The 70,342-nt window shown below is 41.0% G+C and overlaps 4 protein-coding genes across 4 annotated transcripts; 3 read left to right on the forward strand and 1 right to left on the reverse strand.

Moving 5' to 3' along the window:
- The first annotated feature begins 2,646 nt into the window (after positions 1–2,646).
- On the forward strand, positions 2,647–20,008 carry SNX16 (sorting nexin 16). The gene is made up of 7 exons (XM_088522730.1): positions 2,647–3,104; positions 4,813–4,899; positions 7,811–7,959; positions 13,206–13,275; positions 16,697–16,833; positions 19,438–19,554; positions 19,883–20,008. Exons 1-7 carry the CDS (start codon positions 2,733–2,735, stop codon positions 19,992–19,994), a joined length of 1,044 nt encoding a protein of 347 aa, XP_088378856.1. The 5' UTR covers positions 2,647–2,732; the 3' UTR covers positions 19,995–20,008.
- An 11,988-nt stretch (positions 20,009–31,996) lies between these two features.
- On the reverse strand, positions 31,997–44,736 carry CHMP4C (charged multivesicular body protein 4C). Its single transcript, XM_088522731.1, has 5 exons — positions 44,521–44,736; positions 37,594–37,771; positions 36,544–36,658; positions 33,583–33,691; positions 31,997–32,264 (listed from the first exon to the last, which is right to left on the reverse strand). The coding sequence occupies exons 1-5, from the start codon at positions 44,714–44,716 to the stop codon at positions 32,200–32,202; spliced, it is 663 nt and encodes a 220-aa protein (XP_088378857.1). The 5' UTR covers positions 44,717–44,736; the 3' UTR covers positions 31,997–32,199.
- A 614-nt stretch (positions 44,737–45,350) lies between these two features.
- ZFAND1 (zinc finger AN1-type containing 1) lies at positions 45,351–50,472 on the forward strand. Its single transcript, XM_088522740.1, has 8 exons — positions 45,351–45,409; positions 46,426–46,468; positions 47,220–47,259; positions 47,613–47,740; positions 47,828–47,919; positions 48,723–48,847; positions 49,694–49,849; positions 49,965–50,472. The coding sequence occupies exons 1-8, from the start codon at positions 45,355–45,357 to the stop codon at positions 50,133–50,135; spliced, it is 810 nt and encodes a 269-aa protein (XP_088378866.1). The 5' UTR covers positions 45,351–45,354; the 3' UTR covers positions 50,136–50,472.
- A 12,998-nt stretch (positions 50,473–63,470) lies between these two features.
- IMPA1 (inositol monophosphatase 1) lies at positions 63,471–69,380 on the forward strand. Its single transcript, XM_010213764.2, has 8 exons — positions 63,471–63,546; positions 64,742–64,875; positions 65,673–65,777; positions 66,104–66,149; positions 66,296–66,404; positions 67,021–67,129; positions 68,628–68,779; positions 69,250–69,380. The coding sequence occupies exons 1-8, from the start codon at positions 63,484–63,486 to the stop codon at positions 69,366–69,368; spliced, it is 837 nt and encodes a 278-aa protein (XP_010212066.1). The 5' UTR covers positions 63,471–63,483; the 3' UTR covers positions 69,369–69,380.
- The last annotated feature ends 962 nt before the right edge of the window (positions 69,381–70,342 follow it).

Consider the following 70,342-nt stretch of genomic DNA (forward strand, 5'->3'; position numbering starts at 1 on the left):
TGTCTCCAGCTGCTCTGCAGCTCGTGACATGAGGGCTCCTGGGGCTCTCTCCTATCCTGTTTCAGATTTAGGAATCGAGCGCTTCCCGTCAGTGTTCCCAGCTCTTCGTTTCATTCCAGACTTGCAGTTGGGAACCAAACTGAGACAGGTAGAAGTTAAGAACGGGAAGTGTGTTTCTTCTATAGAATAATGTAAATATCAGGCAAGAGAGAGCGAGGTGGTCGCTTTGCCCTTTAGAAAGCAGCCTGCTGGGCTGCCTTTAGAAAGCAGGCACGACCTGAGGGCAGCTCTGCAGCAGTGATTCTCCTGCTCTAATGTCGTGGCACGAGACCCATCTGCACCGGAGTTTGGACACGTGGCTGACTGTGCATCTCTCCTTGGTGCACTGCTGTGAACTCCTGTCTTACCTTGTCCGAAAGCATCTTGTCAAATTAGTTTCTGCTGCCTCTGCTGTATGAATTGACTATATTCGTAGAAAAGCCTTAAGCCCTAAGATTGTGACCCTCATCTGAGCGTTGGATTTATAAATTGTAAATTTTGTATCAGTGTTTTTTTTTAACACTATTTCAATTCATAGGAAGTAAATATTTTAAATATCTAGGTATTCTGATACATTTACAGCATAATATTTATGTTCACATAAAGGATTTATATGTATTTATGAAGTTCTTACATAATATCTATGCATGCGTCTTTTTATTGAAAAAATGCATCAGATTAAACAATCTGCTGTGCCTCTAGCTCACTTAACCTAACATTTCCATTAGTCGAATAATACTTTCCGATTATTGCTAAGAGTTTTGGGCATCTGGGCAGTGTGGTGATGGTGCCAGTCCCCTTTTTTTTAATGGTTGAGTTTACTATCTCAGCTTGACTCAAGAAGTCATTAAGAAGCAGATTTTGGTCATCACCATTTAATATGCTTTGTCTGAAAGCGAGACGGTCTTGCAAAACAAGAGAGACTAAACCAGAAAATGCTCCCTGGGAACAAACCTAACGCACTTCAGCTGTTAATGAGCATCCTGTCAATGGGAGCAAATTAACTAGTCTGAAATTAAAAACTGCTGGAGCATGTCTGGTGCAGATGTTGGTTTGCTCTGTGATCTACTCTTAGTTAGGTGTACTACTGACTAATAAAGGTTTATGTGAAGCAGAAAATAGTTTCAGTAACTTAAATAGAGTTGAAGAAAGGGATTTAGACCTCAGCCAGGCTATAGGAGAGTGTCTTGGCTCCAGTGCAGGTGTGACTGGCTTCTTCCAAACTAACTGATGCCGGAGCGGCTCAACCTTGTGATATGTGGACTTCAGTCGCATAACGAACTGTTATGTGCTGCACTAGGAGCTGCTGGATAGTCCAAATCCCACACCTGAACAGCAAAATGTGAGCCAGGAGGGGTCTGTGACGTTTCTGCTGCCTGGGGTGCTGCCTCATCCCACGGTGGGGCAGAGAACCTCCCAAGGAATCACTGCCAATTCAAAACTTCTCTTTGTGGTCATGTTCCCATGGCTTTCAAAAACACTGCCTGTGTCAAGATGTTACTATATAGTGAAAGCCCTAGGAGGTTTTGATTTTTCTGGCTGAAGGAACCGTCTCAAGAGCTGTCTTCAGTCATTCTTGCTGTTGTGGGTTCATTTCATACTTGTTTACTTATTTGTGTTCAGTCACATTTCATATTTATTTCAAGCATGAGAATGCAAATGTCGCCCTGCAATTAAGAAATGCATTTAGCTTTTGCTGCAGTCAATTTGATTGATTTTTATCTATCATGTGAACCAGATTGACAGTCTCGCATTTCACAAGAGCCTGCAGCCCCTGTGGTTAGTTTGATCCCGGGCAAAGTCTGTGGTGACTCAGATTCTATTAATCCAAAGAGATAGCATCTAATTCGCATCTCGTGCGAGTGAGTGCTCCTTCTGGTATTTTGTTAAAACAGGACGCTACTGCTTTTTTGGCTGTTTGAGACTACCTTAAATTTATGTTAATTTCTTTGAAATCTGTGCACACACACACCAAAAAAAGAACTTTGACTTCTAACGGTTTTGTTGTAGAAAAAATACCAAAACTTATTTATCTTTTTCCCCTAAAACTCATTCCATTTTAATCTGCTACCAAAGTGGAAAAGTAGTTTTTTGCCACCACACTTATCTTTATACATGTACTTGTAAAGTGTAAACAGTTAAAGCTACGAAAAATATGCCCAGTTAATATTGTTACAATATTATGTATTGTGTGTGTATGTGTGTATATGTGTATATATATATATATATATAAGCAATAATGTTATAAAGCTGTTTTGAAAAAATCTTGCTTTGAAAACAGATCTGTTCTTCAGTGAGTATATGTAATAAGCACAGGTGAAAACATATTTGCATATTTGTTTTGTATGCTGCACAGCCAAAGTGTGTACCTTTTCAGACTTAAAATTGCTGACTTTAATAAAACAAAGTAGCATTTAAATCATGAAAGAAAACCAAAGTAAAATTGTGAAAGATTTATTTTTATTTTAATATTGAAAATCCAGATGGTGACCTGAAAGGCATCTTTTAAACTATACAGATGTAATTTTAAAGCAGCATTTTATATTTATATTTTTAAAAAGTTCATAACAAAGTTATAACGATATTTTGGTCCTTCCCTACAGATACTGTTCTTGAAGAGCATGGATCATCCAGTGGATGAATCTTGAGCTTCTGGGTCAGAAACTGAGATTTCCTTCCCTTTTTCATGAAGGATGGCAACACCATATGTTCCTGTTCCTATTCCTATTGGGAGTTCATCTTCCAGCTTTACAAACAGAAACCAAAGAAGTTCTTCATTTGGGAGCATCTCAACAAGCTCAAGCTCCTCCAAAGGGCAGCTGGAGGACTCTGCTGTGGGTAGTTTTAAAAAGATGAGCCTGCCTGACCAGACTGGCCCTACATCATCTGTGTGCAGTAGCCCGCTTGTTAGGACTAAGTTTACAGGCGTGGACACATCCATTGAATACTGCTCTCAGCCCGTGGAAGACACGGAGCAGAACGCAGATTCCAGGAGCTGGGAAGATCGACCGTCCACGCCTACTATACTGGGTTATGAGGTGATGGAGGAAAGGGCAAAATTCACTGTAAGTTTTGGGATAGTGCGTGCTGTTTATCTTATGTAGACATTTAGGTAATGATTGGATATGCTTTTCTCTTTTGTGTTCTCTTTTGTAAATAAAACTTTCAGTTCAGGGATGCTGAAGCTATATTGGTGTTGGCAAAGCACTGCAAACCAGTGTAGTCTGGCAGGAAAGCATTCTCCTCATTTACAAAAATGACAGCAGATTTTTCTGAAGTTATTTATTTAACAGAAATGCTTCATGCTACTACAAGTATCATGAGTTTCTCCTAGAAAAGTTGGAAATTTCTTACAAAGTTACAATTCCTTGCAAAATTGAGCTGGATGCTTAAACATCCTAAAATATAGTCTTTTATTTTAAATGAGCAACAAAACACAATATTTACCTCTCTTAGAGTTATTTAGAAACACAAAATTTACTCAATGTACAAACACTACTTACAGCTTCTGCCATTTCAGGGTTTAGTTTCTAATTGGGGGAAATCCATTCCGAAGGCTTCAGGGTGAGGGTGTCACATGAGTGGTATCTCATGGCAAAACAGTAGCTTAACTGTTTTAAATTGATTTTTCTCGAAGTATACACTAGCTGACAATTTTATTGATGCACTGTATGCAGATAAAGTTTTGCCTTGTGGATATGATTGAAACATTTCATTGCAGTAGTTAAACAATGTGGAACTGGTAGAAGTTAGTTGGGTACCAGTTATTAAAAATCACAACCAGGAAAGAAAGAGGAAGTAGTAGCTGGAAGTATTTGTTCCCTGGTTTTCCTTTAAATAGAAATGTCCAAAAGCTCATGCATTTAGGACACTTAACATGCCAATGAAATCATCAGGTTCTTGTAGTGTTATTAAATAGTGTTATTTTTTTAATTATCTGAAAGCAATATCTTGTCTTAGGTTTTTAATATCATTATGTATGATAGTGCGAGAGAAAAGACAAGCGAAATTTTGCATCTGAGTTAGAAGGTTCTTTTTCAGTAAGCTAAAACTATGAATAGTATTGTTGGTAATTGCAGACCAAACTGTCAATACAGTGGGTATCCCAGTATGTTTGTAGGATGTTATTCAACTGCATTTAAAATATAGAGTCAAAATAGCCATTGTATGTAGAAAGCCAGATTGCAGTACAAGTGAAACATTCTTCATAGCTAAAATTCTTGAATGCTTTTTTGTTCTTTCTGAATTTACTTCTTATGTTGCTGTGGTTGTTTCAGACAGCAATGGAGTGTTTAGGAGCAAGCAGTCCTTCAAAGATAAACTTGCAATTATGTATTAAAACTAATTACTGATCAATGCTACAAATTTTGGTCCCTGCTGTGGAGCAAAATCAGTGGAAGGCAATGGAAATAAAAATGAAGTCACTTTTTAAACCTGCAGAAAGGAGACTGAAACTGAAATTCATCAAAAGTTAAAGTAGATTGGTAAAACATATTTCACATCTCTTTGGTAGCAGAGACAATGTTTCCATAGGGTGGGAAATCTGTAAATAGTTTTACAAATCTGGCAAAGAGAAGGTAGCTAATTATATTTGGAAAATATTACAAAAAATCTTTCCCTGAATTTTCCCTGAAAATTTGCTGTTATTTTAATTAGGTTTTTTTTGAGAGTTCTTTTCTGTTTCATTAAAAAATAAAGGCTAATTTCAGCCTTCCAGCCAATGTAGAATGATTTTTTTTTCATTTTTTATGATATTGATATTTTTCCAAACAGGTGTACAAAATACTAGTAAAAAGAAGTCCAGAGGAAAGTTGGGTAGTTTTCAGGCGGTACACTGACTTTTCCAGGCTTAATGACAAGGTGAGTTTTTCTTCTGCTTTTGCTTCTTTACTACGTATAAAACATTTACTATGTTAATGAATGAAAAACATAGGATACCTCATTTTTGCAGAGATTGTGCCTATGAAATAAAAAATGCACTTAGTGTACTTACTTCAAAGGGGGTGTAGCACGAAACGTACAGGAAATTCTCAGTTATTTCTTGCCAATCCTTTTTTTTTTTTTTCTTCCCAAGTAAAATTTATTAAGACCTCAGTATACCCTCTTCAGTGCAGCAAATCTTTGTTCCTGGAAGTATAAAGGATGTCAAAATTTTCATTTGAAAGAAAGCAAATAAAAGGCAATGGCATGCTAATCCAGCGTAATGGGAGGATAAGTATGTTACTGGTATTGGTACATGAGAAACCCTCTACTGATTTCAAAAGTTCAAAAAGATTCCAATCAGAAGAAAAGAGTAGGCAATGAGAGGTCAGCGTAAAGGTGTCGCGCGTAGTTGAAAAGAGTAAAGCAGAATTGCTGAGTGGCGAGACAAAACTGCTGCAGGAGGGCTGAAGCAATAAGGTTCTGCAAATCATTACAGCCAGAAGTAATAGGAGGCAGGATAGTATAGGTCTGATGCTTAGGAGCAAAGGGTACATCATATGGTGACTCTACATTGTAGAGTAAAATAATTTTAACAAAAATGTTATTCTGAGAGCATGTTGAACATGATGGAATCGGAGGGTTCAGGAGCAAAAGCAGACATTTGGCTAGTTGCCTAAGTCTCCTTGGTTAAGGACGCCTAGCAGATTGGAGAAATATGTGAAAAATGCACATCTGCTTTGAGAAAAGGTGCAGGAAGACCTTTGTAAAGTTTATTACTTATTCAACAGCTTTATAGACAGAGTAATAATACGGCCAGTTCTTAAGAACAAAGAATTTAAGTCTTTTTTTTTTTTTTTTTTTTCCCCTGAGGCCGTGCAATATTTTCCTCATGTGGCATGCATGAGCCATCACATGCTGACGTAGGAGACAGATGTCTAGGAAAAATGTGGGATCCAAGCAGGCAGTTGCAGGCAGCGTAACTCGTCTGACCCCCCCCAGTTTTTCTTGCTGCATCACAGGAGTGCTCAAGACTGCAGTTGAAAATGGGTCTGCTGACAGCAAGTGGCTTTCTCAAACTCTTCAACCCCAACAGGAGCAATCTGTGGGTAGACATACCCTCTCCTTATAAAAGTAACAATGCCATCTGCATAGACAGGTGAAGTCATCAGGCAGAAATCCAGCTTTTCAAGTGCTTTCCCAGCTGTGGTTATCTATCATCCTTGCTACAATTAAGTTTATACAGGGCCTTGTTTTGTCCATTCAGTATTTCATTAAGAAATGAGGGTTATGGAGTGTGGAGAATACTTAACTGAATGGTGCTAATGATCATTTTCTAATAGGTAAAGGAACTTTGCAGGACCAAAATAGTCTAATAATGAGAGGAAATTCAGTCTGAGAAAAAGGCAACATACACTTAAGGAGAACATCAAATGCACAAAAAAGAAGGGTTTGACAGTAAACAGCTATGTAGATCAAGAACTAATAGTCACTATGAGCTAAAAATTTATTACGCAATAACTATGATCTTAAAAGGCCCTCTCCCCGTGATAGGAGAGAGTGCTTCTATGAACAAACGTAAGCCAATATGATAGTTGTTTCTTTAAAATGTTAGTGACATTCTATCTGGAATACAGTATTGGATTTTTCAATCATTTTTTAAACTTAATCTGCTGAAGAGTTACCCAGGAGCTTTTTCGGAGTCTATAAAGTGCAGTTCTTAGTTAAAAACAGTAGTCTTATTGTCACAGTCCTTCAATTTGCTCTGCAAGGGTCAGGATCCCCACTGAACAATTATCCTCCAGCTGTGTAAACAGAGCATTAAAATGTATTTTGGGGAGACTCTGGAATCCCTGTCATTGAAAAATTCATATGTATGTATTGCTGTATTCAGTACATCTGTCAGATGTTTGCTTGATCCTGTCTTCACAAAAAGGTTAGTTGATTCTCATGGGAATTACAGTTAATTTTTTTTCTTTAAACAGTTTTGTTCACTGTAAGTCCTCTTGGAGATTTTTGTCTGTGTGCATCAAACATTCCAATAAGAAAACACATCTAAAAAATTGCTTTTATGAAAGCATTAAGGTTTTATTATCTTTAGGCAGAGTTGAAAAATAAATAAATTGGCATCCTTGGATAAGCCAATCATTATATATTTTTAAGTTTACATTTAATTCCATATTTCTGAATTTAAAAAAAAAAAAAAGAAGAAAGAAATCCTAGGTATTTCTGACAGTGAGTATATGCAATTGCTCTTTAAGTAAGCCAAGAATATAATTTGGCATGTCAGTACTAAGTTCGTTGCCATCTAGGTATAAAATAGTTTGGATCTTTGAGAAGCTGCTCTTTGCTAGAAGTATTTCATGCATTTGTGTTATAATTTATTCCGATTCAGAAAAGTCTCCCAAAAAAGATGAGTTGCATTGTTATAGGTCTTCAGTGGATTTTATATCTATATAGCACTTTTTATCCCAGAGTACTTCAGAAGAAATATCACTGAAATGCTTACTCATCTGCCACTTATTACTTGCATAACATTTTCTTTCACTTACCGACTAAAAGGCATTCAGTTGCAAAGCAAAGTTTCTTTCACTTCTGTTTTTATATGGTGATTTTGAAAGGTCATTTGATTTCCTCAGGCAAAACAGCAAGTAGTAAAACTGTGTCCAGGATTTATACAATAATCTGAATTGTACTTACGCTCGTGAGTTTTACCTAGTGCTTGAACTTAACAGAAGATGAAAATGCTGCTTAATTTGAAGTTCAATGTTTAGAATAAAGTTCATCAAATTCAATATTTTATTCTGATATTTCTTTGTATCTCTCCATTCATCTTGGCTTTCTATTTCAGCTCAAAGATATGTTTCCAGGCTTTCGATTGGCTCTGCCACCAAAGCGCTGGTTCAAGGATAATTATAATCCTGACTTCTTGGAAGATCGACAGTTGGGACTACAAGCTTTCCTCCAAAACCTAGTAGCTCATAAAGATATTGCTAACTGGTATGTGATTTAAACTTGGGTTGTGGGGTGTTTTGCGCTCCTAGTATAGGCCATTAGACTTTAGTAGTATGTTTTTGAGCCACACAGTATAGAATTTTGTTAACGTTCATTGTGTGCATTTAGTTACTATGTGCATTATTTGGTGTCCTATTAAATTCCATTCTAACCTAAGCAAAAAAAGGACATTGCAGCATCTTGAATTGTTTATAGTTAACTATAAACTGCATGCTGTAATATTTGATTTTAAAATATTAAACTAACCTATTTCTGTACACTGAAAGCAAATTTGAAACTATAAATAGCTTATATGGCAATTGAATATTAGGTTTTTGTAATGTTAAGCCCTTAGACGCTTCAGCAATTACTTCTTAAAATGTGCATTCAACTGACATAATAGTAATACAAGTACCATTATAAATTACTTATGTAAATGTAAACCACAAATCAGACTGAAGAATCTTTAAAAAAAAAAATCATAATAATATTAAGTAACCCAGTGCAGAAGTCTTACTGACCAATATCTTTTTTCATGCAAAAGTGGAAGATCTTTCCAAAAGCCTGGCATATGAGAACAACTTAATTTTGGCAAGTGAAACATCCTATAGGTCATATCATATAGGTCATATCATATAGGTCAAAAGAAAATTTTAAGAAGCAAGGTGATAGAGGCATAGCTGTTTAGTTCTAAGCATCTTTTGCAACATAAGAATTAGAAAATTTGTTGAAGAGTGAGATCAGAGATGATAAAAAGTAAAAGGAACATTTAGGAAAAAGGCTGTTGTGAAATTCCTAAAGGCTTTTTTCATACTACACTCCTTGCAGAGGAATTGGGAGGTTGCTTTACCACTTCCATTGCTTTGAGGAACTACCTTCAAATTAAATATCATTGAAAATAGAGCGAGAAGCTGTCCAGAGCAAATAGCATTCCCTCAAGAATCTTACAGGCACTAAAATTTTAAATTGCTGAGCAAGTACCTGTGGTGCTAGAGCATCTGTTGTCCATTTTTTTCCTTAGTTTGTTTAAAGAATGGCTAGTATTACTTCACACCTTCATTTTGACTTAAGAACTTGAGCATTATCTCTGGGAACCATAGACCAGATCTTCTGCTACTGCTTGAATGGAAAACAGAAGTAGTAAATGGGTGAATAAAAATAGTGCACGAGAAAGCAATAATGCCTTTTGCAGAAGGGAGTATACTTTACAAATGCTTAGGAGGTGTTTATGTAAAATGTTTGAAAGGTAAGGGGAGAGGGGCTGGACAGAGTTAATGAGTGTTACCTATGAAGTTGTGGATCACAGATTAAATTCCATGTCATTAAGTGCAGAACAGCAGAAAGAATTAATTAGTTAATTAGTTGTTGCAACAAGTTGCAACCACCATGCAAGTGCTTTTCTGGAAAAACTCAGCATTTGGCAGTGATCAAAAGGGTGAATAAGAACTGTTCAAGAGGAACTTGAAAGCTAGGAGAAAATTACCTTATTGCTGTGGAAATCGGAATTGCTTTTTCACACAATGTAATACTAAAGCCCAGCATCCTTATTCAAAAGAGGGTATACTGGGAGCACAGAGGAGACGAGCAGGGGCAGATGAAGCTACAGAATTGCTTCCTTACAGGAAGAATTCTGCTGAATTTTATCTTTCCATCTTGGGAAAGAGATGACTAAGCAGGGCAGGTAAAATCATGAAAGAGATGGGGAAGGTGAGTAAAGAACACTATTTTTTTTGTTTGTTTTGTTGTTTCATAGTCAGTGTCACCCTAAGTTACAAAGCTTTGTTGTGAGATATCAGAACTAGAAAACATCTTTCAAAGGACATTGGAATCAACGGTGGTGTTGGTCCATGAGTAGCTATTAAACATGATTATCTGGATGAAATATATGTCTGGAAGTTTAAGAATTTCCCGGGTTTTTTAATTACATAGTGACAGATAGCCAAAAAAGGGATTGTTCCCTAGACATCAGTTGACATGTTACTGGACATGCAATAGCTGTGTAGACTTCTGGTCTGACTGAATGTCTCTGAAGACCTTGTTGCAGCTAGTCTGGAATTTCAGCTACCTTGTTGGTATCCTGATGATGGTCCAAAATGAGTGGACAAAATACAGTAAAAATCTTTCATGATCTAATGCAAAAAAAAGCATGCAACTTTTGGAGTGTGTTTCTAAACAAATTTGGAAGGGTGATTAAACATTTATGGCATTGGGAATTTACAGCAGTACAGTGTTTTTATTTCTTTTGTTGTTTTTTTAAAGGAAACTCTGGTTTGGGCTGTACAAGGCCAAGAGTGTAAAGCCTTAAGTTTTAAGGAAACTCTGGTTTGGGCTGTACAAGGCCAAGAGTGTAAAGCCTTAGGTTTTAAGTTATTTTCAGCCTTACAGTTTAGGATGTAAGGTTTCCCTCTATTGAAGATCTTCATTCTTCATGAAAGTGTTAAATTAGGGAGGTTTAGTCTGTCTGAATTTCTTACCTGCTTACCAAAGAATAAGAGCTACTATTGAATTAATATTTGCACCTTACAGGAGCAGTGTGAGAATCTGACCTCGCTTCCACCATGAAAGCTCAGCTCTTCACTTCTGCAGTTTTGCAAAGAAAGCAGAAACTGCTTGGGTCAGATCAAAACCAAGCTACCCCCAGTCTTGGTCTCCTTTGTTTCTCTTTATTCACAGTTATTAGTATTGAGAATTTGAGAGTGGGTAGGAAACTCGCCCTTTGGATACATTATTTGCTGTATCTACTTGATATACTAGATTCACAGAGTTTTTATCAAAGGAGTTTGTCAGCTGGCTTAAGAGTGAAGAGCAAAGGAAGGATCCGTGCATAGCGATGATGCTATATGATGTGGAAGATTTCTGTGAGCTGTCATCATCTTAAAACAGAACTTTCTCCTATTTCTTAAATGAAAAGAAGAGGGGGAGGGATGTGTTGAGGGGAAAATGGGGTCAAAGCAGGCTCTCAAAGCTAGGTTGCAAATGAATATTTATGCCATTAATGGGATGTTTTTTGTAGTAGAAAGTAAACATGTTTTGAGTGCTTTTAAACTGCAGTGACCCGTGTCTTGACGTTTCTTGATTTCTCTATATACAAGACTGAATCTACAGCTCTTGAAATCGAGGTGTTGCCTAGACTATAAAAACAGATAGAATTTTCTGCAGGCAGCTTTAGGGAGGAGGGATGGGTATGATCTATTAAGTAGATTATACATGTAGCTTGAATACTTATGCACATTCATTTTGGGGGGTATTTTTTCATATGCAAGCATTACTGGATGTCATGTCTAAATATTACACCTCACAACAATAGAGTTATTAACTAAATGTAGAAAGTAAATGTGCTAAATTACACAACATTTTCATACTACAGGTTCTTCTGAGTTAGCCATATGTGAGGTCATTCAGCACAATTTTCATCTTTTTGAAAAGAACAATTCAACCATAAAAGATGGACTTGAGCATTATGTTAGGGAAGGTCACTCTAAATAGGCAGATTAAACAATCCGGAAAACAAATACACTGCTCCTTTTCCTTGCAAGACTATTTTCTGTGGCTGAATAACCATTAATTTGGTGAAGTTTGCAGTTATGTTTCTTAAGACTATAACCAAATTAATGACTTGTCACTGTCCATCACTTTTTGAGCTAACAGGAGTATAATTTTGTTTTAAATAGCAAGATTTTTTTTATTTTTGAGTATTTGTGGGAAACTGTTAATTACAGAAGTTTAGGTCATGGTTTGCACAGATCATGAATTGATTTGTGCAAGTCAGTGTTGGGAGAACTGAAAAAGAAGGGTTCGTAGTGAGGGCATGGAGGAGGTCTCCGCCAATGGCCACGTCTATCGCAAAGACTAGGTGGGAAAAGATTGTCATAATGGGGGAGGAAGAGTTTGGGGATGGTGTAAACGGTGCTGAGATAAAGATGAAGACAAGAATTCAGACCAAACGTTGTCCAAAGAAAACGTATCTTCTGGCCTGCAACAGGGGCTGGAACACAGGCTTACTTAAATCTAGCAACTAAATAAAGTTGAAATACAGCAAGCATTTTGGATGAATATTTGTGAGAGCTTTCCTATAAGCCAAGTAATGGTGTAATTGGTTGTTGGGTGTTTGCTGAAAACATGCTTTTTGCCCCAGTTTGGTTGCGAGACCAGAACTTGTTGATCAGACTAGTAGCTGGAGTAAAATTAGTGACTTGGTACTTAGTGTTTGCCTCAAAGGTATAGAATGAGAGGATGGCAGAAAACTACCTGCTTTTGCACCTTCCTATGGGATTTACTTGGGAGAAAGACAGTGAATTCATTTAGATTCACATCTTCCATTTTTTTTAGCTTTTATTGCAATAGAAGATGATTTACAGATCTGTAAGTAGTGAGTGCAAGGCACAGAATTGCTAATAAGTATATGTATTATTCTAATTTAAGAGTATTTGTAGAAGAATACATGAAACGGAGTAGGAAAACGTGAAGATGCATGATTGGAGATGATTATTTATATAATGTTTGCAATTGGAGGTAGTTAAGATGCCTCATTTAAGACTAAAACAGAGGACTGCAAGTATTTTTATTCTTCTGGCCTTTGCAAAATAGTGCGACAACTGTTACACAATTTCAAGACAAATTCATTAGTTACAAATGTATGTTTAGCAAAAACATGTAGTAACATCCATAGCTCGTTAACCATGGCAGTTTTTTTCTTTTATAACCTTTTTGTTTTTTTTTAAACTGTGTCTAAATCAACGGATTGTGATCTTACCAAACTGGAGACATGAGCACATCTGTCATTGTCTGTGGTTTGTTCCCTTGATAAACCCTGAGGAGCCCAGGTGTATGAATTCCAGCTGAATACTTTTGCATTCACCTTTTAGTTCTTATTTTTCAGCATCTTCAGTATTAAAGTGATAAACTTACTTCTCTTACTTCTTTCTTCGTGGTTGTCATGCAGTAATGATTTCTCTGAAGCTTTGAAAAAGCCCCCTCCAAATTGGATGATGTCCTCTGTTTTAAAATTCTTAAGAGCACTTGTGCAAATTTGTAAGTGGGATTATAAGTACTATCCCTGATTAACACACATACCTGAGATGTCATAGTTTTATTAAAATTGTTTGGAATCCTTGGGAGTGATGTGAAGGTAAACTCTAAGTCCCTCAGAGTTTTTGGCATTGTATTTAAGTATCATTGCTTTTCTTCTATTTTAACTTTTTTTTTTCTTTTTTTCTTTTCCCCTCTCCCCCCACTCCCCGCCCTTTGTGAAGCCTTGCAGTGAGAGAATTTCTTTGTCTGGATGATCCTCCAGGTCCTTTCGATAGTCTAGAAGAGAGCAGGGTAAGTACTACATAATATGACAAGAACAAAAAATAGTAGTTGATGCTAGACTATCGTAAAGATCTGCTGAGAAGTGTGAATGTTGCAAATAAAACATTTGTATTTCCATTCTTTCCCAAAAAATTGTACATTCATATGTTTCTAAAACTGACATGTGATCTTTTAATACCTAGTGCACACTGGTAGCCTGAGCACTGTCCTTGATGCTTGTCCTAAGATGTCATCTCTTCCTTTTTGCCTCTACAGGCATCAGGTGAAGGGTTTCTTTTGTTTTTGAATAAAAGGAGTTTGAAGATTTAGCAGACACCTTGTCACAATGGGTACAAATTAAGCTTCCAGTCTGCAGTAATTTTTTTTTTCTTTTTTCTTCTGTGAAATCTAATGAAAGGCTTAGCTCTGACCGCCAAAAATGCTGATTAATCCAGACACTTTGTTAGGGGAAAAGAATATATTTTTAAAGCGTGTTCATGCAAATAACTGATTCAAGCAATTTCATAAGACAGCAGCTTTTCAAGATGCATTGAGTGAAATGGACAGCTCACGCTGTAGGCTGCAGCCCACTTTGCCAGAAGTGTTTTACGGGCCTGTGGAGCTGTATTAAGTATGTCTACAGCTGGTCACTTCAGTTTTCTTCTGTAGAACAAAGATATGTTTTGGAACTGCGCATATGTTGTTAATACTATAGAAACTATAAATGTTGAGGGAAACTCCTTCAGCTAGGTTTGTATTTAGTGCTTGGGAGTGGGAGTGTTTTCCCTCTGGTTCCAGTACACTGTACATTTGAAGAATTTGGAATGTTTTGTGTGTTGTAGGCTTTCATTTTATTTCCAAGCAGCATCCTTTCGTTGTTGATGAATGAAAATGATGAAATTACAGGAATTACTGGTTCATATAAATTAGGAAATGCAAGCTGTTTCATAGAGGCTTTGATCATACATGCTGTTCTGAAGTCTCATCAAGGTTATTCTTTCACCATAGGAATATAGGCAAACTGTTAAAATAGTGGCCAGCACAACAGTAGTAAATCTAACCATTTCTGTAGAACTGTCAGATACAGTTGTTGGAAAATTCTAGTCTCCGAGACTACCTTTTAATGCGCCTTTTAATATTAAGGTGCCTTAATATTAAGGGCATCCTTGCCCTTTCCTTTTTAGTAACCATGTCCAACTCCAGAGCAAGTGCTACTGCTCATATCCTTATGTCTAGACCTCTGTTTTAGAACCCCAAAATCACTTCTTTCACCTGCTGTTACACTAAGCACTGCAAACAAATTATTCTGTTAATGTTTTCCTGCTGCTGTAAAATACAGAAGATATTCTGTAGTATTATCTCTTATTCCGGTCCAGGAAGTACTCACTGTAACAAATCTTTTTGTGTTACCTACATAATTAGAATTTACTTGGGCCTTTTCATGTATGTGGTAACTTTTTTATAAAACTCATCTGACACTTAAGTGTGCAACATCCATCAGCCACAGAAATTTAGGGAATATTGAATAAAAGAAGTCGTCTTGTCACATCTTTGGTGATTGTTTCCAGCAATCCTTTCCCACCCTTGTGGGTTTCATGATCCGCTGGAGGAGGAGCCGATCTTTCAGCTGGGCCATTTCTGTTGCTCTTTCAAAATTTATGGAAATATAGATCCCACCTGGGATTTATAATTGTACAAGGCTCTGGCTGTCCAGATCTTGAAGGAGCAAGATACCTCACTGCACACAGCTCCCTGATAGGTCTTTCTCTGCTTTAGTTCATCTTTCTTTAGGACCCATTCATTTCAAATAGGTTGATGTTCTCCTTCAGTTTCAAACACTGACTTCCTCTACATGTTTATCTGATACATGATTTCAACTAGAGGTCAATTTTTCAAGATTTTTTTTTTCAGATTTCCTGTAGAGCAGTAAAACAAATGACAACTCCCATTGAATATTACTTAATTATTCTGTAAATAAAGAAATGTATAAAAGGAACAAATCTAAAGGTAAAATACTACTACTTGATTATATTCCTAAAAAACAGCCTATTTTCCATCAGGACTCCAGCAACCATCAGCAGTTGTTTACAATATACATTAGATTCCACTTAATTGGCTTGATGAAGGAGGATAGCTGCTTAGCTGGAGTGATAGTGAGATTTCACTAAAACTGCTTGGTGTGAAAAGTGAATTTCATGCCATATGTCCTCATAAACTACAGCTTTACTGGTGATTGGTCCTCAGGGCCTGTCAGTTAAGAAAATTTTGCTTTCTAAGCCAGTAAAACAAATCAAATTTAGAACTGTCACATAATGAAAAAATAGAAATGGATCTTGGAGATAAAAATGCTAATTTGCTTTATTTGTATAATTACAGAAAAACTTGACATTTTAAAGAAAATGAAGCTTGCTTGAACTAAAGCAAAGAATAGAATCTTAAGATTATAGATAAATTGATCTTAAAAGAATAATGTCTTAACCACATTTTTTATTTAGCTCCTATAAAATCTTGACATTCAATATATTCCGTGGATTAGTTGCTAACCGTATGCAGAACTAAGTCAAGAAGCCTTCTTGGGTTTATTATTTATCAAGAGCATGTAAATTATTAAATCAGAGTTGCACGTTACTGTTGGTGGACTTATTGTTCCTAGAAACAGAATAGCAGGCTCTGTGCCAACACCTTTGTGAGCTCCTGACTGGAATGGATATTGCATTATGCATTAGCTCTGTGCATTAAATTTTGAGATTGCACACTCAAATTTGTCAGGGAATAGTATGTATATATGTCAGCTTAAGCAGAGTAACACAAATTACCTACCATGATCAAATAGTCAGTGGTCTTAGTATTTAATTAAACTTTTTCAAGCATTTTTCTATGGGTCTTCTCACATTCATAACTGTGAATTTGACAGCTCTGTATTGGTATGCAACTGTGTCACTTTCCATACATAACCTGGACAAGAGAGAAAACACACAGTCTGAGTAGTCTTTATTCTTCAGCATAAAAATGCTAGAGGCTCTGACTCTTTCATCTTTGGCTTCAAAGTCATGTGAAAGAAAAGCTTATAGGAGGAGAGAGGGGTAGGAGGGAGTTCAGCTGATCTGTGCAGGCAGAAGGGGTCATGACCAGGGACCGCACGTCAAAAGAGGGGAACCTCCTTCTGAGAGCAGCGTCTGTTTTGTAGTCACACAAATATCAAGGATGCAGCAAAGTGTTTGCATTGCACTTCAGTGTAGTACATGTATTGTTCAAAGTGAAGTGACATGTTGTATGAAAGACAAAACTTGTTTTTTTTTAAGGCTTATATAGTTCTTTATGGTAATCAGTGCAAAGAAAAACGGCTGCAATCCAATTGCAGTTTGGTATTTCTAAAAGTAAAATCAATAAAGATGATCTAAAAGTAAAATCAGTAAAGAAGTTGAATGAAAAGTGTTTTTTATCTTTTTAGGCTTTCTGTGAAACTTTGGAGGAAACAAATTACCGTCTACAGAAAGAACTGCTCGAAAAACAAAGGGAAGTTGAGTCATTGAAGAAATTGTTAAGTGAAAAACAACTTCACATAGATGCTATTGAAAGAAGAATTAGGTATGTAGAAAATGTACAGTTTTTAGGTGTTTCTTTCAACAAACATGTCTTTCCTGGCTAGTCCCAACAGTCTCTAAATGTGTTCTTAGAAACATGCTTTCCACATGATAGTTGCACACAAGGAAGCATTTTCAGTTAATCTCTCTCATGTATGTCACAGAAAGCTGTTATTTGTCTGTTTAGCCTGGAGAAGAGAAGATTGAGAGAGGATCTCATCAATATGTATAAGTACCTGAGGGGAGAATGTAGGGAGGATGGGGCCAAACTCTTCTCCATGGTGTCCAGTGGCAGGAGAAGGGGTGATAGGTATAAATTAAAACACAGGAAGTTCCAGCCTTATGTGAGGAGAAACTTTCCTGTGAGGGTGACAGAGCCCTGGAACTGGCTGCCCAGGGAGGCTCCTTGTGGAGTCTCCTTCTCCGGAGATTTTTCCAAACCCGCCTGGATGCCGCCCTGTGCCACCTGCTCTAGGTGTCCCTGCTGGAGCAGGGGGGTTGGACTAGATGATCTCTAGAGGTCCCTTCCAACCTCAGCCATTCTGTGATTCTGTGATTTAGCACAAACTGAGCATTATTCCATCTTCTCCCCTAAAATAACATTATGTTTCCTTTATTTACTTATTTATTTTAGTTCTTGTAGAGAAATGGTAAAGATTCTGCCTGTAAAATTCTAGTTAGGTGGAACACCTCATTGGAGATGAAGGTGCTAGAAAAATTCCTTTCAGTTATGGAACTTCTTCTGAACTTGAAGCTTTGCTGGAGGGTAGTGATCAAGAGATTATGCATCTATATTAATGTCTTTAACCTGTTGTTCTGAGGTGCCTGGAATGATGCAACGGATAGCTTGGAAATGGCATTGGATAATATCTATTTAAATCTGAGGAAAAAAAAAAAAAAAGTAGAGTTCATAATAAAACTTTTTAGTGCCTGCCTGCTGAATTGTTCAACAGACCCAGGGGAGCTGATGCTGAAGTATTCAGTTAATCTGCTGAGTCAGTTGTGGAGTTTCCTTAGGAAAGCAGTAAATTTCTATGGGACCTTTAGAAGTTATTTTAATAATACTTTGGATGTTCATTCTAACATGTCCCTTTTGACTAAGGAGTTACGATTTGGGGTATATGGTTTAAGTTTAAATGGACAACATATGAAAAAGGATATAAATGTAACTGTTCTAAATGCCTCTGTCAGCTTGTTACTTTTTCCTGAAAGGAAGTAATGAGGTTGGAAAGATGCTTTCCCTGTTTGAGAACAAAATTATGACTCTTACTACTAGCTTACAAACTGATACAGTCAATAAAAGTTAACTCACATTTCCCCACAATGTGTTTGTCATGGTGGAAAGTTCTTTGTTAGTAAAATTAAAATAAGAAGGCATGAGCAAGAAAAAGAGATTTTTTTTAAGCATTTCGCTCAAAGATAGGTTTCTTAACATGAGGCTGCCCTATTTTCCAGACTATACTGAAATTAGCCGAGACAGTAGCCGAAGTCTAGATGAGATATAATTCCTGTGAATTTTCAATTGTAAATTACTTATGTCTTCCATTTCTGCTGGAGTAAACCTCTGACCCTGTTAAAGAAATTTGTCTGATGGGAATTGAATTCACCAAAAGAAAAAATGGAATAATAATCGGTATTACTGAAGTGGAATCTTCATTTAATGGCTTAACAGGAATTAAGTGTCTTCTGCCCTCCCTTCTCATCTAGAGGCCAAGTACTAAAGATTTATGTAATGTAGGAACAGAACAGTGGGCAAGGTGTCAAACTCGTAGGCGTGTATGTACCTCGCTGGATTTTGCCCATAATAAAATAATTTTAGAGAATACTACTATTGCATTACAAATAATGCATGCTTAAAAAATATAACAGTGGAAAGAATAGTACTTAAAATAATTAGGAAATAGTAAAACAGCGGAAGTTTATTTCCACACAAATTTTTCCCAAACCTTTCTTTCCAACTGAAGCAGCAGCTTTTAACACTAAATTAATAGGTTTTCCATACAGGAAAGTATTTTGCAAAGAATTTTTTTTTTTTAATGCAAATTCATTCAGTTTTAGTCATGCTAGTAGGATGGCCCAAAAAGGCTCATTATACATCTCTCTTATTGTTAATGGAAAAACACATTGCTCTGATGAGCTTACATTGAGTGTAAAATTACAATGGAGAATTTTGAGAAACTATTAAAAAGGGGGGAAAAAAAAAGAAAAAAAAGGCAAACTTTTTATCCTGTCTTTTCCTCTGCTTTTGGCTGTTTTGATTTTAACCTAGAAGGATTTGTGTGGCTTAGATATCTGTTTCTAATTTTCTACCTTACCTGTATTATAATCATTTCTCTGGGACTTGAATTCTTTTGTAAAGCCACTAAATTATGATGCAACAAGAGTATTAAATTCAGTTTATATAGCTGGAGTGGATAAACTTTTTAACTATCCAGTGCAAACCCTTCATCTCCTTAAATAAAAGAAATAAAAGTAATAAAAGAAATGGGTTAAGCAAGGAGTGAGATTAATAGTTTCCCAGAAATAGTTTTAAGTGAAATAAACAGCTCTTCACTGATGAATGTTTGCAATAAATAGATTGGTGGTGCTCTGTTCTTATTTGTTATAGGGATTTATCTTTAGGAAAAATGACTCGTCAAATGTCAGGAGAAGAGAGTGAGTGCAGTGGTGAGGTGGAGTCTTCTGCAGTAGAAGCAGACCAGGGTACCCTGGGTGAGGACAGCTGGTAAATACTGTTTTATTTTCCATAAAGTATGCCTTATTTTTCATAAAGTATATTTTTAAATGTTTGATCTTACATAAATACTACACAGTGAAGAATCCAGCATTTTATTGCATATATTTGTAGCTATCCCATGTCTCATACAGGCCCTCAGGCTAGATGGTTTTGGTGTGCATGTATATATATATATATATATATATATATATATATGATCACTGGTGTAAGCAATAGGTTAAAGTCTTGCAGGTGTTTGGTGGGTTGTGGACGTAAAACTGCAGTGGGGAGTCGTGTTGGTTTCCACTTGCCGTGAGGTAACGCTGTGTTGCTGCAGCTCGGACAGAGGGAGCCACGAGGCGCCCTGGAGCGACGCGCAGGCCGAAGCCGCCGCCGCTCCGGAAATCGAAGTCGCCGAGGTCGCGTTCGCGGCCGGGGAGGACGAGTAGGGCAGGAGCAGCGGCCCTCGCCCCGCGGAGCGCTGCCTGGGACGGGCCCCGCGCGTAGGGGCCTGTGGCAGCCGCGAAGAACTCGGAGCAAAGCGCGAGAACGCGCGTCGTGAATGTTTACATAAATCCTCACCGACTATTGACATAAGAAATATACTCAGTGCTGCTTTGATTTCAGTTTTTATCTAGCCTTTATATATTTAATATATTTAAGTCTAATAAGGGCTAAATTGAGCTAAAATTTAGTTAATGTACATATGCTGTTTGGCTGACTTTTCTAGTGGAGTGATAAAAACTTCACGTTGCGTCAGCAAACGTGTTTAACTAGCATGTCATATGTTGCCACTGATGTGACACGTTTGATGTGTTCATCTGGTATTTGTGTTTTCAAATTCTTATAGCCATAAATTAATGCCTGTTGAAGTAAAAATGGACTTGTCTTACATTTACTAAGAGTGTAGAATTTGTTTTTAAATGCTAAAAATGAAGATTATTTCTCTGGAAATTTTAACGCAATGCAATAGGAAAACTTACAGTACCAAGAGAAAAGTACTTACAAAATGGGAATATAGTTGGACATTTTAAACAAAAACTGGTCATTTTTGCTGAAGGAACTAATGAGACCCCAAAACACTGTGTATTCACATCCCAAGGGAGCATGCTGTAATGCTTGGTTTAATTTGGTAATGCTACTTTTAAATCTGGGATACTTTCGCTATATACCCATGAAACGATGTGTCAGTGAGTTTGCCTTTTACCTGGAACACTACCTCTTGCCATCTTGCAAATGCATTCATGCCTTGTTTAAAATACTCTAAATAATGTGGAGATAATTGAAAGACTTGTGAAGAAGCCATATTTTTTTTCTGCACAGTTCTTAACTAGATTGAATCTAGTTGCAATGTATTTTTGTTTCAATGTGTTGTACACATGGGGATATTGCTGCATATGTTCTATAGCCTATTTTTCAAATCGTATTAAGACAGGAGATGCACTTTATTATAATTATGACTCCATTGTGCCAAGTTCAGTTGGCTAATTGGTTGAGAAAGGGGAGGTGCAGGGAGAGGATTATGTAGTGCCTTTTTGTATTTTACTTGCTCATTAGTGCAGAATTTTGTTACAGTGCTCTGGGTCAGCTTTATGGAATCTCTGACAGCTTGTCTCTATTCTTCACTAATTTACTGAAAGTGCCTTGTTTTATTCTGCTTTTCCAATAGGAAGAATGCTATTTTGTTTTAACCTTCTTTTTTTTTTTTTTCTTCCCTATGCCACCCACATCTTTGTTTAATGTTGTTAATATGCAGTGTCTTTGTGCTGGAGTTTTCAAAGGGAACTTTGTACTTCAGGCTGTGCGTACAATGACCTTTATGCAGAACTGTGTAAGCCTTCCTGATGAAATAAAACTATGGACAAAACACCTGTCTTCTCTTTTTCCATGGTAGAAAATATTCTGAACGTCTGGTCTGTTAGAAAGGATAATATTATTAGAAAGAGACATCTACCTCAGTGATTTCATACAACTACTCAGTTTTTGTATGAGTCTTTGTACCAAAAATTGTCTGCATGGGTATGAGTGAAAATTCTCTAACAACACAGCAGAAAACTTGCTGTGCCTTCTGAAGATGAAAATGAAAAATGACTCATCTTTTTTATATTCTATATGAATCCTTATAGACATGGAGTGAACTCAGTTTTGACACCTCTTGAAAATTCGTGCAGTTTTTTGTTAGAAGTTTCTTACCTGTTTGAAAAGAGAACTGAACTGTGTATATTTAAAATGTTAGCTTACTGTAATTTTTTTTGAACTTTGAAAATGTGCTTGGACCATTATATATTAGGAATTTTTAAAAGTATTTTTCCTCAGTAAATCTACAAATTTGTCAATAAAGATTGAAGCATCATACAAACATTTTACAATTTGGTTATGCAATCAAAGAAGTAGGATTCTTTTTGTGTGCTCTGTCTTTAAGCTTATCTTGTTTTGCTATCCCAAAATATTCAGTATCACATGTATAGATACTTTTAAATGAAGTCAGAATTCCCTTAATCTGAGCTGAAAAACTGATTTTGTTCAGTGGTTGTAAATAAGTGGTATTGTTTTCATATGTTTTAATTGAATAGTTATCCCCCTGACACAAATGCTGAATTACTTGTTTTGTGCTAACCTAAGATAGTCTGTGACGTTGATAGAGATGGTTTCCAAGTGTCTTGTACTATTTTTTTCCTAGTGTTTTTAGTCCCATTCTGGCACTGTTTTCCACAGTCTTTTTGAAGTATGACACGGTGCTGTAATTTTTGTACAGAAAATGTCAACTTGCAATAATTTCATTCATGAGACTTGGACGATGAAATTCTGTTTGAGCTTTTCCCAGTGAGTGGAGGAGTCCTTGGACTGAAGTGACAGCAAAGTTATTGTAAGGATTGCAACTAGCAACAGACACACTGTGTTCTCTTGTGTTGTAGACAAATGGCTCTAAAGGTTAATTAATAGTTCAGCTAGTGATTTACAGCTTTATCTCAGTTCTAGTTGATACTGCACCCAGCTTACTCTCCCTGGACTCCTCGTTCAGATTATTTCTGAAAGTTAATAAACCTTCCTTTCTCTGAAACCTCCAAAGCTCTTGCAGTCAACCCACATTCAGTTCCCCTTTTTTGCTTGGTATACTCCTAAATGAATTAAAGTGCTGAATAGCCCTGAATCAAGAATGAGTTTCTCCAAAACACCCCCTCCATACCTTTCCCACTCTGACAACTGTTAATTACTGTGAAGAGAATAATCCCATTGAATGAGTTTAGGGAAGGGAGCAAATTCACTAATTCATGAAAGTGCACCTGATGGCTGTAGGAGAGAGGAGCCTACAAAGTATTTTCCAGACTGTTACTGTGCTCCTTTTCATGGGTTAAACGTCTGCTTCTTGCTTTGGAGTTTTGAGTTGCACGGAGAAGAGGCGGGGGGTCGGCAGGGCCAGGTGGTCTCTTCCCTTGTACATCTGCATTAGACCACTAATTAACTTGATTTTTTTTTTCCCTCCAGCATGTGGTTTGCACTCCCAGTTGAAGCCCTGCTATGGAGTAGTAACAACTACCCTGCCAGGTGTCTGAGTTTCTAGCAGAACTGGTAACGTGCAACTTTCCCTAGGGAGCTTTACACATTTTCATTATGCTACAGCCAGCTCTACTAATCCTGGAGAGAGGAAGTCTGAGGATTCATCTTGTGAAATTAGTGCTGTTACAATCAGGGTATTTTTAATGAAATGTCATATGCCACAAGTAACTAGGCCAGAGTCATGACTCTCCAAGGGATGGCAGAAAGCTGTGGGGAATATTCCCAGGCTGGGATACCACATCTAGTAGGTCTTTCCTTCTGTGGTTTGTTTGTGTATTTCAATTAGGTCTTTGTTCCATCAATTCCAATCAGTTTCTCTAGGTTTCTAGACAGATCCAACATTAAAAAATAGATATAATTATGTACTTTTCCTATGAAGTATAGGATGTATTTTTAAAGGATCCTAGAGTGTCTGAGATTTATTCTCTCATACGTGTCTGTGTATTTAAACCAGGAAAAATGGTAACATTGACATCGCCAAAAGAGATGTCTCTTTCTAACAGTTTGTGTTCTGGGTCAACGGTCTAGTGCTGCTTTTTGTTCTACAATTTGTTTTTATCTTCATTACCTTTTTAAGTGCATAATATTTTATGCATTTCCTACCTAGAGGAAAAGATGAAAGAGGTGAAGAGACAGAGAAGGAGGAGGTGCCTGTCTATCCCATTTGCAATTGAAGACTTCTGCTATTTGAAAATAAAGGAGAATGCAATGACCCGTTAACCATAAGCATTTCTTCTCTAGGTATTAGCTTCTGTGCTGCAAAAGTTTTATATTCTGTGCATCCTAAGCCATTCAGAAACCTCTTTTGGTCTGGATTTCTAGGGTTTCTTTATCCGTAACATTGGGTTTTCTTTGTAATTGCTTGTTACGCTGTTTTCTTAGTCTTATTTCTGAGGACAGTCTCTGAATTTTTTCCTTCTTGCAGGAGTGCTTCCAGGAAAACAAACTGAGCTAGGCTTGCTTTAGTAGATGTTTTTAACCTGTTCTTTCCAAAGTTTCACTTATCTTTTGTTACGTGATGCAGCTGTAGAGGCTGGGAAGAGTAAACGGTAGGGAAAATACAGATCTTTATTTTAAGTAGAATAAAAGGATTATGTTAATCTCACCTTGTAAGGGATATACATGCCAAACTTTGGTCACTCCCACGTACAAGTAATGGTGGCTGTTGGCCATATTATTATGCTGTTGGTTTATGGATCAGTTTCCATTTGAATGATGAACATTGTTTTGGAATAGAAAATGTTTCCCTTGAATTTCTGCTAGAGATTATGAATGTTTATTTCAGGGTTTGTTCTGGTGATTGCTCCAGAGTCAGGACAGCGCTGTCATGAGATACATTTAAGCATAACCCAGTCCTTCATTTGTAAAACAACTTTTTGTTCTGGTCAACACATTTCATAAAGCTTCAAAATGCTGTTGTATTCACTAGCATCAAAATAAACTGATGCCAACATTAAAGGACACTGTTTAACAAGGGTCAGTCTGAGTTACCATTAGGCTGGGGGGAAAGAGTTTTTTTTTCCACTGTGACTTGGAAGTGACAGGAAGGCTGAAGGAGCTATTCAAAAGGGCAAAACTTTGTCCTTAAGGGTAATTCTGTACAGCCGAATAGATCAGAAAGCCTCTTGCTGGAGTCATTTTTGTGAATGACACTAACTGAGCTGGTAAGGCTTCTCCCTCTTTCAATCGCTCTCTTTATAGATGTTAATATATAACCCAGATCCTTACCCTGTGCTGGTTGTCCCTTGTGTAGTTTATGCCTTTTGTGTCTCCTCAGAGCTGGGGTTGCTCTGCCTTTGCTTGCGCTGGGGCTGGGCCTCCCTTCTGGTGCTGCTCAGCCTGCAGGCAGGGGCGGTGCGGCTGTGGGGACGGGGAAGTGGGCTCAGAAAGCTCCGGTAATTTCCATCAGTTAAAGCATCTGCCTCAGGAATGGGACTCCTGGGCTCGACTCCCAGCATTGCCTGGCTCTGAGCTGCCTCCAAGGGAGCTGGGGGTTCGCACAGCCCCTTGCTAAGCCCCCCGGCAGCAGCACTGAGGTTTTCAGCACCGTGCCAAGGAGACCTTTGTCCTCTCGCGTGCATTTCTGGGCTCCCCAGTACAAGAAGGACATTGAGCTTCTGGAGAGGGTCCAGCGTAGAGCGACAAACATGATTAAGGGACTGGAAAGACTAAGAAGTGAGCTGGGCCTGTTTAGCTTAGAGAAGAGAAGACTGAGAGGAGATCTGATCAACAAATACCTGAGGGGATAATGTAGGGAGGATGGGGCCAAACTCTTCTCAGTAGTGGCCAGTGACAGGACAAGGGGAATGGCTACAAGTTGAAACACAGGAAGTCCCATCTCCATGTGAGGAAGAATTTCTTTCCTGCGAGGGTGACAGAGCCCTGGAACAGGCTGCCCAGAGAGGCCCCTTGTGGAGTCTCCTTCTCTGGAGATCTTCAAAACCCGCCTGGATGCAGTCCTGTGCCACGTGCTCTAGGTGTCCCTGCTGGAGCAGGGGGGTTGGACTACATGATCTCTAGGGGTCCTTTCCAACCTCAACCATTCTGTGATTCTCTACGTGATCCAAAAAATGTTTGTTGTTTCATACTTGGCACTCTTGTAACTGAAGAACATCAAAGAAATATTGCATTTGTTCCCATTTTGTGCCTGAGAGATGTGTGTTGCATTACCTCTGCTTGCAAATAGGGGAAATGAGGAAGAAAATGATTACGTGATTCACCATAATTGCTCAGTGAGTCGGTTGGTGCAGCCGTTGCCTTCCTGCTGATGCCACAGACTTGTCAGCAGGTTAAAATTAGATGATTTGCTGCTCCGGTGAGACTCCTGCCTGTGTACAGGAACTGCGCCTTGGGAAAACTTGACTAGGTTTCAGATAGATCTAAATATCCTTGCTCGTCACTTAGCCGATTCTCTTGATGGGGGGGTGGGAGGTGTATTAATTTGAACTGAACTTATTAGGATCTTTGCGTTAACATAGTGAGAAATGAGCCTCTCTTCTCAAACTACTGTGGATTATTGCTTTTCAGCTCAAAGAAACCACAGAGGTTTAATGGAAATGCTGAGGATGACTCTCTGAAACGCTTCTCATTTGGTTGTTTTGCAAGTTTGTCAAGTATTGCTCATCTGGCAAGCACCTAACTGGAGCAGGTTTTATATCGACCTCTTAAGAGCTTAATACCAGCTCACATGCTTCAAGAAAAATAAATAAATGTAGTTTAAGAAGCAGTTGAGACATGTGGTGAATCTGCTACAGGATGTCTCCTCTTGAATTTCCTGTAGCTCTTTCCTGATTGCACTTTTAGTAATCAGATTAAGGAGTAAATAGCTTGTGATTTGAAGGGCACTCTCTCTCCCTCGGTATATCCCTCTTGTAGGAGCAAGCTGAAGTTTCAGGCATTTATTTTGTACATTTAGAGAAAGTCTGGCCCTGAAGAAGTTTTCTGCATCAGTTCTAGAATACTACTTCTAGAATAGCCTGTAGTATATTGTAAACCTGATAAAACATGATGCAACTCTTCTTTGATTTGAGTTGAGCGACAGGATAGTAACTTCTGTGGGAATCAGTTGAAATAAAAGTATCATCTCCTATATAATCTTTTGAAAATACTAAAATCAGCCAATGTGCCTAGGAAGGCCCGTGCTCATTTGTACAAGAAGAGCCCGGATGAAGCAGCTTCCAGGGGCGATCACTTCTTTTCTGTCTCGCGCACTGTTTCTGGGCCTGCCCCTGATGGTGCACAGGAGAATAATGTTGGCTGAAGCAAATTTTGGCTCAGGTTTCAGTCTAATCAGATATGGGCTATTTGATCTCCACACAGATTCTCAGTGTGGAGACGTCAATGGTTTGACTGCCTAGGATTTACTAGGTGATTTATTTTTTCTTCTAATGTTGTCTTTGTGAAATGTAACCTTCCGTCTAATGGTATTTGATATAATATACGGGTAAAATCTGTAGTGATGATAATGCTATTGCAAACATTGTCTAGATTTTTTTTATCCAGGCAATAGGTTTTTCTACTAGCTCAGCTCCCTGTTAAACTAATTCAGCGGGACACATTTTGCTGACAGTTTTCAAAGCAGTGGGAGCTGGAGGTTTCAGCCTGAGAAGAGAGATGTGATCTCTGCTGCACAGGTTCAGCCATGAACTTTTCAAACTTTGCAAGGCAGCCACAGGAAGGTCACTGGTAATGTGATCCATTCTACTTTGGTGTCCATATGTAGTTTCCTTTGCATCTTTTTTTGTCTTTCTTAGCAGCAAAGTGCCAACCAAAGTGCCCAAGAAGGCATTTTTTTTTTCTTGGAGCACTGTGACCCTTCATCCTGGAACTGAAGAAAGCTGCCTGGGGAGGTTAAAAAAGGCAGGGTGATTTTGGAGATTGCCCAGGAGCCCTGAGCTACCTGTGGTCACCACTGATTTCTCTCTCTGCCACTGCCCCATTTCTAGCTCAGCTGAGACACTCTGACGACTTCTTGTCAGAGGAGGTGAAGGGTTTATTCTCTTGAGCTTTTGCTCCCATAATGTAAAGAATATGTTTACTAAGCATGGTGAGAGAGTTAGAGCATTATCCCTTCATGTGTATGATCTACTACCTTGATCCTAATAGTCTTCTTTCTTTTATGGGTCTCTCTTTCTAGACTCTGTCATCCTTCAAAAGTATCACTTTTTAACATGTGGAGAACTCTAATGATACCTCAAGGGGATATACAGAGCGTTGCAGATTATAGCTATGCTTCTTCAAGCACATTAAAGGTTTTTTTGTTGGTGTTTTTTTTTTCTGGAGAGTTCAGCCAATCACCCTAACTGTGCATAGGAATTTCAATAGAAAAACTAATACGTCTGCATTTGTTCTTTAGCGGTCAAAGAGGCTAAACCCAACTCAGCCAGACTGTACAGCCAATTCTAAAAATGGGGCCAACCTGCTGAACGTGTCAGTTCAGGCTCAATTTACTTTGATGAACCAGATCTCTCTTTCTTTGGTGAAAATCTACCTTTAAGCTCCTCAAGAACTCAAAGGGATGAATTCAACACTTACTTAAACACCTTCGCCAGCCTCAAAACCATCGGCTGCTGTATGTTCGTGCAGACACAGCCGCTATATGTTTCCACGTGAGCCAGGGCCACGTGGACACCCCCGTTTCCCTCCCTCTGGCTGGCGTGAGGCAGCCGGTGGGACGGGCGGGAGGCAGGCGCTGCCCGCCGCGCCGCATGGGGCAGGGTGCTGCGGGCCCAGCTCCACCTGGAGGCGCGCGGGCCCGGCCGCCGCTCCGAGGGCGGGAGCCTGGCGCAGGCATTGCCCGGTGTGCACATTGGTACACGGTACCTGTGCGCACACCTACATCCACGCTGTCCTGGCCGGCTTCACCTAGCTGTGCCCAGGTTCCTGTAGTAAGGCCGAGTCCAATCACAAAAGTACCTCCAATATTTTGGTATATTAAATAGATCCGAAGAGTTTAATTCCTGGTGCGGCGTGTGGGCGTATAGCAGGAGGGGCCATCTGGGTAAATACGATTTGACTCCATACAGCAATGGGCGAGAGCAGAGGCAGGGCCAGGAGGAACCGTGCAGCATCCATGCTGTGGGTAAGTACTAACCTGTCATCAGCGCCTGGCGCGGTGTTCTATCATCTACTGCACTCCTGAATCTGATCCCGAGTGCACCGAGTGCCTGACGATCACGTGTCAATAACAACTACGTGGACAAACTACGTGATTAGGGTCAAACTATGGGAACAGAGCAGGCTTCCCTGCAATGTTGATTTGACTGAACATTGCTACAACAAACTGTTTTTTTTGCAACTGTCCCTGCAATTGGGACAGGGGTAGGAAAATATGACCGCTATGTTAAAAATTAAGACTGTGGTATTAGGAATTCTCAAGATGTTGAAGCAAGCCCTGAAGTTAAGGTGCACTCAGAAAAGCCTTACAAAATGACCCATGTTTCTACAGTCCAGTATTATTCTAATTCAGGCTGCACATCATGTCAGAACTTTTCTCATTACAAATATTTCACGTACACCCTCTTACTTCCTCTCAGCAGCTGTATACACACCAGCTGAGGCCTGAATTTATACTGAAATGGGTGCTCACGTTTGGCTGAGGGGCCTTGAGGCTTTAACAAGAGCCAGAGGTTTGACCATAAAGACTTCACCATTCCCCCTTTTAACTAAGGCCTGGAAAGTAAAATACACACATTTCCAAAAGACGGAGATCGTCTGGTAAAAAGGAAGACCAGGTATTCTGGGTACATGGTAATGAAGAATCCCTTCAAACACAATTATCAAGGCTGAAGGAATGCAGGCCAGACACCAGAGAATACACTTTGTGGTTTTTGTTTGTTTTTAACTAAAACCCCTTTGTTCAAAGACTAAAATATAAAAATCCCAAATCTTGAGAATCTCTAAGGTTACTGTATCCTAATGACAGCGCTGACAGAGTACTTACTGCTTTGCCAATAGAAAAATAAGTACAATCACACAGCATGAGCATGGCACCACAATATTTATTTACAGCACATACATATATTTGTTTTATTAATATATTTTCCCCTTTTTGATGATACCCAGATTAAAATGTCCAAGCCTATAAAGAAAAGATTCTTCAAATAAATAAGAAACAGGAAAAGCCATCAGCTACAGGACACCATCTGCTTCCAGAGTCCTCTTGTAAAACATGCCCAAGTTAGTTAATAGAGAGTACGTTTACAATAACACACTGACACTATTCCAGCTCGTCTGCTCACATGCTGAACAGACAGCATCTTGGCACAGGAGACAGACATATGTTCAAAAAAGAAAGAGGCAGTTGTCACAGTTTCGTCTGACTTTACATAGAAAAGAGCTCCTTCCTCAGCAAAAATGCCTACAACTAACTGCACTGTTTTTGAAGGAAAAACACCCGTCTACTGTCTCACAAACAAACACGACAGCAAGCACTCCCGCCGTGGCAGTCCGTGCTGTACTTTGATCAGAGCACACGACTACAGTGCTCCTCCGTACGGCCCCCGAATCAGGCATGTCCTCGGCGCTGTCCTCCTCAAACACCAGCCTCTGCGCTCGCACCTTCCGAGGAGCTCAGCCAAGGGCCGTGGTTGCTGCTCGTCCTCCTTCCCAAGTTTTGCTTTTAAAGTGCCTGCTCTGAAGTCAACACAAGCTGAAGATACCCGAAGGTTCCTGGGATCAGCATCTGGCCAAACCACTGATGAAGGCTGGAAGTGACACATCACACAGAGCTCTCAGAGGAGACGGATGGCTTCCTGCTACACCTTCCTCCCCCCTGTGGCAGGTGCTCACAGGGAAGGTGCTTGCACAAAAGCTGCAGGGCCCCGTCTTCCAAAGCAGGCTGAAAATCATTTTACTTTCAAACTGGAAGCAAGGGATGTGTTTTGGTTAGTCTGGAGAACACGTTAAATACTGTAAGTATTACGGAAGTGCCAAGTACTGGAAAACCACTAACTGGCCCAAGAAGGAAGGGCAGGAGCCCGTCCTTGCAGGCCAGCACGTGCCCGGCGGCGCGGCCTCCTCCACAGACCCCCATGCGCTCCAGGCGCGTGGCCAGCGGTCCTGCACAGAGAGGCATCGGGGTACAGTGTTTTCTGTACCCAATTCAGAGACTTCCGCAGACTGCTTTCATCCTGGAAGCGGGATCCCAGCCAAATGACTTAGCAAATGACTTCTAAGTAACTCAGAATATTTGTTATTTTACTAATTATGCCTGTCAGGGAGGCTCCTGGCTAGCTTCTTATCCTGAATTTCAGCAAGCACTGAAACTAACTGACATTTTGTTAGCACTTGGTTTCCTACCTGCATAATATATTTTGAAATTTAAGGTAGTGTTTTGAACTTTTTGCTTTAAAAGAAAAATGGAGCAGTTCCGGTTTTTCTCTTCTCCCCACAGAAAGGGATAATCTTCCTAGTGCCTCCAAACCTTAGGATGGAATTGCACGCTTAATCTTTTCCAATAAGAAACTTAACTGAAATAAATTGGCAATGCTCAATTCTCCATTCACATGGATGCAAACCAAAAGCAATTCCACAGCAGGGACTGAGAGCCCTGAAAAGGAGAAAGCCATTTCCACAGCGTAAGTTTTTTGGCTTCACCCACATAACTCAACTCGAAAGGTTCTGAGCATGCAGTGTCCAGAAATATATGTACCAATATTTACGCTTAATGTACAATACAACAGGCACTTGGCTGAAGCCATCTGCTAGATCCAGCAAATCATGAGCTAAAGCAACCCTAAGAAGTAATCTGCCTTCTGCTTCTACTGACACCAACTCTCCCATTATTTCCTAGATGGTTCAATCCCCATTGAATTTAGATTAATTTAAAAACAAGACACCAAGACCACTGTTACCCTGCTTTCCAGTTTCCCTGGCAGCCCACAGTGTTTCTTTTTTATTGTGATTGACAGCAAGCTAATAGCACAGACCTAAAGTCTTATTTAATAAAATTTGTTTGTACAAAGTAGTTTGTTAAATTTTTGTTTTCAATTGGAAGCATGATTTGCCTACATATGCAGTAGTTTAGCACTCCAAGTGGCATTTAGTCCTCAAGTCATAAAGCAGTCAGTTGGGCACTAATGCACATCAGCTTTGCAAGTGTTCAGAATATTCTGTCGCGTTTTAATCAGAGTTAAAAGGGCATTTCAAACATAACACTCAGGAGTTGAATACAAACAGGAACTGAATCCTCCTATGTCCAGCTGTGTGTGCATAAGTGAGATATACAGGTCTCACAAAATAAGTAGTAGTAGTAAGACATTATCAAAAAATATATATATAGTAATAAAAATATCCTCATAGTGCCGCCATTCTAATGGCAAAATAAACCTCTGACCAAGGTTGGAAAAACTCTGGGGCTTGGAGGGCTGGAGAGTTTTGGCAGTTTCAAAGGTTGTTTTGTGTGTTGTTGCTGTTTTGCTTTTAAACTAATTCAGCAATATGGTTGTCATACAATTATTTTTAGCAAGACTAGCCTTAAAATAAAAGGTCCAGCCTGTATGAAATGCAACCCACTGAATTGGTAATGCTATAACGCAGTATTGCAGCACTTCACATCTGCAGTATCGCGTCCGCTGTTACAAGAAAAGCACACTCTTAGGAAGCCCAGGCAGCCAGCTGCTTCATATCATCTTCATCTTCTGCTCTCTTCCTGGTTGATGCTGCAGAGAGAGATTAAGAACAATCACTAACTAATGCAACAAAGAAACACATTTTATTTGCTAGCATGAAGACTTGCACAGTGCTTTTCAGTATGACCATACCATACTCATCCCAATTTACCGAGTAGCAAGCTAAGCACAGGCAGCAGAGCGGGGAAGCTGTGACTGCCCTGCCCCACCTGCAGCTCGCACGCAGCTCCTCCTGCAAGCCTCCCCCAGCAGATACGTTTCTCCCGGGAGAGCCCGGGAAGGAGCCCCCAGGGCTGCCCGCTCCCTCGCGGCAGGCGCGGGCGGCTGCGCACGCTGCTGCCGAACCGCGGATACGGATCCCGCACGCAGCGCCGGCCTCCCAGCGGGCGCACCCACATCTATGGGGTTTGTGCATGAGCAGAAAGACATTCCTAAACACACTTTGCTCTGTACCAAAATCCCACACATTTTCTCTCTGTGCTTTTTCCCCTCTACATACAGCTGCACAGGCACTGCAGCTGTGCGACCACGGGGCTGCAGGCACCACCCTCAGAGACCAAGCGGGGAGAAGGGCACGGGAGACCTGAGCTGCAGCCTCTGCTCCACCGCCGCCCACCGAGCACCTTGGGAAGGTCCCCGGGCCTTCCTCTGCCTCAGCAGCCCCATCTAGAAAGTCAGGGGGCAACATGCATCTCCAGGGAAAAGCGGTACAGAGCCATTCACTGTTGTTGTTATCTCACTATTTCTGTGTAATAGTAAGCATCCAGTTTTGGAAAACATGAGCCAGTTCAGCCCTTGTCTCTGACTTAATTAAAAACAAACAGAACTGAAGAAAAATATCAGATTAGTGCTCAGTGTCAGATAACCCTACTCTGTAAGAAGCAAGTGAAAGATGCCAGTATTTCTTTGAATTTGTACTTCCTTCTTCATTTCTAATTAAAATACCAATGACAAATACAAAACCTTACCCTATAAAGGAGGTCTCTGACACAAATATTTTGAATCTGGGTCAGACTAATTTAAAAAAGACGAAGGATCTAATTGCCAAAAAGAAGGAAAAATCTTTCCACTCTTCACTGATCTAGCTACACACTTCATAGAGGATGTATCAGCATATGTGAAAGACCAAGTTCCTTAAGTTCAAATCTATAAAGAATTTAGCTCTAAGTATTTTTATATACAGCAAACCAGAATTCTCTTTCCACTGATAAACAGATACAAACAATACTATAATGAGGCTATAATAGTTTAAAAGTTAGATCAAACGCATATCTGGAACTCGCTCTTCCTCTCCCCCTGCTCGCAGCACGGCCCAGTCCTTGGCAAGGGGGCACGGGAGGCAGCTCACCGGGGCGCGCGGGCAGCGAGCTGGACGGAGCGCTCGGCAGCCGCACGTCTGCCATCCGCTTATTCAGCTCTTCTTGCTCCAGTTCTTCTAGCTCTGCCAGCAGCTCATCCTAAATTCAAGGAAAGCATAATTTAAAAATTATTTGCCCTGCCAGTGATCCCAGTCAAGTGTTTAATTTAATTTTAAGTGTTTAATAAGTGTTTTAATTTGTTTTTGTGTTTAACTACCATAAAGCAAAGCGCTACTGATTTAGCAGTTCATACCTGAAAACAAACATTGGAAAACAGCATATTACCAGCACAACTTTTACTAAATGTGGGATATAATAGCAAATCTGATTTGAAAGTTGAAATAATATGATTCCTCCCGTTTTAGAAAGCAGTCAGCTCTGCTGGTTATAACATAGGCTGGCATTAAATGTGTTATGTTACTGCTCTAGCAGATCAAGTGCAGAGTTATATACGATTTTAAAGCACCACTGAAATCAGAGCTGTCCTCCTGAGTCTGGTTATTCACTCTTGATGCATGAAACACTCTTGGGGGTTTTAGCTGGAGAAGCTCATTTGGACAGATGTTCTAATCCACTTTTGGAATACTAAAAAAAAAAAAAGCTTTATACTTAAAAAAGCCAGAGACTTATTCCTTGACAGAAGCATCCAAAAAAAGCAAGCCAACAACTACATATTTGCACAGAAACAGACCTCTGCCACTTAGACAAAACAGTTTAGAAAGAAACAATGGACAAAAGTGGCTAGGGCAAAAGGAAGATCTGCCAGGTTTCAAAATGAGCTTTCCCTACCCATTTATCCCCAACATGGAAATTAAAATGACAGTGACAGAGCCCCTATACACCTTCCTATAATTGCTCTCCTACTTTTATTTCAAGGCTAAAAAATGCTACTTAGGCAGACTGACCTTATGCACAGTGCGAATCTCAGAATACCATTTAAAAGCTTTGGTATCGGGTCTGCACTTGATGCTGAGAGAAGATCTCTCAAAGAAATGTGCCAGGTGGGACGCTATGTCTAACTTCAGCACGTAGTAGCACAAATGTCTCTGTATTTTAAGTGCCTAATTAAGTGGTGTAAGTACAAACTTTGTAAAAAGGAAGTGTCCCAGTCCTTGAAAAGTCAGTGTAAACAGGTACTTCTGAAGACCACTAGAGAGCCCCTAATCCCCTCGCGCCCAGAATTAGGCCTTAACTCCCTCCGTTGAGTGAATAAACAACCAAGAGGTGACGTCGGCCTTGAAGAACTGGCTCTCTTTTAGAAGAGGCGGAGGAAGCAGCGATCCCTACCTTTGGCATAACAGGGGAATGGCCAGGACACACACCCTGGAAGTGGCACGGCCAGGTTTTAAGTTTAGCAGCTTAAACTTAAACTCTATTTCCCACAACTCAAGAACTGCTCTACAGCTAAGCTGGGGTAAATTGTAATAGATGCAATGAATCCTGTTGAAACCAGGCCAAAACAAGAACAGAGTAGTGAAGAGGGGAGCAGAATGCCCACTGGAACGGGTATCAAATCTCAGAAATCTTCTATTTGCTTATGAAACAGGCCTCCAAGCAAGGATCATCTCTCCCAAATAAGTATCCTGCTCAGGTAGAGTGGATGTTTTTTTGTATTCTTCATTACATACACTGTGTCATCCCAGGAACAAAGCACTCTTATGGGTTTTTATTTATTTGGTGAAGTCTAAATCACATTTCAATTATCTCCTTGCACCTATGGTACACAGGTGAAGAACAAAAGCATGTGGTCAAAATGCCCTTTAGAAATAAATATCATCCTGCAACACAAACCACCCACAACGCAATGATTACTGAGTCATACTGAGTCTAGATCCCTACAAGTTAGCACGGTGCTCAGTGACACTGCACTGCTGCTTGGGATAGAGGGGTTTTTCAGTTGCCCAAGGCCCACTTTATACAGCCTGAATCCCATTCCTTATGCCAGTGTTCACTGGTGCTTCAAGAAGAGTTCAACTGCACTGAAAATGAAAAGACAGGAAAGCAGACAATGGAAAAAAAACAAAACAAACCAAAAAAACACCCCACGGCTGTTCCTCTACAAACTACCAAAATGTTGTATGTTGAATAAACTGTCAAAAAACAAGCAAAGAAAAAGGTATATGCTGTATCACATTTGCTCTTAATTTGGGAACAGAGGCATGAATTATTTGGGAGTGTTTGTGGGGTTCATTGATTCTTTATGCTATTAATTAAATGAGTCCTAGTGTTTAGTCACTTTAAAGCACATTAAAAACAACACAAAAAAATGGCTGTGATACTGAACCTAATTACTGGCTCACTCTTCCACCTCTGGAATACTATTTGAATATACTGGATTCTTGAGTACTGAACCATACTTGGCTGGATGAAAAAAACAGCAATGGCCTGCTGAGATACACAAAATCAAGTTCATGGACCCTATAAAGCTCCTGCAGCAAAATTTCAGAAGTGTTCATTTAGTTTTCAAGAGAAAAGAGCTCAAGAATTGAATTTTCATTACTTCCAACAGAAATAACTTCTATTCATCTATTTCTGCAGATATTCAGGAAAATACAGAAGGGATCCTCCTCTCCATGAAAAAAAAACCTTGAAAATCTGTCCCAAATATTCAGAGTTGTAAGCAATAACCTTCAATATGATGGTGCAGTAATAGAAATAGTAAAGCCAGTGTACATCTATTTGGAGCACAACAAATTACATGTTTCTACGCGCATGTGCGGCAGTAAAAGACTGCATGCTTTACTGATCTCCTCCTTCCACAGCTCAAAAGAGAATAACAAGTTCAGTCAAAACTTCCTTTAAAAAAAAAAGTCCTCCACAGGCTAAGGTAGATTAAGCAATTTTATAATCACATCTTTTGAAAGAAAAAAGGTTGAGCAAATCATTGCAAAAGAAAATAACCATTGGGTCATTTTATAGGCAAAACTCTCAAGGTTTACTCAAGTACTAACCTCATCAAACTCATCAGCAAACCCAGCTCGGTTTGAGATGGCTTCTGAAATTTCCTGGGCAATATCTTGCTGTTCAGTGATATCTTGCATCAAATCATCAATTTTATTTACGTCTCTGGTAAAATAACATGGAAACAGTTTTGAAAGAGCATTCAAATCCTACAGAAGAGACTCAGAAACACATTTTTCAAAACAGACCATACATACAACCATGGGCATAAAAAGAAAAAGCAGAACTCACGGGAGAATAATTTCTTTTAGCTACACCTTAAATTTTCCGGGCAAGCTGCTGTGTGTCGCAGCTGGCCAGTCCAATTCCTTCCCCTTTGGAATTACAGCAAAAGCCATGAGCGCAGCAGCCGGCACTTTGCTCCCATTCTGCACTTCTCCTGTGCTCGTGAGGCCACGGCCACCTTCCCTGGGCAGACCCAGCTCCCTGCCGAGGTCAGCACCCTCACAGAGCCACCATTTCTGATCTTCAGCTTTCAGCCAGGAGAGAACTTCACAGGGCTATTCCCCATTTCAAAGCTTCCCTTTATTGTTAACTTCACCATTGTTTCAGTTCCTGTTTATTCTCCCCCAACAGCCTTTTCTGACTTAACTCTGTTTATTCACGCAGGAAAACACTCCAACAAATAACACAGAACATATAAAAATACTACATATACAAAGATATTACCCTCTCATTATTCAGGTCTAACTAGCACTTTGAGTTGCACAATCCAGCCTATGAACTTGGAGGAAAAAGAGTTCAGTTCGTCTCTTTAGTCTCTTCTACTTCTGTCCTGGATTTTTCCAGATCTCTACTGCCAAGGTAGATTTAATTCTGCTGTGCTACATGGCTATCTTTAGATAACTGGACTTCCTACCAGGAAGGGGGAGATATTTTTCTGCCAAACATAACATTACAGCACCAGCAACACTGCTGACATTAAATGTTTGAACCAAAATGAAGTCAAAACTGGCTAATAAGATACAACAAAACCAAGTGATAGAATGGTCTACAGGTGTTTAGTAAGCTCATTTTGAAAGCCAGTAGAAACCACTTACATATTTGCATGCACTTTTTTCATAGCTTGGGCAGCATAACCCATGTTCTTGAGCACTTCTGTGTTGGTATGGGAATTTTCCAGTGCTTCTCTCTGGAACTCAATGGTTGAGAGTGTTCCATCGATTTGACTCAACTGTTTCTCATACCTCTTTTTTCTCTTCAGTGCTTGTAAGGCAGCTGGAAGGCAAACAGGCAAGGTACATGTATATTTTCATGCTGAAATGCAAGCACAAGAAGTGCAGTAACAATCTGACCTGGAGAAGTGAGAAGTTGCACCCTCCTACCTTACTAGCAGAGAGGCAAACTTTGACCACACCAGATCAGCAGCCTGTTCATCACCAACATGCTGTTGCATGAACATGCTGGGGGGGCTCTTTTAGAATAACTCCTTTTAGAATCACAGAGAAGAGCAGCTTCTTCCTCTGCTGCAGGACATCTTGAATTCCAACCTGTGCACACAGGCAAAGCAGGAGATGACAGGGAGGAAAAAGGAAAATGTCAAAGAGGGATCGGGAAGGAAGGAACAGGGTAAAGAAAGAAAAAAGAAGTTTTATGGCAAAACATAAGTAAGAACTAGTGAAGACAGAGTAAGAAGTTGGGTCATAATAACCATCTCTCGATCAACGTTGCTTTCTAAACAGGGCCTGAGAAACAGAAAAAGTGCAACAGAAAGCCCTAATCATCTAACCAACAGGTGGGTTAGATCAGAGGAAAGATTATCCTTTCTTGAGCTTTCAGTTGTATTTTTTCCTTTAAGGGCTTGTCAAAATGAACCTTTAAACTTTCCAACTTGAAAATATATAGGACTGTGCACAACGCCACAGTCAAATCCAGCTACTCCCTATTGCCTTTGTAGGTCAGTAAAATAGCTTAGCAAATAGAAAGCAGAAATAAGCAGCAAACTTTGCCCATAGTAAATCATTACCAGCATTAACACACATGACAAACAGGAGGAGAGAAAAAGGCTTCATTTAGTCTTTGGGTGTGGAATACAATCCCGTCCCAAGCGTTTCCGCGCAGGTGTCCTTTCCAAACCACCCAGTGCCAGACAAGGGCAAGGTGTTGCAGTTAACTCCTTGCATTTTCAATGCCAGCTGGTATCCCCATGTCCTTTCCTCTGCCTCACATTTCATTTCTAAATCAGCAAACATCTGCAGCCACCCAAACTCAAACAGCTCACTACAGGGATAGCTGCTGGTGTCCTACTCAAGCTGTTGTTGTGTGCAGTAACACACATATCATGGTACCCAACTTTTCAAACAAATCCAGGTGCCCTGCAAGAAACAGGCACGGATTTATTGTAAGAACACTAAGGTGTTCTGCACACTACTGATAAATGCTTGAATCAGCATGGTGCGATTTACTCCTCATTGGCTGCACAAGCACAAGTATTTGCTCAGCCTGTGAAATACGATGTCACAGTTCTAACATTCGCAGTAAAATGTTCCAGGACAATGATCCACAACCTCAGTGGATTAACTGCCATCTTCAAGTTGTGGATTTTCCCGAGTTTTCTGATGGTCCAAAGATCATATATATTCCAAAGATGATTAATGAATCCCTGATGACATGGTGCAAATAACAAATGGCAGGATTCTGATTCATATAGGCAATTCCAAAATATACCTATTTGGCTAAATTTAGTAGTCTTCTAGCTACTTATTAGTATCCTACTTAAGTAATTTGTGGCAGTGTTCGCACACCATCCACTTCCCTCTTCAGCTTCAACTGCATCAAAACTTGATCAGTTTGAAGGCCAGAGGATCCAGCTATATTTAATGGTTGTGCTGGAGAAAACTCTCCTCTGCACCAAAAAGTTAACTGGCTCATTCAGTTCAGTTCAGTTTGAGTCAATAACAATCATGGGAAAACCTTTCTAGCCAATGTTTTTCAGAAATGGGACTCTTCCCTACTGATGTTGTTATTATTGACTGCTCATAGAGAAAATGGATTTCCTCAATTACATGCAGAGCAGTTGTTTTCTAAATCCTGCAGGTTCCTGTGTAAGATTTAATTAAACCCCACCCAAACTAAGGAATCCCAGAAGAATGTAAACTCGCTACGACTTCACCTATTCATAAACAGCTCTTCCTAACTACTGTATTGCAACATCTCACCTTTATTAATTCTCTTATGTTTTATAGTAAGCATTTGAAAGCAAATCAGTTCATATTTCCTCCCTGTATTCCAGGATATTACGTATTCCATCCCCACACTGTATGTTTTTCTCACGTACATTAAATTAAGCCTGAATTTGCAAAGACCCCCACTGGCCAGGGTTTTGTAATCACAGCTACTATAGGTAGGATATGAGCATTTTCTCACTGACTTGAAATCTTATTTTCTACATTTTTCAGATTGTCATAAGCTTGAAGTGTTTTCCATACTACATATGTAAGCATGTTAAAAACTGTGTGCAACTCTTCCAAGAACAATATAGAAACTCTTCCCAAATGATTTTGCATTATAATAAACAGCAGACAAAACATAATTTCCATCAAAAAATAAAGAAATTGAGTGAGTGACAGTGATGAACTTACTTTACCAAATGTCAAAGAATGAAACTGCAAAAGGTTCTTGCCCATTCCAAAGATTTCAGAAAAGGAAGAGAGTTGGGAAGGAAGAATCAATGGATCATATGACAAAGTAAATGTAAAACAAATTTAACTAGGAAAAGATGATGCTCTTTTCCAGGAAAAAAGAATCTCACATTCAGCTCCTGCATTTCACGGCAACACGGGTAGTGGTTGCCTCAGTTTTGGCCTCTCTCGGGTATCCTGCCTCTGGACTTGCTTTGGAGCAAGCAGGACGCAGCTCACAACATTACAAACCACTGCTCTTGCATTTCGGGCTTTTAATATTATTTTCAAGATAAGTAGCTGAAGCGACAGTAGTCGGTCATGCTTATGAACTCAGAACTGCTTTCAGTAATATATGGAAGGGCAATTTCCAAACTCACTACGGTTTATTTTGTTAAGGAAGACGGCCTACCAGACAACAGGAATCCTGTTGTTGTCGCCTAGTTCTGGCACCTTCACCATGTCTCACGACTGATCAGAACAAAATACACAGCACTGTGTATGATGGTAGCACCCGCCAAGTTCAACTCTGGTAGCCACCAGTAAGGGAACAACTATCTGAAGTAGAAACAAGAGCATTGTCAAGTTAACCCTGCAATTCCTAGGGGTAACTGGTTGAAGAAGGAAATAAGCATTTCTTCAGAAAAAATAACGTTACTGTGAAAGTACTGCACATCACCCTCAGATACACTGCACAAACTCAAACGTCACTTATGACTAAATGCTTATAGCTCCTCACCCTCCCTGAGGAAAGCTCCCTCTTGCTTTACTGCTGGTGTCTATTTGCACCCACTGAATATGTTGGCAAAACTACCTTTTCTCATTTATCTTTAGATAAAGGGATCACAAAAAAAAATACAAATGGCAGACAGAGGATGTAACTTTGAAAATAATTACTATTTGAATTCATAGCACATAGCTGCCATAAATAACTAGGAGCTTTCACTTCCTGGCAAGAACAAGAATATATTCGGTAAAAAAAAAAAAAAAAAAAAAAAAAAGTCAGTGTACAGACAGGTGACCTTGTTAGGAAATCATCTTGACTACCAAAGATATATGTTTGCAGTGTTCTAACTGTTAAATTTGATCTGCCTTTGCTTTCATTTCTTCGCTATTAGTAGCACTAATAGAGGATTGGCTATCAGCTTATTCAGAGAAAAAAAAAAAAAAAAGCCCTACTTTAAATATGATCATGAAGAGCAAAGAACAGTGGCAGTAAATCACAAACATCGCTGATAAAAAGTAGAGGAATCCCTGCTGTGCTGTTTAACTCAGCACCTACTGCTTAATAACATGCGTCTCTAGTTGCCATCGCAATAGAAAGAGGCCGTGTTGGACATGAACTTAAATACACAGTCTCTTTCTCGAGGCTAATGCCAACTCTCAGGGCTTTCTGGTTTGGGCACATCAGTAATTTAGCCACCTCGGGTGAGATGAGCAAGACCCTCTTGTTACAAACCTGCTCCCACCCGCAGCTCTTAGGCCAAGAGGTCTTCCTGAGAATGCGCCAGGCTGCCTCCCAGGAGGATTCACCACCACTTCTGTTCTGGGAGGGACCTGCAGAATACAGATCCTGACCGCTTTTAACATAATCCATATGTTTGTGACTTGTGACTGTTTCTCCCGCAAATTCTCCCACAACTGTGGCAATAATTCAAGAACAGTAGTGCACTTGATCCGTTATAACCATTTGCATTCCTGGCAGGATACTTTACGCATGATAGCAAAGAGAAAAGAACCACAGCTGAAAACCACAGGACAAAGACATACTAGAAGGCTTCTCCACACTGCTCTGCCAACAAAACCTCAGTCCCAGCCTGCCACGCACCCGTCTATAGAAGTGAGCCCTGTCTGCACTGACATGCAACTACCACAACACTGCCTAGTCCCTATAACCTGGTTACAACCAACTCATGGAAGAGGAATGCCACATGGCACAAGAGGTGAGCGGCAGCAGGTGTGTGCGTGGAGGGTGTAAAACGGAAGGCGAGGGAAGAAACTCGGAGGCAAAGGGATTACTGTAGGAGAGGGAAACAAACAGTGGTGATAAGGAGCAGGGGCTCTTTGGAGGACAGAGGTCAAACTTTCACCCTGGTGCAAGTTCCCTTTTACTGTCTACATATTCATACAAACAGAACTGCTGATCAACTGACTTAAAAACAAAACAAAAAACTACAAATTACAATCACAATTTCTGAATCCAGAAAGCAGTATGGAAAACTTTCCACACTGCCTCACTATCTGATGCTACACCTTAAGCAAAAGCACCGTTCCCTGTATTAAGGAGGCAGTATTATCCCACAGGCTAACTGAACAACCACCACAGTGGTGATAAGTTTGGAATGAAAAAGCTTCTCTAGATGGAAACTGCACAGTGAAGACGAGGCTACTTCTTTTTTTCTAACCCATCACCAGCAAAAGACTACTTCTTGTCATTACGGATATGGATGTAGTGATGGAGAAGCAAAAAAAAAAAGAACAGCTTGGCCTCTTCCCATTCCAACCCCTTCTCCCACCTCAAGATTACACAATTTCAATATTCAGTATCACTTCGTGTCCTTTAAACTTTCCTCTGTGACCTCCTAAATGCTGAAGACAAAAGGCCAGTTTGCAGGTGGAGTTGAGAGCTGAGCACTGTCTGAAACTAGCTAACATAACTAGGAAAACATACCCTAAAAGAACCATGATTTTTTACCTGGAATAGCAAGAAATTAAAAGGCAGTGCTAATTGTTAAAATACTGCTTTTCACAAAATAATCTCTGCAAGAGGAACTTGCACATGTTCCTGCTCAGAAAACCTTCAAGTGGTCTTGTTACAATGAGACCTTCATGCAGAACCCTGGAAACACATCACCCCATAAGCACAGCTAATTTCAGATGGGGTTCAGGAACTGCAGCCACACACACTTCACGAGGAGGAAGCCAGAAGAATACTTAAGTGATGCTTCACATCCAGCTGCATAGCTAACATGTTACAGCTTTTAAATCAGGTTAAGTCTTCCGATGTCACATGAACCCATTCAAGAATTATTTGAATTCTTGCAAAATTGTTGGGGCTTGAATCTGATCTCGCTTGTGTCACTGTAACTGACTCAGACTCACATGCCTGAAAAATCAAATGAGATCATGCTAGCTTCCATATGAAGATACTGCCTGTGCTAGCCTCACACACTCCCATTTTAAATTCCAGACACCTCTTGGCGATGAAGTTATGAAAGAGCATGTTAGAATTACCTGCTTGGTCCCTCTAACAAGATCATATAGATTAAAACTTGTATTTTCTCATTTGCCCATATGCCTACATAATGCTAGAATAGCAGCAATTAAAACCAACATAATTATTATAACATATGAAGGGCTGTATCTGGAGAATTAAGCTTGCTCACTAGTCTACCAAATTCTTTCATTTTGGCATAGTAAAATTGTATTATCCCACTTACACTCCATAGTTTTACTAACCTGCTGGCTTTTGTACCACTTTGGGCATAGTAAATTCCTCTTCTATGTACTTGCCTATAGGCTACTGGACCAACGACTTAAAATAGCTCTCTTATCTTTCCTATCACGCTGGGCCCAACAACCTGGTTTGAAGCACAACCCAACAAACAAGTGCATAGATACAGCTTGAGAAGCAGCTTGCTGCAGCCCCACAGTGGAAACGGGTATCTAGAAGGGAAAAAAAAAAAAGAGAGAGAGAGAGAGAACTGGCTACTCAAATGAAAGCACAGTGCAAAGCCAAACACTTGGAAACAGGGCGGATCAGCTGGGTTAAAGAGACACAGACTGGCCTTGCCCCCACAGCCACTGCTCCCTCCTAGGCAGCAAGCTCTGCTCTGCAGGTGCCCAGGCACTCGCTCAGCTGCACAGCCAGCCAACCCTGGGTGAAAATAATCTGAAGATAATCAGCACCTGCCCAAAGGGACAAGAGGGGCACTGCAGTGGGGACACCAAGTGAAAAGAAAAGCCTGCGAGGGGGCGAAGCTGGGAGGCTCAAGAGTTGCAGAGAGGGGACTCCTCTGCACTGTGGATCTGGCTTTACTCACTTGGACTTTTTGTGCCTTAAAATCTGCCCCATCTCTACCAATGTTTTGAAATCCCTTCCAAGTGCTGCACTATCAAAAATACATGAAAAGACCAAGCAAAACACCTTTAATGTGCAGCTCCTCGCAAATCACACAGCATTAACCTATAGCAGTCTGACAACTGAAAGTGCAGATCTTTAAACTTCTCTAATGCGGAAAGCTTTCCTTCGGCTTCTGAGCGCGCAAAGAGAAGTAATTCCCGGCGCGGCGCGGGGAGCCGGGGCTGGCGCCGCCGCGGCCCACGCCGCCCTCCCGCCCGCCTCACCTCGGCGGTTGCGGGTGCCATGGTGGCGGGCGGCCGCGAGCTCCCGCTCGATCCTGCTCTCCAGGTACTCCTGCTTCTTGCTCAGCATCTCCTCGGTCTCCCGCAGCCGCGCCAGGGCCTCCTGCGCCGAGGGGGCGCCGCGGCCGCGGGACGCCCCCGCGGCGCCCCCCTTCAGGAGCTTCGAGATCTTGCTCATGGCGGCGGCGCTGACCAACGGCCGCAACGGCAGGCGGCACTGAGGCGCCTCCCGGCCGGGGCGGCGCGGTGCGGCGCACCTGGCGGCGGGGCGGCCCCGGCGCCGCGCTCGGCTCTGCGCCGCCTGCCCAGCCAGGAGGCACCTGCCCATGGGGAGGGCCGCGGAGCGGGGACGGGCCGCGGGCCGAGGCGCCCTGCGGAAGCGCGGGCGGAGCGGCGCAGCTTGCGGTGCCCCGGGGGGAGGCGGCGCGACGCGCTCCTTAGCGCGCGGTAGTGAGGGCTGCGGAAGGGACACGGATGCTTTACGGGTGGAAATGCAACTTTTATTAAAACAAAGTAGGAGGTACGCGTAAGGAAGCCCAGTTCACAGAAGCACTTCCAAGCCGCGCAGAACGCACGTCCCTCGAACACCCGCGTCCCCAGCGGTCGCGGACGCCGCCCGCCCCGACACACCCGCGACGGCCCCGCCCACATCCCAGGCCCCGCCCCGGGGCGGGGCTACATCTCCATAGAGCCCCACCCCGAACTGCATCTGCATAGCGGCCCCGCCCGCTGTGCCCGCCAGCATCCCGGCAGCCTTTGCGCGCGCTGTTTCTTCCCCTCACCCCCCGCCTTCCCGCTGCTGCTGCCGCGCGGGCCATGGCGGAGCTGGATGTGGGGCGGCGCTGCGAGGTGCCGCACTGCCGCCAGCTCGGTAGGGTCCCGCGGGACCGGGTGCGGCGGCCTCCTGAGAGCGCCGAGCCCCGTCCGCCCGCGGCGGGGCGGGGACCTTGTGGCGGGGGCGGAGCCTCCCTGGGCACGGGGCGGGGGTCGCGGGCCGCCAAGATGGCGGCGCCACCTCGTGGGGGGCGGTGCGCGCTGCGAGAGGTGCCGGTTGAGGGGAGGGCTTTTTTTTTTTTTTTTTTTTTTTTTTTTTTTTTTTTTATATATATATATAAATCTTTACATCTCCTTCAAGCTGCGCTGCGTCTTGTCCGCTGATGTTAGGTGTAACGGTGCCCTTCAGAGTGATGGTTTTGCTCCCGAAGGTGGTTTTGCTGCTGAAAAGCGGGCTCGAGAGGCGTTCTGTTAACGGCCGTGGCCTGAAAGAGCAGATGGTCCTGCCGTGATGCAGCTGTTAGCAGGGGCTGCGTCTCCCGGAGCCTGTTGAGACAAGCAGCAGCCACACGTGCTCCGCTGCTGGTGCCCGTCAGTTGGGCTGTGTCTCCTGGTGTTTTTATCCCCTGCTTTGCTCGCTGCTGTTGTCACCCTCCTTTCCCCTTCCACACACTTTCGTGCACCTGAAAAGGCAATTGCAAGGATAAAAATATAACCCCTACAAAATGGGGAATAAAAATACTCAGACTGAGTGCTTTATGAGGGCAGCACCCAGTCTTGTAGGTGAAGTGACCAAAATCCTCCGACTCTGGATGTTTTGCAGGGCGGTTTCTTCACAGTCTGTTAAAGCTGAACATTGGAGAATGGAATAACGGGTTAAGGATGTAATTTATCTCCTTGTGTGTTTTTCAGTAACATTAGATAATTATTAAGTAGGGTAGTTAATAGTGTAATGATGTTATAAACCCTGCCCCCTCTCCCCCCTACACACACACTGCTGTATACACTTGTAAAGATAACCTACCTGATGGTATAAGTAAGCAAAAGCTAATAGTGTAAAAACTATTAGCAAAACAATGACCATGTTATCTAACGGTAAATTCTTGATTTCAGATTTTCTGCCCTTTGTATGTGATGGCTGTTCGGGAGTCTTTTGGTAGGTTTTGCCATGTTACATGCTCCTACTTTCTGCTAAGTTTTTCTTAGAGTGGAACTTGTATAGAGGTAGATGTTGTCTAAAACACAGTGTGTCTCACAGTGTAGAGGTGTTGAATTAAAAAAAAAAAAAAGGTTTATTCACTGAACCTGCAGCCTTTCTCCTCAGAGACTGTAGTAGAGGTTTGCAATCTGTGGGAGAATTTCTAGAATACAAAACTTGTTATGCAAGGGGGCCGAATTAGACTTTTTTTTTTCTTCTTTGTCCTGTCGAAGTGAACAAAGATTTTCCAGGTCTCTCAAATGAAATCCTGCATTTTGATGAACAATTCAAAACAGCAGCCTTAAGCTTAGGGTGGGTGATTGTCATTTAACATTTCACTTTAGAATGTTAAGAGCCTTCAAGCGAGTTCTGCTGCTGTGGAAAATGCATTTAAAATTTACAGACCAACTTCAGGTGCTTTAAGTTGAATCCTTATACAACCTCATATCCTTGTTTTCTTGCAAGGCTATGTTGAATTCAAGTCTAAGTCCAATGAGCCAAATGTTTTACAAACTCAAGAAAAACATACCTATTAATGAAGTGAAGTCTGTAGGTTAGAACAAACTTTGTAGAAGAATGATTATTTATTTGAAGTGTTGCTATGATAAAAATCTTTCAGATCACTCTTTAAGCATTTATGTTTTTACATGCAGTTTTCTTTTCTTGGCATTTTGGTAATGATGTGATACTTTCTTCTCTTGTCCCTAAGCCTGCAGCACAGAAGCCGGGATGCTCATGGTTGTTCTGAGGTAATCTAATATTAAGAGACTACCATGTAACACATTAGAATACCATTCCACTTAAGTAACTGCCTATTTTGGGATTATACACATGCCATATAGGTATGTAGTCTTCAATGAGAGTGTGACAAGCTTAAAATTAATGTACTGTCTTTCTGTGTGTCAGAAGGAAATCGAGTTGGATTAAGGTGATTTATCTTTTTCTAATTCTGAGCTAAACCTAACCAGAAAAGGAGAAGTAGGAGGGACGAGTTTTGTCTATAAAAATGGAGAGCCAGTGCCGTTCTTGTGGGAAGCTGGGCTAGTGACTTTTATCTTTAATATCTGTTTATTTACACATAATATTTCACACTAATTCTTAGGTGAATCTAAGAAATAACTGTGTGAAAACAGATCAGCATGGCTCTTATCCATGCTCGTTTAAGGACTGCAATGGGAAGGAGCTTTTACCAGTTATATGTCCTCACTGTGAAAAACATTTTTGCTTAAGGTGAGTGTGACAGAATGTTGAAACATAAATGTTCTTTCATTACTGTGTTGAAAAGGTCATGGAAGTTTTCCACTATGTTGGTTACAGGCACCGTCATCAATCAGACCATGAATGTGAGAAACTGGACACACCAAAGCCTCGAATGGCTGCCACCCAGCAGCTAGTTCAAAATATTATAGGCAAGTTCAGTGGGATATTTATTTTTTTATTTACTTTTTTGGTACAAAAGGATGGAGGCTTCTTGATTATGTAGCCCCAAGATGTCAGCATGTAATTCCGTTGGTCCAGACTGAGACAAGACAGGAGTAGATGTTTATAAAGAGTATCCTTGAAGACTAAATTAGGTTCGGGTTGCTTTCAGGATGATGTCTCAGTTCTCATTCTACAAATGCTGTAATGTAATAAATGGTAGATAGCAATTGTTAAGCCCTACATACACAGCCCCATGGTTCTGTATCGGGCATACATGCCAATCTGCTGGGATTATGCTAAAGCAATGATGCTGTATTTAAAAGAAGAAGAAAAAAAAAAAAAAAAAAGAATGTGAGTCCACAAATTGATGTTTTCTACCTATAAACTAGGCCTAGTCAGGAAAGAGAATAAACAAGCACTGTCCAGTCTAACTAGATTGGCAGCATGAGGTGAGTGATGGGTACAAGAAAAAAAAGAGTCTGAAATGTTACCACGTGGCCTCTGTGATGGCTACACACATAGAAGCAGTAGGGTTAGGATTCAATGTGTGTTACCTGTGTTGTGCTATTTTGCAGAATCAGTGCAGAGGACCAAACTGCTTAGCAATTCTGTTAGGACTGTGCACAGTTCCACATACCCTGCAGGAGCTGCACTTAGTGTTGTGGCCTCTGGACTGATATGTTGGGAGATAAAATGAGGTGCAGGGGCTGAGTTTGCCGTACATTTGGACAAGTTTTAATAGAGTAGGAGGAATTTGGATTCACACTAACAGAAGTAATGTTGTATCCAGATTCCAAAAAAAGCGAGGAAGCCAAAAGCAAAAGACGGAAAGGAGCGAAAAGCAGCGAAATGGCAGCAAAGGTGGCTCTAATGAAACTGAAAATGCATGCGTGTGGGGATAAGTCGTTGCCTCAGGTCAGTCATACTTGTTTTCAATAACTGACTTATGAAAGGAAAGGAGAAGTTTTCTGCATTTCTTGTTCTTCATTTAGTCCCCTTGCCCTCCTGCTCACGGTTTTAGATTTAATTTTTCAAGCTCATAATAATTTATATGTTGATTTCAACTTCACACCTAGAAGCAGTCTCATAAACCTTGTATCTGTTACAAGATGTCTGCATATGGTTTAGAGCAAGCAGGCCAAATTTCCTTATATTTTAGCAGAAGTGTTGCTTGTCACACAGCTGACCTATCTCATAGAGATGCTTTTCCTGATGAGTCCTGAAAGGCTCCTGGCACGTGACACACAACTTGTACAGTCTGTCCCAGGCACAGCTGAGCTGTGTGTTTTATAAATCTACTACTCATATTTAAGAGATAGATAGTCCATTTTTGGATGAGGTGAACCTGAGGTCAGCAGTTGTGCTTTGGCTTGGAAGATGGTCTTGATAATTGCTTATGTTTCAGCCTTTTAATTTATTTGATTCTTGAGATACTTCACAGAATTCCTTATTGTTTCTCACTACATTGGCCACCCATACCAAGAACATCCCCCCCACCACCACCTTCCCAGTCAGGATTATGTTAGTTTGGAAAACACTTATTTCTTTCACCTGGGGTTTCATTTTAGATAAGTACTTGTGTGTCCTCTTAAAGGACATGATGAGATTTGACAATGATATTCAGGTTTTAATATGGGGGTTGAAGGATTTTTTTGTTGTTGTTTTTTGGGTTTGGGGGGGTGGGGATTTGTTTGTTTTTGCTGAAAAAATATATGTCTAGAATCATTTGTTTCTATGAATACTTTTTGCTTGTCTTTCTAGACTGAAAGAATTTACTTTCAAGTATTCTTACCAAAGGGAAGCAAAGAAAAAAGCAAGCCCATGTTCTTTTGCAATAAGTGGAGTATTGGCAAAGTAGTAGATTATGCAGCGTCTTTAGCAAGTCTTAAAAATGACAACAACAAATCAACAGCCCAGGTAACTCAGTAATGATAATAAACATGTTCCAGTTTGGTATTTCCACCTTCCCCCACTGCCTTCCTTCTTGGATACAGATTAACACCAAGATTTGCCCATGTTACTTATTTTGCAGAAACTGAGATTGTGCCATACTAGCTCTGGAGAAGCCTTACCATTTGAGCACACGTTGGAAACATGGCTGTTTGATAAGGAATGCCCATTGTATAATGGCGGAAACGTCATTCTGGAGTATCTTGACAATGAAGTTCTATTTATAGAAGATACAGAATCGTACTTCAGTTAATCAGCAACTTACCAAAAAAAACCCCAAAATTTTAAAGACTATGCCACTCCAACCAAGTTCAATTTCTTTTTAAAATCACTGTATATCATAATCTGTCCTCTGTTGCAAAGAAACAGTTCCCATCAATTTTCCAGTTGCACTGCTTGAATTAAATAATGTCCTGGAAACAGAATTAGTTATTATAATAATTAATATAACTGATACTTTCTAGAATAAATCCTTGGTTAATTTAGCTGTATAATATCAGTACCATTCTCTTAACTTTTGTATTTGTAGTATTTTTGTGTAAATGATGGCAAAAGCATGTATTAAGAGCAATAAATAATGAAAATGTAAACTTAAAGTGTATCAGTTCTTTGAAGGTAAAAGCAGCATACACCATTGTAATATTTTTTCTGTCATCTATAAGAACAGATTTCTGTGAGTATGGCATGGACAATCCAGCATTCTCCATGCCAGGTTCACATTTACATTTCTCCTCATATAAGAATAATGACTTTCAGAAGGGAAGGCCTCTGAATTTAAGGTAAATTCAAACAAACATCTCATGTTTTTATAACTTAACATCATTATTTGATTCAGTGGAGAATAAAGAAAAACAGCATGAAAATCTCCTTTTCTAATACAAATGTAAGAGAGGAAGAAATACAGTTTAACTGTAAGCATTCAAGGTCCTGCACTGTCTCCTTCCACAGTCCACAAAATGGACTGTAGTGAACCTAAGTTTTAAAGTGTTTATTGGCAATGATGATACCTAAAGAAGTTGCATCCCTAGTTGCATTACTTTTATAAACCTTCAGTATTAATGGTCTTTCCAGTTGCTACAGGGATTTGAAATGCTTTTGGGGAGTCATTAAGAAGATTACTCTCAGTAATTGATGTATTCCAGATTTTTGGATCTCATTTGGATTTCAAAAGTGGATTATAAATTAAAAAGATAGTAAGCATAGCAAGAAAGAACAATGAGCTTATTTTTATCTCAGTTGTAGCTGTTTTGAATTACCATAGCATCAAAGTATGTCATATTGCACACAAATACTAGGATAAGCACTCTCTTCCAGTATAAGCAATTTTAAAAAGCAAGTATAATGAGATAACCCAGCTTCATCTTCCTTGTTTCATTTTAAATCTCTCTCTGCTGTGGCCTTGCGCTACCCCCCTTTAAGCTTGATGGATAAAAACCTGTTTCACAACTAATTCCTCCTGACACATACTTTGTTTATTTTCATTGCTTGCAAATATTCATACAATGTCCTCCCAGTGGGAGGTATTAATAAGAGTATCCTGTAAGGACAGAAAAGAGTAAGTACAGGCAGCCGTGGAGAGCGCAAACCTGAACGCAGTACCGTGTTCGTGCCACTCTGTGGTGCTGCGCCATGTGAATTAGCTCCAGGGGTAGCCCTGGCTGATACTAACGCAGCATTACACAGCAGGGAAGCTACATTTCATTATATTAACATACATTAATTATGTGATACACCACTACTAAAATGACCTTTAGTCCTCAGATAGGTTGTGGGGGGCACAAATTTCTCCTCCTGTGACTGACTCAGTAATTACTGAGGTGCTGGATAATGTGTCTTTCAGCAAATTTAAACAGAGAAGAGCTGCCTTTCCTTCTTTCTCAGACTACAGGCACTCCCTTAGGTTTTCACAAGACTCCAGCTTGTACCTGCCGTGTGGCTGAATGTATTCAGCAGTGCAAGGCTGTGGGGGACAGCAGGTCTGTGTTACTCAGAAATGTGATGCATTTCAGGGACGCTTTCCTGAGAGAAACTCAGAAACTCTCCTGGAGATGAAGGGTGATGCGATTCGGGAAGATTGCTAGTTCTGTGAGAAATTATATTTTGGTCTAGAGGAGAGCTGATCATGAAACAGAAGGGAAATAAGACACAAGCAGTGTGTTTCTGCTGAGACCTGCAAATGGAAGTGGACATTGTCCCATAACTGCAGCCACTTGAGCATTCATAAATCTGAATTTGCTGTTTTGGCTCATATTCAGCAATTGCTAATTTTAGGTTCACAATCCAGGTTTTTCTCTAGTACCTCCACTAGAGGGAACAATTCTCCCATGGCCACAATGAGGTATTATGGTTTATAACCTAGTTTTGAAAACAGATAATTGTGTGAAAAGAAGAAAAAAAAAAAGCATTCATGGGGTAATAAAAAGAAAAGAAGATCACAATGTGAGAGGAGGAGTCTGCCTGGCATCTTTTTCAAAAGATGCTCTTCCTACGTAGGACAATAATGTAGTCTCTTTGGGGTGGCCCTAAATATTATACATTCCTGTACTGCCAAACATTATGACTCTTGTAGCAATTTAGGAATCTCTGTATCATGTCCTGACTGGACTTGAGAGAAAAGAAAAAAAATGGTGTGTGGCTATCAATTATTCTTACTTTGCTACTGTACTATTTGGCTACTTGCAACTTTTGCTGCTTTAGCATGACTTAGGTATTGTGATATGATTTTACTGCATGCTATGTAGGTGTCATGAAAAGGACTTACCAGTCATTTGGCTCCAGTTTTCCTTCCAGGGTGGGGGCCCTTAAAGTTTACCTGCCCTACAGCTCTCATCGGGATTGCTCAGGCAATTGAACGGCTGATCTGTTCTCCTTTGTCATATCTGCTGCAAACTGCTGTCAGACACAGGTAACTGGCACGTCTTGATGAACCAGTTATCTCGTGATTTCCGTGGAAAAATGACAAGGCCTTTTGGGCTAAATTGTCATTCTTCAGGTACTACCTGCAGCAGCAGCTTCTGTTGTGCAAGACAGAAGGACAAACCCTCCTTTTGGCTGCCACCTGCAAGGAGAACAAATGACTTATCGTGGCATTTCCCCCAACACCCACCTCCTGTTTGCATCAGAAGTTTGCACAGCACGGAGACTTGCCCCTGCATAGCCTCCTGAGAATTTGGTTTTAATTGTATGTTAATGTTGTATACACGGTTAGAATACATACATATTATGCATGTATACATATATATGTATATAGGGTATAAAAATACATATATAATGATATATACAATACTATAAATATAAAATACTATATATAATAGATAGTATAATGATTGTATGTAGAAACTCAGATTACTCAATTTTCAGAAACTGAGAAGCAAAAACAAATGAAGATAGTCTAACACATAGATAAATAAGAAAGGTGAAAACTCTGTTCTAGTCATAGAGAGAGATCCTGGAGAGAATCCAGAAGCAGAAGCAAAAATTTTCCTTGAGCTACTGTACGTTTTCTGGGGATAGAATTACTCCAGGTTTAGCTGTTAGACTCTAGCACATCTCTGCTGACCACATACTTTTTTTTTTTTTTTTTTTTTGGTTTCTAAAGGTTAGTAGCATAGCACGTTTTTCATAAGGAAAACTAAAAGTGTATCCCAACTGGATTTGAAAACAAGAAACAGTTTGGAGGAGACATTTAACATTCACTTGTAGTAGGTGCTCACTACAGAAATGTAGGCAAAGTTACCCACCTGGGAAGATGAATTTGTCAAGAAACATACTTAATGAATTTACATTCAACTAAGCCATTAAAGTAGATGAAATAAAAGCTTTTATAGTAATTCTAAAATGCACAAGGTGAAGCTTTGCAAGCATTTTATCACTGAGGATGCTGCTGGCAGCAGGTCCTGACTGTATCGGTATCAGCTCAAGTAGTACAAATTGATTCACATATGTAGTTGACTATGTGGATTTCCTTGGCAATGTTACCTGTCAGGTCTGGTAAACAATGTTGTAGCAAACAAGAAATAATATACCATGTTAAAAAAGAACACACTTTTATCAGTTTCCTTTTGCCTGCCTGTTTTAGAAAGAGGGAGAAGTAGGTAATCTGTATTATCTAAAATTTGCGAAATACTTGTTACAACTTGTAAACTGAACACAAAACTGCATGAGTGCTTTATTCTTACTGTGTGAAAAAAATAGGGTCAGTGCTTTACAGAAAAACAATGTAATCATAACAGTCAATCTTGAAAAAAAAGGTGATGCCATTTTTCCCTCTATATCACTTTATTTATAGTAGTATTGCAAAAAGCATTATTTCAATTGAGACATGCCATTGAAAATCTTTGGTAGGAAGCTAGCGGGCTTTTGGGAAATTAATTGAGCCGAATTTACTTATTAAAAATATCAGCCATGTCTCTCATTACTGATTTGAGATCAGCCTAACCAGCAGAATTTAGAAGTTCAAAAGGGGGCTCGTACAGAGGTAAAGAAATGTGGGCGTAAGGAGGAGCAGGGTCTCAAGGCAGGGAGCCAGAAGACATTTCTTCTTGGCGTATTAAGGCATCAGCTTACATACTTATAGTAAATTAACCAGATATAGTACCTTATTTGTCTACAAGCATGCGAAACACAGTTACTAATAAACCAATAATCTAAAATCTTATATTAAAGCTACCCAATCAGCTTCTTGGCCGCGCAGCAGACGGACAGTTGTTTTTGCTCCTTGTTTTGCTGATAGCACACCTGCACTGCCGTCCTTGAGGCTGGCTGGCTGCTAACGAGACACCCCGTGCCACTGTTAACAAGGCATCCCGTGTAACTATCCTTGAAGCAGGCCTCCACGTCTCCCCCTTTTTATTTAATTACTGTATTGCTATAGCTATTCTGAGTGAGCAGCCATAATTTCGTTAAATGATCAATCAATCAATTGTTGAACACACAATAAGAAGCAATGCTAACACTAACAATACACACTAACTAACTATAAAGAAAATACAGTTAGTACAGTGATTCGAAACTTAAGAAGCAAAGTATGGACAATTACTCTCGAGGTAACACTTCCCAGCAGGACACCGGGATCGAACACCCTCCCGAGCTGGCGGATTAGAGGGTTGCTGACTGGTTCCCAACTTGGCACCAGTGCTAGGAGTCTCACCCCACCTCCCTCCCAGTCTTTTTATGCCCGATGTATCCTGCCACGTAGGGCCAGTACGTGCCAGGAGGCAGTTCGGGGAACGGACAAATTCCGCTTTTCTGCCACACAGCCTTCCCTCCTGGGTGCGCAGACGCACACGCCAGTAGGGGGTCTCAGCCCTCAGTCTGAGGGTCCTGCCGTCCTTATTTTCGTCCTCCTTCTCAGGGGTTTGACCTTCAAATTAGTTTAGAGGACGTCTGCAATCAAGTTGGCTACACACGCACAGTTTCTCTGCCTATCCCCAGGGTTTTTCTGAGAGCAGAACTTGCTCACTGGACCAGGGTCTTGTCAGCGCTGGGTACTCGTAGTCAGGTGGTGAGTGTAGTTCAATCCCTCGTTCCGTGAGTGGGATCTCCTCGCCATCTCTCAGCTGAACCGTCATGACCTGCTTTATAGCTCACATAACCAACACACATATCAGCGGAGAAGACACGGAACACAGAACCATATCCCGAAAATATAATAAGGAGTATGACTCCCACCACCACCACGTTTTTTACCCAGGGGCCAAGTTCTGGCCAAAGTCCTTCAAATGGTTTCCAGCCATCATTCACAGGCAGACTCCGAGTTAGCTGTTTCAGGGTCTGCAAAACTCTTATGGATGAACTCAGAATGGTCAGATAAGTTCATGCAACGCATTCCGTTGAAATCCTCGCACCCGTGCCCTCGTGCCAAGAGCAAGAAGTCCACTGCAGCTCAGTTCTGTAGGGTGGCATGACAGACCAAATCCACATCCGCGAGCAGACCCACTAGAGCAAGCGCAGTAGCGCTGGTTTTATTAGTAAGCCAACATCCAAGCTTTGCAAGCTTATTATGAGCATTAGCAGCAGCAATTCCTGGTGTAAAGATAGGTGCAGTGATTATTTCACCAGGGCTCCAGAATTCCACTTTGTCATTGCAGCTCTTCTGAAACGCATGCGTTGATCTTTTGGCTCTATGAAAGCAATACACTCTTGTATGTTTCAAAATCATAGACATATTGGGTGTCAACACCGTGAGACGTTCAATGCTGCACAGTCCTCCCTGAGCATGGGAGGGAATGGCGTTCCATGCTTGATCACCGCAAATCAGGAACACTCCTCTAGGCAACTTAATTGGTACGTTTTTTGGCTGGGTTTGATTTTTAGCTGTTTGATTACACCAATACGAGGCATTTTGGTAAACTGGCATCGAGGAATTAACAATCTGGGACATGGAGAGTCGAATTTCTTCCACTACAGTTGAAAAAGGTACACCAGTCCACCTTTAACAACCCCAGTAAGTTAAGCTCCTGAGGTTCTATATATTGCGTTAGGAGGTCGGAGCTCGGCACCCATGAGCACCTTTTATCCGGGTTGGTGGCATTCTATATCTCATAGCTATATACTCCATTAGTTCTAGCACTTGCCCGCCACCAATCTAGATTTTCCCCCAGGACTCCTACTAAGCAGGTGCTCAAGGGGTTCTGTGGTGAACTAGTCGCCAGACACAGCACGTCCTGCCCTGTTACATTTGTAAGCGTTACCCAAATGTTGTTCTTGGGCTGCCTAGGAATGACCGGCACCGCTAGGCCTCCTCAGATGGCGAGGATAGCGAGGTCGGACCATCGCGCTGGCACCCAGCAGTCCTTGATCTGTGGAAACACAAGCATACCCTCGTCCCCAGGTTATCAGCTGTACTGGCTTTCCCCACTTCCCCGACCCGGGATCCTTGACTTCTACACAGGTCTTTTCCAGGCTAGTCTGTGGGAGGTTGAAGTGTCGCATCATGGGCAACTTGCCTTCGTCTTCACAATTTAAAAAGTTCAAAACAAAGAGTGCTTTGTTGATACATTCTTGGGGAACAGTATCCCTCGCTCCCCCTTTTTTGTTTTTGTAACATGGCTTTTAGAGTTCCATGGGCATATTCCACAGTCTCATGTCCTGTGGGAGAGTGTGGGATACCTGTAGTGTGTTTAACATCCCATCGTTGATAAAAGACGGTTATGGCACAGAAGGTGTAGGCTGGGCCATTGTCTGTTTTCATCTGTGCCAGAACTCCGAGTGTCGCAAAGGCTGCAGGAAAGTGCCGACACGCGTCCCGTGCCTTTTCTCCGCAATGTGCCGCGGCAGCAATAGCTGCAGAAAAGGTGTCTACTGACACATGGACGTACTTAAGCCGTCCAAGCTCTGGAATATGAGTTACATCTGTGTGCCAAATTTGCAATGACTCAAGGCCGCAAGGGTTAACTCCTCTCACAGGGGGTTTAGCCACTGACTGGGAGTCAGGGCAGGCCTGCACAATGATGTGGTGTGCCTGATCCTGCCCCAGACAAAACAAGCGAGGGAGTGCACAAGTGTTCTGGTGGGAAAAATCATGAGATAGCTGAGCCTGTTGAAATAAATTAGGCAGTGTAACCACTCCTGCAAGCATATCTGCCTGTTGATTGCCCTCTGCAATTGGCCCTGGCAAACATGTATGAGACCGAATATGGGTTATAAAGTACGCTTGCTCTCTGCAGTTCAACATATATACAAGTTCTGTTAGGAATGTTTAAAAAACTAGATCTGTGACATTCTTCAGATATGACCCCTCAAGCTGTTCCACCAGGCCAGTGACGCATGCGGAGTCTGACACGATGTTAATGGCCTAGGGGAAGAGGCGAAAGCACCAAACCACAGCCACGAGCCCGACAGTCTGCACTGAGCCCTCGACTCTCTGAATGTTGCTACACCAGGCGCCCTTTCCATCCCACCATAACTGAGTTGCCACCGGAGCCAGCAGTAAACAACGTGAGAGCATTTCGTATGGGTGTATGACGAATACGTGGATTTGGCACAACCCCTACAGAACCCATAAGAGGGAACAGCGGATGTCTTGGGAAATGGATGGCTATGGCGCCTGTGAAGTCTGCCAGAGCAGCTTGGAAAGATTGGCTGCTTCGTAAGAGCCAGTCCAAGTGCTCCTGTGTAACAGGCAACATTATGGTGGCCGGGTCTGGGCCTTGCAATGCTCTTAGGCGTGCTTGTCCCCTTCGCACCACCATGGCCATCATTTCATGTCTCTGCATCACAGTCTTTTGAAATTGATGGGGTAAAAAAATCCACTCTAGTATTACCAGAGAGTTCCAATTCTGGGAGTCCCATTGCCGTATCAAGCCGAAAGGCTGGGCACTAGGCTGTGTTATGTACAGGTGTATCGGCAGGCCCTCCTGCACTCTGCATCCCTGTCGTTCGGACAGAGTCTGGGAGAGCAAGGCCATCGCCTCTCGCGCTTCCTCAGCCATCTGTCGTGCTGAAGAAAGGTCTGGGTCACCCTTAAGCAAGATAAATAAAGGGTGCAGTTCCTCTGTCAGGCCTAACAAAGCCCTTACCCAGGTCAAGGCGCCCAATAGCCGCTGCAGGTCATTCAAGGTGTGAACCTTCTCAGGAATCTTAACCTTTTGGGCATTATTGTCCGTTCCGTTATGCGCCATCCAAGATAAAGCCGTGGGGATGCAGTCTGTATCTTTTCCAGGGCCATGACAAGACCCACTGCTGTTACCGCTTGAGTCACACACACCACTGTCGCTCCATTTGCTTCGGCTGTTGATGAGGCCATTAAAATATCGTCCATGTAGTGATAAATCAGCGCCGCCGGGTGAGCGTTTCGGGCAGGCGTCATGACTCGGGCCATGAACCACTGGTCAATCGTAGGACTGTTGCACATTCCTTGTGGCAGCACAGCCCAGTGGTAGCTCTGGTACCATTGCTGCGGTTCAGCAGCGTTTAGAGATGGCACCGAGAACGTGAATCTCCGCGCGTTGGCCGGACTCAGCGGGGTAGTGAAGAAGCAGTCCTTCAAATCAGTTACTGCGAGAGCCCAGTCCTGGGGCAACGTGGCCGGAGATGGCATCCCCGGTTGTAACGCTCCCATTGGCTCAATCATCGCATTTATCTGTCTGAGGTCATGTACTCATTGCCATTTTTTGCTCCGTTTTTTGATGATGAAAACAGGGCTATTCCAGGGGCTGGTGGCTGGCACTATATGACCAGCCTGGAGCTGCTCAGCTACCAACTGTTGCAGATGTGGCAGCTTCTCCTTAGTTAGGGGCCACTGATCCACCCAAATGGGATTTGTGGTTTTCCACATTAGGGCAGGAGTGTGCTGCTTTTCAGCAGCCTCTACAATAAATGTATTGTCATCCCCACCGGCCTAATGCATCTCGCCCCCAAAGGGTGGATGGCAACAGCAGCACAAACGGTTGATCGTGGCCATCCACCCCTCTGGTCCTACAATTGCTAACGTGTCCCGACTCTGTTGTGGGGCTGTAGTACCACCCACACCAGTTAGGGCAGCCATCAAGTGGATGGGGAGCCACCGCGGGGGCCACACCAAGGCTGCAAAACTGTGACATCGGCACCACTGTCTAAAAGCCCTGTAACTGTTATCAATTGCTGAATTTGTGAGTGCTGCGCTCAACATTCTAGCATGGGGTGGCCAGACTGTAATATTTGTGTCCAAAAAATCTGGGGGCTCCCTGTGGACCCGAACGCACCAGTTCCACAAGAACACCCCACTGCAGCAGGGGGGCCGGCTTTAAAGTAGACTAATCGGGCTGTCTTTGTCCCATGGGGAATAAAGCAAGGGGGGTTCAGCGTCCAGACCATAAATTTAATCTCCCCCTCATAGTCTGCATCATTTACTCCCGGTAGGACAAAGAGACCCTGACTCGAAACCAACAAGCGCCTGATAAGCAGGGTGCTCATCCTTCTCCCCAGTGGACCCCATAGGCCAGTGGGGAGCATCCATACTCCTGTATCTGTCTTGTGTCGCCGGAGGTGGCCACGTCCACTCTGTCGCTCCCTGCGGTGCTGGCACAGAGCTGACCTGCTCAACCATTGGACCCCTGGGGTTCATTTGTGTCCTCGCGCGGCCCCGCATCACGCTGCGACGGCCATTTCCCTGTCTGGGTAATGAATCCCCTTCTCCGCCTGTGGTGGACCGACACTGTCTGACATAATGTTGTCCCTTTTTACACCGCGGACGCAATTCAGATGGTTTGAGTTTCTTATTCCCCCAAGGACAATTCTTCTTAATATGTCCCAGTTTTTTACACCGAAAGCATGGTCCCATGCCTGGCATAATCTGCATGGCAGCAAAAGCCTGTGCCAGCATTGTAGCTGTTTCTTCTTCTGGCACTATATCTTGACAGGCATGGATCATGTCTGCTATAGTGGGATGCGGGACTCTGACCTTCAGCGCCTGGAGCGCATTCCGACAAGGGCCATTCGCATTCTCTGCAGCTAGTTGCAAAAATATTAACTCCTTCGGGTCTTCCCCTTTTACCTGCCTGTCCACTGCCTCTCGCAGGCGATCCAAGAAGGCCATGAACGGCTCATCCTGGCCCTGCCGAACCCTCAAAAAAGGTTCTAATCGCTTCGCTTCGCTATCAGGCGTCTTTTTAAACGCTGCCAAGACCATCCTACGGATCTGGATAAGACCCTCTGCTGGTATTCCGTTTGCTTGTAATGCCCGCGTGTGAAATCTCCCTTCCCCCATAAGCGCTTCTACGTCTACGTTTCGCAGTGGTGGTTGCTGCTGCAGGTTCTCTAAAGCCGTGATCGCTGCCGCCACTCTGTCATCAGGACCAAGAATTGTACGGGTGATAGTATCAGCTTCATAAGTAATTTCCAGTCGTGTGGGACCAACCAATGTGCCTCCCCATAGTGTTCTATCAGGTTTACAGTAAAGGGAGCAAGCAGCCCGTATTCCTTGATGGCTTTTCGAATCTCCTTGATTATACCGTACTCTAATGGCTGACACTGGGGCCTGTGAGCTCGGGAGAACAGCACCGGGAGTGCATCTGCCACGCTCAAATCCCCTTGCTCTAGGGCCTCCTGGCTCACCTTCTCCCACCGGTGCATCCCTGCCTCCTCAGCCAGCCAGGGGCTCAGCTCCTTGCACACCGGACTCAGCAGCCTTTCCACCGGGGCACCTCCCACCGCCCCCTGCCCCGGCTCTGGTGGCGCCTGGGACGCCGTGGGGGTGGTCGTCGGAGCAGTCCCTACGTAGGCCCTTAGCGCATCAAACAGCGTTCGCCAAGACCCCAGAAGTGCAGCTGCTTCCTTGTCATTCCTGGTCGCCCTGTCCCACAGCACCAGCCCAACTTTGTCCCACATCAGCGGATCGCATACGGTATGGGTATTAAGACATGGCTCGTGCTCTTGTGCCCATACCAAAAGGCGTTTCAGATCAGTCTCTTCCAAAGTCCGTCTTTCTCTGTGGAGAATGTGCTGAAGCAGCTCTACCACGTTACTCTGCTCCTGTGTGATGGAATTCCCCATCGTCCTCGCCGCTTACCTCCAGCACCGAGGCCAGGCACGCGCGTGGGCTCCCTTCAGTCCTCCGGCTGGCCAAGCGTTGCCCCACCGCACGATGAGCGCGTCCGCCGTATGCCGTGGCCCCGCGTTGCCACGCGGGCATGCAGAGGAGCAGGGTTTCAAGGCAGGGAGCCAGAAGACATTTATTAAGGCATCAGCTTACACACTTATGGTAAATCAGCCGGATATAGTACCTTATTTGTCTACAAGCATGCGAAACACAGTTACTAATAAGCCAATAATCTAAAGGCTTGTATTAAAGCCACCCAATCAGCTTCTTGGCCGCGCAGCAGACGGACAGTTGTTTTTGCTCCTTGTTTTGCTGATAGCACACCTGCACTGCCGTCCTTGAGGCTGGCTGGCTGCTAACGAGACAGCCCGTGCCACTGTTAACAAGGCATCCCGTGTAACTATCCTTGAAGCAGGCCTCCACAAAGAAAGAAGTTTCAAAGGTGTTGATAAGGTTTCAGGAAAGGAGGGAGATGTAATGGAGAGGAGTCATCTCTTTTTAGGCACTGTAATTTTAATGGAATCAATTAAATACTAGATTATTACAAAGGAATTGGAGAGTATGCATTCACGCTTTTTCCTGGCCCTGTGAGACCGCCAAAGCGGCCAAACGGAGCCACAACCCGCGGATCCTGGCTAACGGGAGGCGATGGGATCGCACGTGGATGAAGCGCAGCCCAGCATCGCCCCGGGGACCCCCAACGGCCCGCGCGCATGCGCAGCACCCAGCAGCCGAGGTGCGCCGGGGGCGGTGGAGTTACGAGCGGGGGCCGCGCGCATGCGCAGTAGCCGCACCAGGCCCCGCCGCGCATGCGCACCTCACTGCGCGCGGCGCGGCTCGGCTCGGGGCGGCGGCGGGGACGTGCGGGCTGTCGCCATTTCGGGTGTCGTCGGGGGCTGCGAGTCCCGCTTCTTCCTCTGCTTCTTCTGCCTCTTCTCTGGGGCGGGTCGGCACCGAGCAGCAGCCGCAGCTGCCACGTTTCAGGTATGCGGGGAGGGGGTCGCTTGTCCGCGCAGTTATTCAGCCTCGCTAATTAGCGGGAGAAGAGAGGAGGTCGGTGAGAGGCAGGGCCGCTCAGGGTGAAACATCGCTGTGTGCCCGGGTCGGTACCTCCGTGGAGATCCCGCCTCGGCTCGGCGAGATGTGCCCCTCGCGTGGGCATCGCGGAGCGACAAGGCTCAACTGGGGCAAAATCTGTGCCCAGGAGGCGTACACGCGGGTATTTTACCGGCATAAGTACTCCGGGTTTGCTGCCTTTGTGGCATTTTCAGCCTAGACGTGTTTCATGAAGCTGCCCCGCTGGCAGGACGTTGATCTGCGGAAGGCACCGTTAGTGCTGCCAGTGCCCTGTGGAGAACAGGGGCATCCTGGTGGGCACCATCCGCACCCCGCTCTGGGTCCAGGCACATCCCTTGAACCTGCGGACCCCCAGAGCAGGTTTGACTGCTGTGTATTTCTGACACTTTTCCGTGCTGATTTTGTATGTTCATGTTTCTAAACTGCTAGACCCTTTTGTAGTTGTATTTGGAATAAGTTGCTGGAGTAAGGCAGAGAGGAATAAGCCACAGAAAGGGCTTTGGTTTGCTCCCCTCTAATTTAAGTTAACCAAAGTAATCTAAACTATGCTTAAAATAGACTGAACTGTGGCTGCAATCATCTGCAATAAGTTGTACTGAAGATCCCAGTATTTTCTAAACAAACAAGCACTGAGCTGTACAGTCTATCCAAAAATGTCCTTGTGTCCACACTGTTGCTTTTCAAAGACTTCATGTGCGCTCTCGTCCATGTCTAAATATAGCATTTAGCACCCATATTTCTTTTCACTTTGAAGGTCTGTGTCTGTTGATATTTTTGTGTTATATTGACAAAATACAAGAAAAAAAACTATGAAAACAGGCAAAGTTTATTAATATATTTTCTTAAAACAGCTCTTTCACGGTGAGGAGTAGGACAAGCATATATTCCAGAAAAGCAGAACATTGTGGTCCACTGGACTGAAGTCCGGAGAGGAGTAAAACAATTAGAATTTGTAAAAATATCCATAATCCTTTAAATGTTGTTGTATCTCTTAGGCTAAGAAAAGATGGCTGATCCTTGGCAAGAATGCATGGATTATGCAGTTACTTTAGCAAAGAAAGCTGGAGAAGTAAGTATTTCTATTTCTAAATAATAATGTTATTTATTAACAATGATATATTACAGCCTTTAAAGGAGTTTTGCTGTTAGATATTCCTCTGTGGAATGTTCTGTCAAAAATACGAATTAGCAGTATCATTCAGTGATGTTCAAGATTGGAGCATCTTCCCTGTTTTCAGCTTGGTTAATTCAAGAGAGAACAATTCAAGAGAACAATTTTACGTATTGAAATACATATGAACCAGAATGTGATAAAGATTAAGGAACATCTCTTATTCATTAAATTTGATTTAAAATATGATTTGGGAATTGTGATAAAGAGCATCATTTTTTTTCCATAAAAAGGTAACTGTCTAACTTTTTAATTGTCTGAATAACTTTTGACAGTCTTTCTTCTGAGCAACTTCTCTGTAGCATTATTTCACCTCTTTTGGTCAGCTTTTTAATTCGTTGGTTTATTCTTGGTGCAACACACATTATTATTTTCTGTTTATGAAAGCTGCTTTTCTCTAAATCAGGAACGTCTCTCAGAGGCAGTACTTTGCCTGTTTGTGGTTTCAGGTGACTTAGAATAAGAAAGACAATTTGCACATTTCAGCAAAGTCTTGATGTAGGACTGATTAGCAGATGTTTAGTTGCTTTTGGTAGATCTGCTGGGTATATTTGAATATTATTGCAATAAACAAGATGGCACTGGTCGCAGTTGGATTCCTGGGAGCAGGAGAACCTGCAAAACATAATAGTGTAGAAGCCCGTCCTGTCATTTTAGTAAGATGCCACAAAACTCAAAATTGTCTTAGTTGTAATAAAATTGTCTGGGCTGTGAGACATAGGTTTTTAATCAGTTTTCATCGTTTTTAAATCGTAAGTGCATGGTCTGGCTAAAAATAGCTTACTTAAGCTTTGTCTTTCATGTTTCATTCAGCTTACTGATATTTAGATAAATTGGCTTAAAACATAAAGCTCCCTTTCATCCACAAATGGATCTTCCCATAGTAGTTTTAAAATCAAGTAAAAAATTTTACTGACAGAGGTGAGAGATAGGTGCAGGGCTGGGCACAGCTCCTGCAGTTAAGTTCATTTTGTGTCACTATTTGTGTTTCGTGAATGAGGTATAGAAAATTGCACTACAAATGATGCTCAGTATTGGAAAAATTAATACTTTCCCTACTGTTCATGAAGATTTTATTTTCTTTTGTTAACAGATAATCCGTGGAGCACTCAAAGAAGAAATATCTGTTATGACTAAAAGTTCACCAGTAGATCTAGTGACAGAAACAGATCAAAAAGTAGAAAACTTCATTATTTCTTTGATAAAAGAAAAGTATCCTTCTCACAGGTACAGCTTCTTTTTGATACATTTTTGGTTTAAAAAAAAAAAAAAAGGAAGTAGGTGCTTGGAAGAACAAGATGGAAAGTTTTTGATTTTATTTGCTAACATTTCAATATGACTGAGATACTAGAAAATTATAGATTGATTTCTTAATGTCTCATTAAGTAATGTTGTGTTAAATATTTCAGAGTAGTAGTGGGTCAGAGTTTTGCCCAAATGTTTCCAAATGAACTGCTGGCTAATTTTTTAATTAACTCTTCAATTTTAACAGTTCTCCCCGTCTTACCAGTTCTTGGAGGAAAGCAATATTCTGTGGTTTTTTTTTTTTTTTTTTTTTCAGTCTTTTCATGGTCTGAGTAGTATGTTAATAACATGCAAAAAGTAGAGAAGAGAATTCCATACAGTCATACTCATCCCAGTGGTTTTCAGTTCAAGGCAAATAGTTTAATGGTCAAAAAAAAAAAAAAAGAAATTAGCCTCCTGTAGCAGTTATGTGTATTCCTTGGATTTAGCAGTATGATAGAGCAGGCACTCTGCCCTCTCCTTGAAGTGGAGCTGCACTTCAGATTTCATCCCTTTACAAAGTTGCCTATTTAGTTATACCCGTAAAACTATTTTCCTGCTGCTAAATGGGACAGGAGGCAGTGGAAACACTTGATGGAGGAGGGTCAGGTTAGAGAACAAGTTCAAGGGACCTGATGGGATGCATCTGTGAGTGTTGAGGGGAATTGTGTGGCAAGTATTGCAATTCAGACATTTTGGACATTTCTTTTTCCCATTTTTAAATGTATTTCCTACTGTAGTTTCATTGGAGAAGAATCTGTTGCAGCTGGAGAAGGCAGCATTTTGACAGCTAATCCCACGTGGATTATAGACCCTATTGATGGAACTACGAACTTCGTACACAGGTTCGACTGTCATCTTTTATGTTAGCAAATTAAACTGATTACCTTTTTTTGTTTCTCTAGCTCTGTGAAAGTGATTTTTTTCACTTTTAAATTCATTTTAAAATCATACCATGAGTTCATGAATAGTTACAGATTGCTGTTTTTTTTTAGTTGAGAATTGTTTGCAGTTTTTGTTTTAGAAAGAAGTTCCACAAAACTATGATTTCACCTGACTTTTTAAAATATACTAGACATTTAAATGAAGATTGTTTTTTATTAAGCATAAGCATGGTAGTAAAAGAAGCATAGTATCTCCCTGTAAAATAGTGAAATGTTTTGTTTTGTAGGTTTCCATTTGTGGCAGTTTCAATTGGCTTTGTTGTAAACAAAGAGGTATACTTTTTATTACTTAATATCTAATCAAGCAAAATCAATTTAATTTCTTGTTGCTAGCTATCACTAAGATTTGTATTTTGAAAGTAGATAGAAGAAAGGGAAAAAAAAAAACTACTTGAGGTATCTTTACTGTTTTCTTGCAGATAGAATTTGGAATTGTGTACAGCTGTGTAGAAGACAAGATGTACACTGCCAGGAAAGGAAAAGGTGCATTTTGCAATGGTCAGAAACTTAAAGTATCAGGCCAACAAGGTAAGATGAGCTGCTGAGTAGCTTTTTTTCTTTCTTTCTTTCTTCTCCTTCTTTTTTGGATATCACATATTTGTAAACTTGCAAAATACAAATCAAGATTAGGCCGTTGGAGATTATGTTCCCTATGTGTCTTCTTAAATTTGTGTTGTGCTTTTGTCGTTTTATTCCTTGTACGTCTGTAGTCCCCCTGTAATCGTTTTTAGAAACTAATGAATCCAGCAGGCAGTTTAACTTCTTCCACCTCTGAACTACAGTAGGATTGTTATATACTTATCACTTTATGTAAAGGAAAACCAGTGCTTAAATTGGGACCTTTACACTTTTGAGAATTGGTCTAATTGTTCTAACGATAGAAATTTATATAGAGGTGACCTGAGTTAATACATATACAGAATTAAACCAAATTGTACTTTATTTTATCTTTGCCTGGCATGTTTCGTATAAGATCTTTATTACTTATTTTTTTCTTCAGTCATGTAATTAAAATACCTCAATTATGTTCAGTCTGACAAGAAAACAACTGAGGAGAACTTTGCTTGAATTGAACTCAGATGCCTAATTACTGTCACTATTTAAGATGTACTGTTGGAAAAGTAAGCTTTAATTTCCTTTCCAGACATTACAAAATCCCTTTTGGTAACAGAATTGGGATCAAATCGGGATCCAGAGACTATAAAAATAATTCTTTCTAACATGGAAAGACTTCTCAGTATTCCTATTCATGGGTAAGTTATTTCTTATTTTTGATATTTATTGGTGTTAAATATAATAATTTCTAGGAAGAATCAGTTCTATTAATTTATATACAGACATTGCTTGCATTTAACATCTCAGAAATGAACTATGATTCAAAGTTAGCTTCTCCAAAAGGACTTTATGTGTTTAATTTTTTTCTAACTGGGAGAGGTTGTATTGAGAATTGAGGCTTGTTTGGTTTTGTAGGACTAGAAAGTACTGTATTTTCTGTTCTAGTTAAACAATTGAATACCCGTTTTGTGTATTTCTGTAGAAACACACATGAAGTAATCGGAACTACATAAAGAACAAGTATGTTAGAGTAGCTGTGTTAGATCACTTTCCCTCTAGTAAAGAAAAAACTTTTAATACATCTGATGTATTAAAATGTTTGAATTTATCCATATAAATGTTTGAATTTATCCAAGTAATTAAAATTGTCCATAAATTAATACTAATTTCAGTTACATTCCCTGCTTCTCCTTTCCCAGAAGAGGAGAAGCAAAACAAAACAAAAATTCTATGTTTCCACAAGCTGTTTTGTGTATAAAGATGGTTTCAGAAGATGGTTGTTCATTATTCAACCCTGATCGTGCATCTGGCCTAAAAGGGATTTCAATTTTATGCCAGGATTCTCAGGATTTTTGTTTTGACTCTTCACATTTAGACTTTTTGTACTTTCAGAAAAACTTGTGAGGGCATTAAAAAAATATCTGCTAAATGGTTAATGGGGAATACATTTTAGGTATTTTAGGTTGTTAATTTTTAAAAATAAAATTTCGAAGTTAGACTAACTTGAAAATTAGAGTTGACTTAAGTTGTGTTTTGCTGTAACTTCAGCTGGCATCCGTTACAATTTAATGTAGATTTTACCAATAACTGACATAATTATTTCTGGAAATGACGCTTTTGCTTACTGGTTTCATTAATGTTTCAAAAAGTAACTGGAATTTGCAGCTAGCAATGTTTTGATGAATTTATCCAGAACTAATTGATACTGTTAATTTATTATTTGTGATTATTAAAACTGTTAGTTTTTTACATGTCAGAGATGTTTACCAACTGTCACTAGAGAAACTGATTTTTTTTCTTTTTGGAAAGATGAGAACAGTATAAACTCTGCTTTAATTGTATTCAAAAAGTAAAGCAGAACATCTGTTACTTTGGGGAGGGAATAGGTATCTTGCGTAGTACTTTTTTTAGGTTAAAAAAATGCTTAGGGTGTTTTTCACATCTAAAACTTGCTTGATTTCAATATAATTTATAAGCATTATTTCTGGAAATTTGGTATGTTTCTAGGACTCTAGCATACTTAAACACAAATGGAGGATGGCGTTACATGCCTTTGTTCCACTGCAACATTCCATCATATTTTCTCTAGCTCACTTCATTTTGTGTGTGATGCTTTTGTGCTCTGTGTAGTTTACACGGTGTTTGTGACTGTTTTGAGAACTACTCTCAGTTAAAAACCAACAATATCTCCTTTAGGATAAGAGCTGTTGGTACTGCAGCTGTGAACATGTGCCTTGTGGCAACAGGCGGAGCAGATGCCTATTATGAGATGGGAATTCACTGCTGGGATATGGCTGGGGCTGGAATCATTATTACTGAAGCAGGTGGAGTACTGCTCGATGTATCAGGTAAATGCATGGCCTTCCTTGATACTACTGTATCCTTTCAAGTGGCTAATTGGGAGCAAAACTTAGCTGAAACGAGAAGGTAAATGCTACTTAGTCTTCCTTCTGAGTTGCCGTGATTAAGCAGTGTCTCCATCCAGGTAATGGACAGAGAGGCAATCATTTGCTCTTAAGCTTATAAGATATTTTTAACAATTTGAGTTGAGCACCTGGAAGAGAAGTAAAAGTAGCATCACTTCGTAAATAAAAAAGAATAAATGTACAATGAGTAAATTTGCATGAGCTACAAAGAGTAAACGTAGCTCATATGAGATATGAGCTGTTGAGTTAAAATGCATTTTTATCCAGGGATCCTGAATGGTAATGCCAGTCTGTTAATGTATCACTTATATTGGATTTTTTTGCTCATTTTCTTACCAACTTTTATTTTTCTTGGGGAATAAGCTAGTTATGTTGCTTGTTTTGATTTTCAGGTGGACCGTTTGACTTGATGTCTCGAAGAATAATTGCTGCAAGCAGTCGAGCTGTAGGAGAGAGAATAGCTAAAGCACTTCAGATAATTCCTCTGAAACGGGATGATGCAGCAAACTGAATACCAAAGCTACAACTTAAAAGTATACGTGCAGGGATTGTCTCATAATATCATATACTTGTTGTTCTCTACCATGAACCTGATAAAGAGATAAATAGAGGCTGGTCTTTCCCTACTGGTAGCTTTAGATGTGACTGCAAAGTAGTATTTTGAGATTGGACCAAGATGATGGTGTTATGGAATAATTCTAAGTAAAATTTTACTGTTAAATATTCTATTTCTTATCACAATTGCATGAAGATCTGCAAAAAGAAACATACATGCAACTAGTAATTAAGTTTTATATCATAGTGGAAGGCATAACAAGAGACTTTTTAGTCAGAAATGTAGTTGCTTAAGTGACAAAATAACGTTTACTGCCTTAACTACAGAACGTCACATCTGGTCCTGGATCCAAAAATACCAAGGCATTATTATTTATCCAGTCTCTCTCCCTTTTTCTCTGGACTGTTAGGTTTTTTTTCAGTGTCATCAGCCGATCCATTTCTTCAGCTTGTTCCTGTTTTTTTTAAGTAGGTCACACATTTCCAAACTTTGTTCAGTTGCTGTTAGTTGAGACTCTTAATTTAGATCCTTCGTTACCCACTAGTGTTTTTTTTGCTAGTCTTTATCTTTCTAAGAATTGTTGCACCTTAATTTTGGTAGATGAACACAAACTATTCTATCATCTCTTACGTGTTCACTGCATTTGCAAATTTATTACAGAAGCAAAGTAATAGATCATTATGTTATAAAATATAACTGCTTGTCCCAGGAATAAATTCTGAGCATACTGCCTATCAACAAATGGCTTTACATGAAATTAAAGTGAAGTATAATTGGAATTTGTTCTTTGGAAACGCATGGTATTAAGCCCTGTATCTTATATTTGTCAGGTATAATTTCCCTTAATCATGTTTGGGTATCCCCATGGAGGAGAGTATTGCAAAATTTTAAAGAATCCTTAAAATCTAAGAGAGTTTTCGGTAAATCTG

This window comes from Tinamus guttatus, unplaced genomic scaffold (assembly GCF_059628265.1).
Source record: "Tinamus guttatus ecotype Peru unplaced genomic scaffold, ASM5962826v1 Tinamus_guttatus_pri_ptg000156l, whole genome shotgun sequence".
Lineage (NCBI taxonomy): Eukaryota > Metazoa > Chordata > Aves > Tinamiformes > Tinamidae > Tinamus > Tinamus guttatus.

What these genes read in the sequence shown, in the direction of transcription:
- ZFAND1 (XM_088522740.1), top strand. Translation starts at nt 45,355, where the DNA reads ATGGCGGAGCTGGATGTGGGGCGGCGCTGCGAGGTGCCGCACTGCCGC. An exon ending in GGCTGTTCGGGAGTCTTTTG is followed by an intron (nt 46,469 to 47,219) that starts GTAGGTTTTGCC and finishes CTTGTCCCTAAG; the next exon opens with CCTGCAGCACAGAAGCCGGG. An exon ending in GGGATAAGTCGTTGCCTCAG is followed by an intron (nt 48,848 to 49,693) that starts GTCAGTCATACT and finishes TTGTCTTTCTAG; the next exon opens with ACTGAAAGAATTTACTTTCA.
- IMPA1 (XM_010213764.2), top strand. Translation starts at nt 63,484, where the DNA reads ATGGCTGATCCTTGGCAAGAATGCATGGATTATGCAGTTACTTTAGCA. An exon ending in TAAAGTATCAGGCCAACAAG is followed by an intron (nt 66,405 to 67,020) that starts GTAAGATGAGCT and finishes TTTCCTTTCCAG; the next exon opens with ACATTACAAAATCCCTTTTG. An exon ending in AGTACTGCTCGATGTATCAG is followed by an intron (nt 68,780 to 69,249) that starts GTAAATGCATGG and finishes TTTGATTTTCAG; the next exon opens with GTGGACCGTTTGACTTGATG.
- CHMP4C (XM_088522731.1), bottom strand. Translation starts at nt 44,716, where the DNA reads ATGAGCAAGATCTCGAAGCTCCTGAAGGGGGGCGCCGCGGGGGCGTCC. An exon ending in AAAAAAGTGCATGCAAATAT is followed by an intron (nt 36,659 to 37,593) that starts GTAAGTGGTTTC and finishes TTATTTTACCAG; the next exon opens with AGACGTAAATAAAATTGATG. An exon ending in CTCGCTGCCCGCGCGCCCCG is followed by an intron (nt 32,265 to 33,582) that starts GTGAGCTGCCTC and finishes CTCTCTCTGCAG; the next exon opens with CATCAACCAGGAAGAGAGCA.
- SNX16 (XM_088522730.1), top strand. Translation starts at nt 2,733, where the DNA reads ATGGCAACACCATATGTTCCTGTTCCTATTCCTATTGGGAGTTCATCT. An exon ending in ATAGTCTAGAAGAGAGCAGG is followed by an intron (nt 13,276 to 16,696) that starts GTAAGTACTACA and finishes TTATCTTTTTAG; the next exon opens with GCTTTCTGTGAAACTTTGGA. An exon ending in ACCCTGGGTGAGGACAGCTG is followed by an intron (nt 19,555 to 19,882) that starts GTAAATACTGTT and finishes GTGTTGCTGCAG; the next exon opens with CTCGGACAGAGGGAGCCACG.